Consider the following 72,089-nt stretch of genomic DNA (forward strand, 5'->3'; position numbering starts at 1 on the left):
GCAGTCTGTAATTACAGGGGTGAAACAAGGCTGGTTACCATGCTCTTTACAAATGTTAAAGTTTCCGATTGCAGGCTGAAATATGGTGCGTTGAGATGCACAAACCACGTAATAGATGTTAGCCAATTGAAAACAGACCACCTCATTGACACAATTCTGAAATAAAGGTCAGTGCTATCTGAGAATCATTGGGACATCCCTACCCCATTGAAGTTAAAATGTTAAGTGGTTAAGGTAAGGGTTACGGTTTAGTAAGGGTTCTGGTTATGGTAACAGTTAGGGACGTCCCAAGTATCACAGATAGCACTGACCCTGCAATTCAACTCAATTCAACATTAGACACATTAAAAAAAGTTATGGTTAAAATTGAAATAGTCATTCATGCTTGCCAAATTGTAATAAGCTTGGTTGAATAATGTTTATTAATGCACTTAAACTGGTCATAAGACAAACTCTTATTCCATAATGCAAGGGTTTCACTTTTGAGGAACACTCACTTTTGGATGGAATGCATTGGTGCAATTATTTACTTATCACAGAAATTAAAGCATCATGTCAAGATCTGTCCTTCTGCTCAACATGCTAGAAATAACGACGACCTCGAACGTGTCCATGTGTTGACACTGATGTCACGTAACTATCACGTTTGAAGGTAAGTCCCAGGTGCAGACAATGTCGAAGTAACAAAAGTTTATTCATTCGAACATGGGCAGGCAAAGGTACAGGACGACAGGCAGGCTCAGGGTCAATTTTGGCAGAGGTCAGTAATCCAGGGTAGTGGGGCAAAGGTACCGGACGGCAGGCAGAATCAGGGTCAGGGCAGGCAGAAAGGACAAAACTCTGGTAGGTTTGAGGAACAAAAGGAACTGGCAACAGAAACAGAAAACACCTGAAGGGGTTGGAGACAAGCACAAAGACAGGTGAAACAGATCAGGGCGTGACAGTAACAGTGGGCAAATAACATTTCTTATTGGAATACGTTTTTTTGGACAAGGAGATTGAATTTGGAAATCTGTTTTTCATATCAAGGACTGAAGAACGCAGTGGGAAAATGTGGATTCAATCAAGATGACTAGAAGCGACCTTGTTTTGGTTGTGTTGATGAAGAACAGAGGAAGCTTGCACTGGAACTGGCAAAATTGTTCACTTCAGAAGTAACATGTATTGATCTTTGAAGCAGGGCACCTGTCAAAGGAGTTATAGCTGGAGTCTCGTTGGATATAGATGACGAGGACCTTAGTCAGAAAATCACAGGAGTGGTCAGCGCACCTGTATTGCAAATGGAAGGAAGGAGAAAAGCCTATCGATATTATTGTTTGAGGAGACTACCCGAATATGTCAGGCTTGGATATTTGAGGTATTGCAACTGTGGGGGAATCATTCTCTGGACTTCCATGAGTGTCCTGTTAGGGTGAAGGAGGTTGAGTTGTCAAGGATCAGGGCTGTGCAACAGATCTCGTATATGGAGGAGGTGAAGAGAGTAGAAGGGGCAAGAGGCAAAAGTGTTGACGATATGGCGTTGGATGTATTATAACCAGTTTGTAGTGCTATGTCAATCGAGTAATCTGGATATACTCATTGAGAGGTGGATTTTGTGGCATTTATAGCCATATTGATTAATTGTACAGCACAAGTGTCTATGAAGTCCAAGAAGCAGGACATCATATTTTGGGGCTCCAAGACTTCACCACAGAAGCACTGCAAGGACTATTTTCGCTAGGAACAGTCTTTTAAGCCTGTGGAGAGACCTGAATAGAATGTTGTTTTTTACAGAAAAGCAGGTTGATTAAATGTATTTTTTGATAGTTTGCGGTGGTGATTTTAGCATGTAAATCTTGGTCTGGCAAACAAATAAAATGTGGGATGCATGCCAGCAAACCCACTACACAACACTAAACAAAACATTAATTGCAATATAACGGTGACAAACAGTGCACACGAACTGTTAGGGCCTACATAAAGATGTCCCAACAGCAGAGTCCCAACACCTTACCACTGACTGCTAAACCTGGCTTTCAGCAGAGCCTTTTCTGGCAGCGAAACAGTTCATTTAGCCTCATTTACTGCTTTAAAAAAAAGCAATGCTGATATGGCTGTCTTGCTTAAACAAATGTGGTTTTTGACAATTGAGATGTACAAACTATGGCATAAGGCGACAACAAGTGGATAAGAGGCAATCTATAATTTCGATTAAGACAATGAGCGAGTGTCACGCCCTGGTCGAAGTATTTTGTGTTTATCTTTATGTATTGGGTCAGGCCAGGGTGTGGCATGGGGTTTTTGTATTGTGGTGTGTTTTGTCTTGGGGTTTTGGTGTGTATGTATTTGGGATTGTAGCTAGTGGGGTTATCTAGCAGAGTCTATGGCTGTCTGGAGTGGTTCTCAATCAGAGGCAGGTGTTTGTCGTTGTCTCTGATTGGGAACCATATTTAGGCAGCCATATTCTTTGAGTTTGTCATGGGTGATTGTCCTTAGTGTTTTTGTTCCTGTCGCTGTATTAGTTGACAAGTATAGGCTGTTTCTGTTTTCGTTTACGTTTATTGTTTTGTAGTGTGTGTTATTTCGTGTTTACATTTGTTTGACTAAACATGGATCGCAATCTACACGCTGCGTTTTGGTCCAACTCTCCTTCACCACACCTAGAAAACCGTTTGCAGCGAGCGACAACGGACATAGTCAGTATAACTATTTGTTCAGCACTTTTGAAATGTACAGAGACAGAATTCAGAACATGGGCCACCCTTTGCCTTGACAGCTTAGCACACTCTTGGCATTCTCTCAACAAGCTTTATGAAGTAGTCACCTGGAATGCATTTTAATTAACAGGTGTGCCTTTCTTTCCTTCCTTTCTTTCTTTCCTGCATTTGAGCCAATCAGTTGTGTAGTGACAAGGTGGGCATGGTATACAGAAGATAATCATTTACCAAATAGGGCTAAGTCCATTTTGTGGCAAGAAGGAGAGTGATGGAGTGCTGCATCAGATTACCTGGCCTCCACAATCACCCGACCTCAACCCAATTGAGATGGTTTGGGATGAGTTGGACCGCAGAGTGAAGGAAAAACAGCTAACAAGTGCTCAGTATATGTGGGAAATCCTTTAAGACTGTTGGAAAAGCATTCCAGGTGAAGCTGTTTTAGAGAATGCCAAGAATGTGCAAAGCTGTCATCAAGGCAAAGGCAAGCTACTTTGAAGAATCTAAAATATTTGTTGATTTGGTTAAATAAAGGTTAAATAAATAAAACAGATCTTCATTGTAAAAGGTTTAAACACAGTTTCCCATGCTTGTTCAATGAACCATAAACAATGAATGAACATGCACCTGTGAAACTGTTGTTAAGACACTAACAGCTTACAGACAGTAGGCAATTAAGGTCAGTTACGAAAACTTAGGACACTAAAGAGGCCTTTCAACCGACTCTGAAAAACACCTTAAGAAAGATGTCCAGGGTCCTTGCTCATCTGCATGCATGTGCCTTAGGCATGCTGCAAGGAGGCATGAGGACTGCAGATGTGGCCAGGGAAATACATTGCAATGTCCGTACTGTGAGACGCCTCAGACAGCACTACAGGGAGACAGGATGGACAGCGGATCGTCCTCACAGTGGCAGACCACGTGTAACAACACCTGCACAGGATCGGTACATCCGAACAGCACACCTGCGGGACAGGTACAGATGTCAACAACAACTGCCCGAGTTACACCAGGAACACAATCCCTCCATCAGTGGTCTGACTTTCCGCAATTAGCTAAGAGAGGCTGGACTGAGGGCTTGTAGGCCTGTTGTAACCCACCGTCGCTAGACCAGACAGTACTGGCAAAAAGTGCTCTTCACTGACGAGTTGCAGTTTTGTCTACAGTGATGGTCAGAGTGATGAGTTGATGGTCGGATTCGTGATTATCGTCGAGGGAATGAGCATTACACAGAGACCTGTACTCTGGAGCGGGATCAATTTGGAGGATCCGTCATGGTCTGGTGCGGTGTGTCACAGCATCATCGGACTGAGCTTGTCGTCATTGCAGGCAATCTCAACACTGTGCGTTACAGGGAAGACATCCTCCTCCCTCATGTGGTACCCTTCCTGCAGGCTAATCCTGACATGACTCTCCAGCATGACAATGCCACCAGCCATACTGCTCGTTCTGTGCATGAATGTCAGTTCTGTCATGGCCAGTGAAGAGCCCGGATCTCAATCCCATTGAACACGTCTGGGACCTGTTGGATCAGAGGGTTAGGACTAGGGTAACTCCCCCCAGAAATGTCGGGGAACTTGCAGGTGCCTTGGTGGAGTGGCGTAACATCTCACAGCAAGAACTGGTAAATCTGGTGCAGTCCATGAGGAGGAGATGCACTGGAGTACTTAATGCAGCTGGTGGCCACACCAGATACTGACTTTACTTTTGATTTTGAACCTGCCCTTTGTTCAGGGACACATTCAATTTCCGTTAGTCACGTGTCTGTGGAACTTGTTCAGTTTACGTCTCAGTTGTTGAATCTTATGTTCATACAAATATTTACACATGCTAAGTTTTCTGAAAATAAAACACGTTAATTTTTTTGCTGAAAATGTACTTGAAAAAGTATCAATTGACCAAGTTGGCATATTTGAGCAAACTCCTTGCAGACTTGATACAAAATATTGTGCAGTAATGTAATTCTTCACTGGATCAGTCTGAAACTTTGCACACATACTGCCGCCATCTGGTGGCCAAAGTCTAAATTACACCTAGACTCCTATCTTAAAGTCAGACCTTTCTCTTGCATTTGAAAGATTAAAAAAATAAAAATGCATGTTTTTTGTTTGTATTGTGTTTTACTAGATCTAAGGTGTTATATTCTCGTACGTTAATTTCATATTTCCACAAACTTCAAAGTGTTTCCTTTCAAATGGTATCAAGAATATGCATATCCTTGCTTCAGGTCCTGAAGGGTATGTCATTTTAGGCAAAAGTTGATAAAAGGGTCAGATCATATTAAGTATCTAAATCCTGTGAAACACCAAGTAATTACATGTACTCTGTGGTTTACTTGTTGGTTTATCCTGTCACTTGGATGGCAAGGAGGTGCAGGTTGTCATAATGGGTAACATACACATTATACTTTAAAAAATATATAATAAAATCAGGAATGACACCCATATGGTCAACCCCAGTCAGTGAGGTTGACCTATAGCTGATCTGTTTTTTGTAAACTCAACCAAGTTAAGTTTAGGGGCTCCCGAGTGGCGCAGCGGTCTAAGGCACTGCATCTCAGTGCTTGAGGCATCACTAGACACCTTGGTTCTATTCCAGGCTGTATCACAACCGGCTGTGATAGGGATTCTCATAGGGCGGTGCACAATTGGCCCAGCATCATCGGGGTTTGGCCGGTGTAGGCCGTCATTGTAAATAAAAATGTATTCTTAACCGACTTGCCTAGTCAAAAGGTTAAATAAAGTGGTTGCTACCAGCCTTAAGCCAGCACCTAAGGGTTGATACTATATTCAGTGTCCTTCGATTCTCTACAACCTTACCCCAATTTTTTACCATATTCGTCACTACATTCACCTAGTGTTTAGTTTCTCCTCAGCTGCATCCGATTCAGTAATAACTATCACAAGGTTGTAGTCTCTTGTGGACAGATGCTCTGGGTGTCAGAGATTACGGGGGTTGGAGGCTCAATAGGCTACCAATGCCGAATGTCAATTCAGAACCAGGATGAGGCGGATGTCCAGGTTAAGGGGAGTTTAATGGAAGATTTCTGCATTCTCTCACACACACCTGACCACTCATGGTTCAGATAACTGAGAATCATGTCCAGTGAGAACTGACATGAACTATGGTTCTGAAAGGAAAGAGAATGATAACTTAGGCTATAGCACTGCTATAATACATATGACATGGCTGTATAAGCTAGTACAGGTAGGTATATAACAGCAAAGGCTATACTCTACAGCAGGCATAAGGCCTAGTTACATGGCAATAGACTAAACAGCCTATTGGACTTGTACACATGAAACTCGGGCAAATGTGCTGAAATAAACATTACAGTAATGTTGAAATGTATACATAATATAATTACAATGAGCACGAGTGATAAAGTACAAAATAACCTTGCATCATCAATGCCCAAAGATTGGAAAGCTGCCGCGGTCATTCCCCTCTTCAAAGGGGGAGACACTGCTACATAACTGCTGCAGACCTATATCTATCCCACCCTGCCTTTCTAAAGTCTTCGAAAGCAAAGTTCACAAACAGATCACTGACCATTTTGAATCCCAACGTACCATCTCCGCTATGTAATCTGGTTTCTGAGCTGGTCATGGATGCCCCTCAGCCACGCTCAAGGTCCTAAATGATATCATAACCGACAATATTGTGCAGCTGTATTCATCGACCTGGCCAAGGCTTTCAACTCTGTCAATCACCACATTCTTATCGGCAGACACAACAGCCTTGGTTTAGCATAACAGATGCGCAATGATGTGCCCAATCTGTGATTTAGTACATTTTATTGAGTAACCATTGAACAAGCCCCCTCAATACTTGCAGCCATAGGTGGTTATCTCTCTAGGAGTTCATCCGTCGCCAGTATTATGAAATACTTCTAATGTTCAGGAAATATTTGAATGAAGAAAGCCAATCCAAGAGCAGAGCTTCCATCAGTATCGACACATGCTTCAACCATTCTCTGCGTGGTGTTTGGTGAAACATATGTTATATCTTCATCTGTTGTAGTAAATATGCAACTTTAAATCACTTGCAAGCATAAAAGACAACTTATACTTGGTCTGATTTTTATGGTTGGAGGCACCATACGGATGGTTTGATGCAATAGCAGAGCCCCTGGAGGCACACAGAGGCCAAATTGAGCTCTGTACCGCATCACTGTGGGCCTCTCAAACCTTGGAACAATGCAGAGGACTCCGCGTTGACATGATTGGATCATAGTAGGTGAGGGTGGGAGGTCCTGTACAGTCGTGGCCAAAAGTTGAGAATGACACAAAGGGAGTGGGTTCGCTCACAATTTTGTCTAAGAACACAGCCATGAATAAAGAATGGTAACAACATCCTGAGAGCAACTTCTCCCACCCATCCAGGAACAGTTTGGTGACGAACAATGCCTTTTCCAGCATGATGGAGCACCTTGCCATAAGGCAGAAGTGATAACTAAGTGGCTCGGGGAACAAAACAATCAATCAATATTTTGGGTCCATGGCCAGGAAACTCCCCAGACCTTAATCCCATTGAGAACTTGTGGTCAATCCTCAAGAGGCGGGTGGACAAACAAAAACCCATAAATTCTGACAAACTCCAAGCATTGATTATGCAAGAATGGGCTGCCATCAGTGGCCCAGAAGTTGATTGACAACATGCCAGGACGGATTGCAGAAGTCTTGAAAAAGGGTCAACAATGCAAATATTGACTCTTGCATCAACTTCATGTAATTGTCAATAAAAGCCTTTGACACTTATGAAATGCTTGTAATTATACTTCAGTATTCCATAGTAACATCTGACAAAAAATATCTAAAGACACTGAAGCAGCAAACTTTGTGGAAATTAATATTTGTGTCACTCAACTTTTGGCCACGACTGTACAAACACAAACTTACTTTCTTCACAACTGTTCTGTGCTGCTCGGCAAAGTGCAAGAATGCCCTGACTTCTGAAGAGGCCATAACACCATAAATGCTGCACAGCCAATGCAGACCTCATATTGACCAAGCAGCGCCTTTAAGTTCCATCACAATTGGAAACCCGGCCAAGGCATATAAGACAGCACACAGAATGTTTAATTATTTGCGTTCAATGAGTAGCTTATAGGCCTAATGCCAATCCACAATGTTGCATTGCCATGTGTGAAGAAAACGGGCTCTTATACATTAGAGCATGAGGCAAGAAGCATACTTATTTGAGGTCACAGCAAGGAAAGAATACTTAGGTCATAGTCAGAAATTAACTAAAAAGGAAGCATAGATGTTGAAGGGCCAGTGCAGTCAAAAAGGTGATTGACTGTTTTAAATATGCTGAACAAAAATCTAAACCCAACATGTAAAGCGTTTATGATTCATGAGCTGAAATTGTGTGCACAAATCTATTTGCATTCCTGTTAGTGAGCATTTCTATTTTGTCAAGGCAATCCAGCCACCCAAAATGTGTGCCATATTCAGAAGTTGGTTAAATAGCGCACCTTCACTAAAATGTGCAGTTTTGTCACAACGCAATGCTACAGATGTTTCAAGTTGAGGGAGTGTGCAATTGGCATACTGACTAGAGGAATGTCCACCAGAGCTATTGTCAGAGAATTGAATGTTCATCTCTACCATAAGCCATCTTGTTTTAGAGAATTACATCCAACCAGCCTCACAACCGCATACCTTGTGTAACCACACCAGCCCAGGACCTCCACATCTGGCTTCTTCACCTGCAGGAATCATCTCAGATCTGCCACCTGGACAGTCGATAAAACTGAGAATTATTTTTGTCTGGAATAAAGCCTTTTTGTGGGGAAAATTGATTCTGATTGGCTGTTCAGTATATTTCAACACGAGTAGGTTGAAATGATACTGAGTGAATGATAATACCCTATTAATGTTGAGCGGTTTTAAAGACCACCTGAAATGTCAGCCTATTTTGGTGAGGGAGTTTTGGCCATGCAGTAAATTACTTTTGTTAGACCAAAAAGGAAGAGAGCCAAACCTCTGCCAATAACAGCACATTTTCAGTACCCCCCTCCCCCACTCAGACAGCCCTAGCAAAATTCTTGCTTGAGAAATTACTCTTTGCCAAGAAGCTATTTGTTTATTTTCTTTTATAATTTTGAGTTAATCACAGTAAAGTGCTTAATTGTTACCCAGAAATTATTTGATATTGAAAAAATGGTTGCAGTGGACCTTTATATGTTAGCCTATATTATGTTTTTGGTTTGGGATATTTAAGTGGACTGCATGGATCAAGTCCCTGAAACTTGTTTCAGGAGCACTCTTTCGTAATTATACGTTTCACGTGAACAATTGGAATGAATTATTTCCAACCCTGAAACAATTAAATAAAGTGCTGTCTGATTCTGACAGAATCGTGTACCATCGGGTGCCTAGCCGCACTTCCTCTGGATGTGTAGCTCTCCAAAGTACCGCTTCCATAGGACCCACCACTTCCCATGATACGCCTACCAGCTCGCAACCTGAGTCACGTGTTCCTCATCCTAGTATCTGAGCCGAAGCTAGTAGCTACACAAATCAAACTAAACCAGCCTCACCCAGTGAAGACCGGAGAGATGGAGACGCAGAGAGAAAGCCGTTCGCGGTCGGAAACCAGCTATTATGAAAAAAAGCTCGTCCGATAAATAAGACTCATATCGACGGATAAGGATTTTATTTCACCCAAGCGGAACAGATATGCGAACAGCATTACCGTTGGGGTTGTGCGAGTTGTCTCTGCGCAACAAAGGGAAGGGCGGCTGTCAGTAAACATGAGGGCTGTGTCCGCGAACTTACTTGCACTGCTTTTTCTCTGCACTTGTGCCTGTGTATTCTACGTCTGGAGCAGGCTGGAGAGTCGGCTGGAGAGATACAAACGGGGGCTACAGTTACCGAAGTCCTTTCACGTTGGGCCATCACCGGACATCTCCGCTAAAACTTTCCGTGCTCTGCTCGCTGTTCCAGTGGCACAGAGACTGCACTTGGGGGGCAGACTCGATGTCCGCAACGTTACTGGTGTTAGGGATCAAATTGGCTATTTAGGAAGCAGAGATTACCATATGAATGTAGATAACAAGGGGTCACTACAGAGGGAGGTCCCGGACAAATTTGGCTCGCTCGTTGAGGGTATTTTTTGGAGTGAATGGCTGGAGGCTCAGCTTCCCGCCAGCTTCAGTGAGGAACATGCCCGGGCTTGGAGAGAGAGAGCCCGGGGACGCCGCATAGTCAGACTGGAGCCGGGCTGTGGTAGAATATCCAATCAGCTGGCCACTTTTTCGGACGGAGCCAAAGCTTGCGTGCGTTATGGAATAAACGCGGACCAGGTGCAGGGGGAAACGCTGACTTATTACCTGGCTAATTTGCTAGGTATTACAAATCTACCGCCTCTCATCCTTGCCCAGTTGAACGTTGACAGTGAACAATGGGCTTCTGTTAGGAGAAGAATTGGCGGTTTACAGTGGAGTGAGCGGGCGGTTGTTTCACTCACGGAGTGGGTCGCCAACCTGACCGGGGTAGTCACACCTGCTCCGCTGCGCCAGGAGAGCAAGGGGCTGCGTCCTCTGCAAGGGGAGCTGGGGAACAAAACGACTGCGGAGTTGCTCGAGCTAATGCAGTGGACCGACCTGATAATATTGGACTACCTGTCTGCTAACTTCGACAGGCTCGTTAGCAACCTATTTAGCCTGCAGTGGGACTCGCGCGTGATGGAGAGGGAGACCAACAACCTGCTCAGAACGCCCCGCGGTGACCTGGTATTCATAGACAACGAGGCAGGGCTTGTACATGGATACCGGGTGCTTGATATGTGGGAGAAGTACCACAGCACGGTCTTGGGCTCCGTGTCTGTGTTCAGAAAGAGGACAGCGCAGCGAGTGATAGAACTGCACCGGCGCAGGGACACCAGGACTCGGCTTCTCGAGCTGTACAGAGACAGCGAACCTTTGTCTCCGGAATTAGGTTTTCTCTCCTATGAACACGCGGCTGTACTACAGAACCGAATAGACAGATTATACAAACACATATCGCATTGCAAGGAGAAATACCACCAGCTGTGAGCGTGTTTCTGATTCCTCTCAAATATATGGTTCTGTGTTACGCACCTGCCACACAGAATGACGTGTGCTGCTAATCAGTTACCCAGCCCAGTAACCACACACCTGTACCAGATTAACGTGTATCAGTTGAAATGTTTTTGAATATTTTAATGAACTACCTCTTGTGTGAACCAATGTTTTGCCTACTTTATTTGTCAGGATAAAATATTGATGTTGTTTTTGGGCTTCTTGCAGGATATGCCATAATTTATTTTCACCCAGCCTCAAAAGATAACTGCAATAGAATAACACGATGAGAGCACAGGAGGTTGGTGGCACCTTACTTGGGGAGGACTGGCTCATGGTAAAGGCTGGGGCAGAATAGGTGGAATTGTATAAAATACATCGAACACATGGTTTGATTCCATTCCATTTGCTCGGTTCCAGCCATTATTATGAGCCATCCTCCCCTCAGCAGCCTCCACTGGATGAGAGCCAATGCATCTTTGTACCTATTTAGGTTTAATGGTCAGCCTTCAATTGTTCCATTTTGATACACAGTTGTTTATTAATAGGAATCAACTATTGTGGTGTCAGGGTGCATTGTCTTTAATATGTACAATAAGAAACTGACTGCTTGATCATGAGAACCAAGCCTTAATAGATTACTCCTAAATAGTTTAGTATTTGTTGACACATGAATTTGTGATGTACAATTTGTCACCTGTCTCATCCTTTTATAGAAGCTCTAGCCTACTGTACAATCAACTTTCAAAGCAAACACTTGTTTTCGTATATTTGGTTGTCTTATGTTTGTATCTATAGTCTTAATTTCATGACCCAGTTATATTTGTTGTACATGCTGTAAGTATGTGAATACTGTATCTGTTAACCAGTTTTTGACATTCACAATTGCAATCTACTTCACTAATTCAATGTGCATTGTAACATTCCAATCTTCCTGTCTTTTTGTTAAATATATTGTAATTTAAGTTGTCAGACCATGTTTTTCATGTTCAATTCTTCTTCAGCAGGGTACAATGATGGGTCAAAAATGTGCCTGTTCTGTGTGTGCAGTCCTGGGGTTTTCATATAAAGGGCCCTGTCCCATCCCTGTCCACTACAGTGCACCCATTGTGCTGTTGAAATGCCATGCCCTCAGAGCCTGTTACCAGGGAACTCTGAGTCTCTCTCTGACAGGCAGACCGTTAGGCATTGCCCAACTGAAAGCTCTCACCCCCCTGCCCTTATCCAGCTCTCTTTAAAGGCACAATCTGGGACATTTTCTGCTGTTCATGGTCATTTTAAGTAATACTTTTTTTCTTCAATATTAATTTAACAGAGGAATGTATCATAAGCTTATTAGAACTATCTTACATTATCATAACGTGCAAATATTAATGGTTTGTCTTGGTGGTGCTATTTTAACAGTCATTTGTGGTAAGGGTTGTCAAGTTTTCATAATGGATTCGGGAGACAGACGCAGGAATGAGTAATAGGGTTTGTTATTTAGCCCAAATTACGGCATGACGTTTAAAGGCACGGGGACGAAGAGCAAGCAAACACATAACAAAAACACGGGGTTGAAACCCAAAACAAAAGAGCGAGGAGTACCTTGAATAAATACACAAACTCACAAAGATTATCACATGGGATGAGGCCCGTAATCATCTGCGCGATCCACAATGGCACGAAAGCCAAAAGGCACAGGTACTCACACACACCAACGGACATTGTAACAATAATCAACAGCACCATGGTGAATAAAGGGCACATATACAGTTGAAGACAGAAGTTTACATACACCTTAGCCAAATACATTTAAACTCAGTTTTTCACCATTCCTGATATTTAATCCTAGTAAAGATTCCATGTTAGGATCACCACTTTATTTGAAGAATGTGAACTGTCAGAATAATAGTAGAGAGAATGATTTATTTCAGCTTTTATTTCTTTCATCACATTCCAAGTGGGCCGAAAGTTTACCTCCACTCAATTAGTATTTGGTAGCATCGCTTTAATTTTTTTTTACTTGGGTCAAACATTTCAGGTGGCCTTCCACAAACTTCCCACAATAAGATGGGTGAAATTTGTCCCATTCCTCCTGACAGCTAGTGTAACTGAATCGGATTTGTAGGCCTCCTTGCTCGCACATGCTTTTTCAGTTCTGTCCCACAAATTTTCTATAGGATTGAGGTCAGGGCTTTGTGATTGCCACTCCAATACCTTGACTTTGTTGTCCTTAAGCCATTTTGCCACAACTTTGGAAGTATGCTTGGGGTCATTGTCCATTTGGAAGACCCATTTGCAACCTCCCCGTTGTTCCTCCAAACATAATAATGGTCATTATGGCCAAACAGTTATATTTTTGTTTAATCAGATCAGAGGACATTTCTCCAAAAAGTACGATCTTTGTTCCCATGTGCAGCTGCAAACCGTAGTCAGGCTTTTTATGGCGGTTTTGGAGCAGTGGCTTCTTTCCTTGCTGAGCGGCCTTTCAGGTTATGTCGATATAGGACTCGTTTTACTGTGGATATAGATACTTTTGTACCTGTTTCCTCCAGCATCTTCACAAGGTCCTTTGCTGTTGTTCTGGGATTGATTTGCACTTTTCTCACCAAAGTACGTTCATCTAAAGGAGACTGAACGCGTCTCCTTCCTGAGCAGTATGACGGCTGCGCGGTCCCATGGTGTTTATACTTGTGTACTATTGTTTGTACAGATGAACGTGGAACCCTCAGGAATTTGGAAATTGCTCCCAAGGATGAACCAGACTTGTGGAGGTCTACAATTGTTTTTCTGAGGTCTTGGCTGATATCTTTTGATTTTCCCATGATATCAAGCAAAGAGGCACTGAGTTTGAAGGTAGGCCTTGAAATACATCCACAGGTACACCTCCAATTGACTCAAATGATGTCAATTAGCTTATCAGAAGCTTCTAAAGCCATGACATAATTTTCTGGAAATTTCCAAGCTGTTTAAAGGCACAGTCAACTTAGTGTATGTAAACTCTGACCTACTGGAATTGTTATACAGTGAATAATAAGTGCAATAATCTGTCTGTAAATAATTGTTTGAAAAATTACTTGTGTCATGCTCACCAACTTGCAAAAACTAGTTTGTTAACAAAAAAATTGTGGAGTGGTTGAAAAACGAGTTTTGATGACCTAAGTGTATGTAAACTTCCGACTTCAACTGTATACATATACAATCAGTGGGAATAGGGGCCAGGTGTGCGCAACGAAAGTTCCAGAGGGATCCGTGACAAATATATTAACAAAACTACTACTGGTGATGACTTCACTATTTGAATTCAGCCTCATGTAAAAGTTTTTAAAAGGGTTGTTAAATGTTTCATTTTAATGTAAGACAAAGGATTTGACCTCGCTGTTCCTAACCACATGAGGTTGGTGGCACCTTAACATGGTTTGATGCCATTCCATTTGCTCCGTTCCAGCCATTATTATGAGCCGTCCTCCCCTCAGCAGCCTCCACTGTTCCTAACCCATCTTTTTCCCTGAGGCCTTTTTGTTATTGTTCCCTAGACCATTATATCATGGAGCCACGGCATTTATTTGATACAAATGGACACCTCATTAGTTTATTTGAAGGGTTAATTTTATCATCAGACAGGGTGAAGGCATTGACCAAATCCATCTGCTAACCTGAGGCCCCTTTTTTGTTATTGTTACATAAACTGCTACATCTTGGAAGCACACTATTTATTTGATTTCTCAAACTGAAGTGAGTCTCTTTCTCATTAGTTCCACAGTGACCTTTCAGGTTACTGTGATCTGCTTATCAAGACATGCTGGAGGCACATCATAGGTGTGTCAGTGATAAATGTATGAAGGGCTAATGGTTTCCAGCTAATGGTTTTCTATCCCTCAATCTCCTCCTTCTATCCCTGATCTCATCTGGTTCCCTTTTACACCTTTTGTTGATAGCGAGCTGTAGGGCGCTCCAAAACATTTAATCCTGTTCCTGGTAGATGTAGGGTTAGGGAGGGGAGAGGAGGGGGCCTTAGGAAAGAGCCTCACTTTAACAATGAGAAGGGTTTATGCACTATGAGGTGCCTTATCTTGACTTCTATGAAAACACAACCCATGGTGTCCACTACGCGTGTCACTGTCATCGATCTGTGTTTCTCCCTATTAGGGAGCGATTAGCGGCCTGAGTCGCGGCTGGGGTTTGAGCAGCTGGATCTGGAGGCTTTAGCAGGGCTAGCTGCCTGCCTTTGCATGTCTGCCTGCTTGCCGGTCCTGCAATAGCGATTTGGGGATCAATAAGTGCACTGACTGCTGTGGAGGGGGAAAACAGGTAATTTTAACAGTGTTCTGGGGAAGAGGGAGTCAGAGGGGTATATGGGGGAGATAAGGACCAACCTTCCAGCAGATTTACGACGGGCTGCAGACCCGAGGGATTAAAATCAATACTAAGTCTAGGTCTGCATGCCTAAACTAGACTTGCACCCCACCATCATTCCATCCACCCCCTCTCCCTTCTCCACCCATGTCCCTGCCTAGCATCTGTCTACAGTGGTTAGCTAAATGGAAAACAAAAGTGTTTTTTTTTACGTATTTATTTGCACCAGGGCTCATGTCACTTCTAATGGATTGGATTTATATAACACTAGCGGCATATATCAAAGCCTTTTTGTCAGAACCCCTCCTAACAGATCAAATGTTCGTCCTCTTACTCAAATGTCTGGCTTGTGTCAACTGGCCACAAACCTCACAAAACTTACTGCCGCCTCCCCTCTATCCCACCACCATCCCACCGTCTACACTGAGGCAGTGAACTCTCCAAGTCCCCTATGTGACGTGGCCTCATTATGGCAACTCCTCATTGGCCACTGGTAATGTCAGCTTTTTTAAAATTAAATCTATCTGGACGTGTGAGCTAGTTAGCCATGCAGGGTGCAGGGGCCAGGCATCTATGGCCGTCCTCTGGGCCTATTCATGCTCTGTTTGTGTCACAGGGCGGCCAGGGAGCCAGGCAGGCACAGGCAGTTGTGTACTATAAGCTGGCAGAGGCTCTGCTCTCTGTAGTCCTGAGGCTCTATCCAAAACAACCCCTAGCCCTACATCCTACACTTGGATTTGAAAGTATTGGATTGGAAGCTACTATATCCAAAATGGCAAACCTTCCTCCTAACCTAGGGCAAGCTACCACCATATTTCTTATACCTAGCTATCTAATATTTTCAGATCTACATAAAGTGCTTTGGGGGTAGGAGCTAGAGTTGTTTGTTTCTGGATGGAGCCTGAGCCTATAGAGAGAATAGGTAAAAACACAGATCTTCTCTCTCTGGTCTGCATTCCAGAGGCTCCCAAAATGCAGACACACCTGAGGAAGCTAGGTTGAACCCCCATAAACACACACACACTCACACAACCCAGAATCCTGTGAGCTGGTGAGACACAGCTGTGTATTGAAGCTCAGCTGTTATTGTTCTTTGTTTTTCAACAGGTCAGGCTGTCATTTGAAAACAGGGATACTCATTTATTTGATATATAAATAGAGTATAAATGGTTTTATATTCACTTAATGCAATTTCTACCAAACAATATTGTTTTGCATTCACTTCAATAAAGATGTCATAGTTGTGAATGTCAACTCAGTGTAAATAGCCTCCACAAAAATAATCTCAACAAAACATCACAGAGCAACAACTGGGCCTCAGTTGTCAGATCCCAGGGGACTATCAAGCCTGGCTTGCTTTAGAGAGGTGGCCATGTGCACATCTTGGGCTAGTGGACGGACATAACTGGCATTCCTTCATGGCTGCGCAGTGCATGGCACTTCCTGTCTGTCTGTGTGTGTCAGTGAGTGACTTCATTATAAAGCTGTGACTGGCTGAAGGCCATGGCAGGGGTATTGAAGGACTGGAGAGCACGGACTGGGGACTGGAGGGAGAGGGGACTGAGGTACATCAAGGGGCTCGGACTGTGGGGTAGTAGAGCACATGCTGGGGTACCGGAGGGTGCGAGGACTTAGCGGAAATCATGGGGCTTAGACTGGGGGATGGAGGCCAGGTAATGGGGACACAGATCAAGGTTGGGGAGCTAGAGAGGTGCAAGGGTATTAGGGGATTGGTGGGCTAGAGGAGGGTAGGGACTGGGCAGCACGGCCAAGGCTGTGGGACAAGGTAATTTAGGGGCAGTGAGTTGGGGGGGTGGTGTAGAGCAGGACCTGGGATGGCACAGGCTGGCACGGAGAATGGGGGGCTAGAGGAAGGGAAGGGAGAGAACTGTGTGGTGTGCCAGCCAGGCAGGCAAGCTGGCATTATGCCTGGTTCGGTCAGAGCAGGGTTACCCTGTTTAACCCTCAATGCAGAGACAGAGGTAGGAAGGCACGCAGGAAGATGGAGAGGTAGCTAGACCTATTTAATTTCCTAATTTAAATGAATTTACAATAAATTGAACTCAAAACACATACAGTTGCATATGATTATAGAGTTTTGGTTATGCCATTTATAAAATGTGATTACGTGACTGGTAGAGGGATAATTGTGTAAAAGGGTGGACATTTTTTTATGATTATTTTTTATCCCAGAGGGTTATCTGTTTTTATATGCATCTGTACTGTATGTGTCTACTGTATATCCCCACAACTGCATTAATCTATAGAGGCTGGTTCTGCTTTCAAATTTGTTTGTGTGATTGTGTGTGTGATAGAGAGATAGAGAGAGAAAGCAATAGAAAGACAGGGAGATAGATAGGCAGATATTGCCAGTGTGTGTACTGCATGTGTGTTAAAATATAAAAACCTATAAACGAGGTCCTCTCGAGCAGAGCGTATTTCCCTAAGATCTGATGGCCGTGCGGCTCGGCACAGTTGTATGGTGGAGTTGAGTGGAGTGGGGGAATTGGTTTGTGCAGGGCTCTGTCAGAGTAAATCATTCACTGGGGAACACTCATACAGCTCTCCAGCTGTTGTCCATTCTTTCAGTGCCTGGCCAACCTGCTGCACTCAGCAATTATGGAAAAGATTACATCCGCCCTGTAATCTTCCATAACACTGGTCTGCTGCTCTCATTGTACCCCAGCATCTTCTCATTCAATTATAGCTGAAACAACTAGTCTATATTCTCTCACCATGTAATACTAGAGCATTCTTTCATTCAATCATCCTGGACCAGGTGTCTATTGAAAAAGAGATTGTATCCAACACAGGAGGTTGGTGGCACCTTAATTGGAGAGGACGGGCTCGTGGTAATGACTGGTGCCAAATAGGTGGAATGGTATCAAATACATCAAACACATAATTTGACGGCATTCTATTTGCTCCTTTCCAGTCATTATTATGAGCCTTCCTCCCCTCAGTAGCCTCCACTGGTATTTCATGAGAAAACTTCTATAGGAAATATGCAGTCAAGACGGTCTGATTTTGGTGGTGATATGTATCGTGGAAAATGTGTCAACCGGTATTTTCTCACATATTCCATTTAACATGGGACATATCCTGTTTTTAAATCAACGTTTTTGGTGTTTTTAATGTACAGTACCAGTCAAAAGTTTAAACACACCTACTCATTCAACTATGAAATAACACACGGAACCATATATTAACCAAAAAAGCGTTAAAAAATATAAATATTTTAGATTCTTCAAAGTAGCCACCCTTTGCCTTGATGACAGTTCTGCACACTCTTGGCATTCTCTCAACCAGCTTCACCTGGAATGATTTTATAACAGTCTTGAAGGAGTTCCCACATACGATGAGCACTTGGTTGCTTTTCCTTCACTCTGCAGTCCAACTCATCCCAAACCATCTCAATTGGGTTAATGTCGGGTGATTGTGGAGGCCAGGTGATCTGATGCTGCACTCCATCACTCTCCTTCTTGGTCAAATAGTCCTTACACAGCCTTGAGATGTGTTGGGTCATTGTCCTGTTGAAAAGCAAATGATAGTCCCACTAAGAGCAAACCAGATGGGATGGCGTATCACTGCAGAATGTTGTGGTAGCCATGCTGGTTAAGTGTGCCTTGAATTCTGAATAAATCACTGACAGTGTCACCAGCAAAGCACCCCCACACCATCACACTTCCTCCTCCATGCTTCACAGTGGGAAGCACACATGCAGAGAGCATCCATTCACCTACTCTGCAACTCTCAAAAACAAGGTGGTTGAAATAAAAAATGTCTCATTTAGACTCATCAGACCAAAGGACAGATTTCTACTGGTCTAATATCCATTGCTCGTGTTTCTTGGCCCAAGCCTTATTCTTATTTAGTAGTGGTTTCTTTGCAGCAATTTGACCATGAAGGCCTGATTTACGCAGTCTCCTCTGAACAGTTAATGTTGAGCTGTGTCTGTTACTTGAACTCTGTGAAACATTTATTTTGGCTTCAATTTCTTAGGCTGGCAACTCTAATGAACTTATCCTCTGCAGCAGAGGTAACTCTGGGTCTTTCTTTCCTGTGGCGGTCCTCATGAAAGCCAGTTATGTCAAATCAAATCAAAGTGTATTTGTCATTTGTGCCAAATACAACAGGTCTAGACCTTACAGTGAAATGCTTACTTACAGGCCCTAACCAACAGTGAAATTTGCAAGTAAAAAATAAGTATTAGAGTAAAACATAGGTATTAGCACTTGGTCATCATAGCACTTGATGGTTTTTGTAACTGCACTTGAAGAAACTCAATGTTCTTGATATTTTCCAGATTGACTGACCTTCATGTCTTAAAGTAATGATGGACTGTCGTTTCTCTTTGCTTATTTGAGCTGTTCTTGCCATAATATGGACTTGGTCTTTTACCAAATAGGGCTATCTTCTGTATACCACCCCTACCTTGTCACAACACAACTGATTGGCTCAAATGCATTAAGAAGGAAAGAAATTTCACAAATTAAGTCACACCTGTTATTTGAAATGCATTCCAGGTTACTACCTCATGAAGCTGGTTGAGAGAATGCCAAGAGTGTGCAAAGCTGACCTACAGGTGTGTCCAAACTTTTGACTGGTACTGTAAATTAAACATTGTACAGTAAAGAAGGATAAACACATTACTGTAGGACATGTCCTCCCAGCTTTATATAGGTCAGATAATAGGATATGTCCTCCCAGCTTTATATCGGTCAGATAATAGGATTTGTCCTCCCAGCTTTATATTGGTCAGATAATAGGATATGTCCTCCCAGCTTTATATCAGTCAGATAATAGATATGTCCTCCCAGCTTTATATACTTTAGGTCAGATAATAGGATATGTTCTCCCTGCTTTATATCGGTCAGATAATAGACATGTCCTCCCAGCTTTCTATACTGTAGGTCAGATAATAGATATGTCCTCCCAGCTTTATATACTGTAGGTCAGATAATAGATATGTCCTCCCTGCTTTATATCAGTCAGATAATAGACATGTCCTCCCAGCTGTATATACTGTAGGTCAGATAATAGATATGTCCTCCCTGCTTTATATCGGTCAGATAATAGACATGTCCTCCCAGCTTTATATACTGTAGGTCAGATAATAGATATGTCCTCCCAGCTTTATATACTGTAGGTCAGATAATAGATATGTCCTCCCAGCTTTATATACTGTAGGTCAGATAATAGATATGTCCTCCCAGCTTTATATACTGTAGGTCAGATAATAGATATGTCCTCCCAGCTTTATATACTGTAGGTCAGATAATAGATATGTCCTCCCTGCTTTATATCAGTCAGATAATAGACATGTCCTCCCAGCTGTATATACTGTAGGTCAGATAATAGATATGTCCTCCCTGCTTTATATCGGTCAGATAATAGACATGTCCTCCCAGCTTTATATACTGTAGGTCAGATAATAGATATGTCCTCCCAGCTTTATATACTGTAGGTCAGATAATAGATATGTCCTCCCAGCTTTATATACTGTAGGTCAGATAATAGATATGTCCTCCCAGCTTTATATACTGTAGGTCAGATAATAGGATATGTCCTCCCAGCTTTATATCGGTCAGATAATAGATATGTCCTCCCAGCTTTATATCGGTCAGATAATAGATATGTCCTCCCAGCTTTATATACTGTAGGTCAGATAATAGATATGTCCTCCCAGCTTTATATACTGTAGGTCAGATAATAGATATGTCCTCCCAGCTTTATATACTGTAGGTCAGATAATAGATATGTCCTCCCAGCTTTATATACTGTAGGTCAGATAATAGATATGTCCTCTCAGCTTTATATCTGTCAGATAAAAGGCCTACTTTACAAATTAAACCTCAAGCCTTTCACGTGCAGATTTCAGTCTATTTGTTATGTGCTACATACAGGTAAATAAAACATGTAATACACAAGGCTACAGACAGTGCATCGCTTACAGAGAAATGTATAAACTGTAAACAGCTTGCAGAAAATCCAGATTTTTAATTTGACGAATCATTTACAGTTGAATAGCATTTGGGTGTTATTAGTGCTTAACAGGATCCGCCACCTCTCAGATTTGACTTTATTTGTCCCTGCATCTGTTTGACCAGATCTGGTACCTCTCGCGGCATGATTTATGAATTGTTTCACGGTTCGCACTGTAAACATTCTAATTAAATCGATCAGCGTTAAATTAAGATTCCTCCCCGCTATTTCTCCCGCCCCCCTGAAAAACCATCACGTTAAACCGCGATGATCCTTCTCTGTAATCATCCTATCCTGTCACTCTGATTCCAGACCTGCTCTCTTATTTGTACATAAAGATTATGGGAGGGCCGGTGGGGTAAATAACTGATCTTGACACAGGCCTTGGTAGTGGTGGTCAGCTGGTGAAGAGGCCATACTTAATCACGTTACGTAGCCTTGTCTAGTCGTCTCCTTACAGGATTTGATTCGTGGGAAAACCAAATAGAAAATTCATAAGAAAAGGCAATCGAGTTTGATTACGTTTTTCAAGTAAAAAAATCCAGAGAAAGTTGGTGAATCGAACCCAGAACGAGCCAGAGAACTGTCAGTGCCGGAGGGGAGTTTTAAGGGTCAAACTGCTCCTGATGGCGATGCTTTAGCTAGCAGCGCCGCTAATCTCACCAGTTCAGCATCACCACCGGCACCTCCACTATTTATTAGGCTTTATAGTTAACACTCAAAATGAGTAAAACACGTCACAGCCCGCTCATGGCTTTGAGCAAGAAATTGACTCTCAGGAGTTAAATAGAATGGACCAGAATGGCTTTCTGTGTACAAGATTCCTATCTCGTCAACTTGGAGATTTAATCCAGCAACCTTCCGTTAATTGGCCCAACGCTCTAACCACTAGGCTACCTGCCGCCCCCATTGTGGAAAGTTTTGAAAACTAAGGTAGGAAATTGTTTTTCTATAAGAACTTTTTGTTGTACTGTGAAGGTAATCTGAATATGTGCTTCATATAATCACATGGGCAGGAGGCCTATATATTCTCATATGTGTTTTCTGTTCTAGCCTACATTGATTTATTTTATTTGAAGTTATATTCCGATATTGTACAATTTGTTCTACTGCTACATTGATTTCTTGAAAATTATATGAAATTCGGGTCTTGTAAACCCCATAGCTGAGTATGTGTGCATATGCATATGAGGTGTTCTGCAAAGTCGTGTACATTGATGTCTAGAAAAACTTTTATAAGCCCCGCAGCTATACTAAAGTATGTGGGCATACTGCAAGTGACGTCTAAAATGCTTTGAATTAATCAGCACCTTGGAGAGTGCTGTCCGTTTCAACACCAAATATAGTAGGCTACTTGGCTGTTTACTCTGTCTGCTGCGCTGTTTGCGTTGCGTTTTTTTCCGGTACCCCAATAATCCCCCTTCCCCTTTCTCTTTCACACTATGTGTTCCGGGACCTCCCGATTTATAAATTAAGCACTGGGTGTTATACATTATTCAAATAATAGCCAATACATTATGTGGTTTTCATTGGACAAGACGCGAGTATATATCTGTAGTTTATCTCCACTTTATGTGCTGGTTGTAGCCTTCTCTCTCTCTCTCTCTCTCTCTCTCTCTCTCTCTCTCTCTCTCTCTCTCTCTCTCTCTCTCTCTCTCTCTCTCTAACATCTAGCAAATTAACACTGGTGTCAATAGCTGGGTGGCTTTCTGTGTAAAAACTCCTCTCTTTCATTGAAAAGAGAGCGAGAGAAAGTTAGAGAAAGGTCACAAGTTAATTTTACATTTGCATGCCTTGCAATTACTCATCTCCTGTGTATTAACATCCTGTCCTGTTTATCTGCTTCTGATGCAGCCAAGCATGACATTAGCTCCTCCATGTCAGGGCTAGGTGCTGTCCTAGCATTTCCCTCTTTCTTTTCTCTTCTTTTCCTTCTCAGTGAGTGAAAACCCACCCTGGCTCCTGAATAACGTGGCTGACAGATTTGTGTAATCTTCTGGGTGAAGCTTGTTGAAGCCTCAGTGCAGCCTCTACAGAGGCCTGTTTCAAGCACACTGAGTTTGGTCATTAGCATAAGGCTTCATCTCTATGTAAATGTGAATTAGTAGGCTTATGGAAATGACTGTTTTTCAGAGGGGGAAGAATAACTGATCGCATTCACAGAGATAATCTATCATTTGGCTTTTGAGTGAGGCTCCTTCAGACCCACCTGGGCTGTGTTGTGGCCGTGTGTTCTTAATCAAGATATTTCTATGCTAATGCAGTGCAGTGTGAGTTTAGGATTTGCATGGTGCAAGGCAAGTGATGCAGCGTTCTAGATGTTGGCCGGTCTGAATGAGCTGGACAGACATATGGTTCCGCTTGCATAACACCGGGGAGGCTGTGACCTTTCTATATACAACAGGCAGCGCATCTGCAGCCGTAACACCATACACTACAAACCTGTACTCGCCTAATGCCTGACGTTTTCGAAATACATCAGAGCTTTGTCCACATCACTGGCGAGTACGGAGATAATCGATACAGAGAAGGGCAAGGGGATTATGTGTGCCCTGACTGTGACATCAGAGCTTTGTCCACATCACTGGCGAGTACGGAGATAATCGATACAGAGAAGGGCAAGGGGATTATGTGTGCCCTGACTGTGACATCAGAGCTTTGTCCACATCACTGGCGAGTACGGAGATAATCGATACAGAGAAGGGCAAGGGGATTATGTGTGCCCTGACTGTGACATCAGAGCTTTGTCCACATCACTGGCGAGTACGGAGATAATCGATACAGAGAAGGGCAAGGGGATTATGTGTGCCCTGACTGTGACATCAGAGCTTTGTCCACATCACTGGCGAGTACGGAGATAATCGATACAGAGAAGGGCAAGGGGATTATGTGTGCCCTGACTGTGACATCAGAGCTTTGTCCACATCACTGGCGAGTACGGAGATAATCGATACAGAGAAGGGCAAGGGGATTATGTGTGCCCTGACTGTGACATCAGAGCTTTGTCCACATCACTGGCGAGTACTGAGATAATCGATACAGAGAAGGGCAAGGGAATTATGTGTGCCCTGACTGTGACATCAGAGCTTTGTCCACATCACTGGCGAGTACGGAGATAATCGATACAGAGAAGGGCAAGGGGATTATGTGTGCCCTGACTGTGACATCAGAGCTTTGTCCACATCACTGGCGAGTACTGAGATAATCGATACAGAGAAGGGCAAGGGGATTATGTGTGCCCTGACTGTGACATCAGAGCTTTGTCCACATCACTGGCGAGTACTGAGATAATCGATACAGAGAAGGGCAAGGGGATTATGTGTGCCCTGACTGTGACATCAGAGCTTTGTCCACATCACTGGCGAGTACTGAGATAATCGATACAGAGAAGGGCAAGGGGATATGTGGCACTTGATGACAAAATACCAGCACATCGCTGATTCAGCACTTTCCCTCTCCTCCCTTCATAGCTCCATGGCCTTTCTGAATGTTAGTGTTGGCTCACGGCTTTTAGCGTATTAGAGGTGTGTGTGTCATTACTATTTGTCAGTCACTTTGAACGATGGAACCATTTGCTGGGGCCTGTGCTTGGTAATTTGGTCATTTCTATGTAAATCGGGCTTTGTGCCGTCCTAGGCTGTTGTAGCCTACACATGCTCCGGCTCGGCTGGGCCAGTGATGACGCAGTGTTATATTGAGATGATTAAAGCTCTGCATAGCTGACCAGTCAGTCAGTCAGGTTGAGATCTAATACCTTTTGGAAGGGAACCAAGGGGATCAGCTTATTGTACAGAGACAGGAGTGAAGCATTATGGGCTGTGTCTGTGTCAGTATCAGTACCTTACAGCATGCAGGGACATGCCATCGTTCTTTGTTTTTTAAACGTATTCTTTATTTATTCAGGGGAAACACATTGAGACCAGGGTCTTATTCTCAGGGGTGCCCAGGTCACAGCAACACAACATACTGAAGAAGAAGTAGATGCATAAGGAAATATTGATATACAGTGAAAGAGCAAACCATACAACATGAAGGTGAGGGGAATAGATTTGTATATTTCAAGACTATACTTCCATAGATCTAGAACATCCTTTCTACCTCTACAACAGAAAATACATGTATATAGCTCTGAAGCTAGCCAACTGTTGGCCAGACATGTAAAGCCTCAACATCAGGTTTCTCTCTGCATGCATTCCAAACCTTGCACACCTGCAATAAACCCTGATCCCTGACTCTGAATCATCTCAAATCATAGTTCTGACATCCAGGCTGAGGTCTCCCACACCCTGAGCCACAGGAATCACTGTTTGAGACAATTACAGGGCTCAGTTCTCCGTCCTATCTGCCTACTCAGAACACTTCACATCAGAACACCCTCACATTACCCAAACACAAGAGAGGGGGAAATGTGGACGTTTTCCTGTGGATATACACTTTTGTAGCTTGAGTGAATCCTCCATGTAACACCCACACTACAACAAAAACTGTTGAAGATGGGAAAAAGTGTAGGTTTTTTCCCTCTTGACTAAATTGAACACTCAGAAGGTCCAAAGAGAGGTGCAGGGACAGGGACAGGGACAGGGACAGGGACAGGGACAGGGACAGGGACAGGGAGTGTCACCCAGAGAATTACAGCAGGCCAGTCATTATAGCAAACAAACAATGCAGGCGTGTTGGCTGGCAGACAATACATATAAGTGGTGTTGTTTTGTGGGACCATGTCCTTATCTCTCTGTTTCATGGGACGCTCTGTCTCTATACCTCCCTCTCATTTTCTGTCTCTCTTCTCTTTCTCTCTCCCACTCTTTATCCTCTCTTTCACTCTCTCTGTCTCTTCTTTACTCTCTCTCATTTTTCTCTCTAATTTCCTAGGCTCGTTTGGCCTATGGAAATATTGCCAGCGAGAGATTCTCTGTGGAGCCATTGATTGGGGGGACTAATCGTGCAGGCTGGCTACAGAGACACCTTCCTGCAAAATCAATGCCACTGAAACGGAATCTAAATCGGTCTTACCACTTACTCTTTCTCTACATGTGCGGTGTTCCTGACATTCTCTGCTAGCTGGATGAATTCCCTCCATTTCACCTCATTTGGTTTCATTTAATTTTGTACATTTCTCTCGCTTTCGACATTCAAATTTCTCTTCTTTCTACCGGGAGGAAAAAAATATTTAATGGTGCCCTGGGAGTGAGAATTTCTGACCTGAAGATTGAATATCAGAGCCAATTGTTTTATATTCTCTCATCAGGAAAGGGGATGGCATACAGTTAGGCAGTGCAAGACAGGGGGAAGGAAAACAGACATCCCCTGCAAGGACAAATACAGCAGTAAATTGGATCTATCCATTCACCCATTGATTTATGTCCAGTCCACTCTGCTGTCATAGTGGCACTGCAGAGCAACAGTGCTCAGTGGCCATGACATCCTCATGGCTTCACTTCCGACCCTAAAGCACAAATAGACTCATACACACGTATACACCTACAGTATACCACACATACACATGCACCATGCTACAACACAAAAATAAACACAGACACAAGCATTTGCACTAACACACAAACATACAGTATATCTTTCCCTCTGTTAGCAACTGTCATTCTCTCTCACTCTTTCTCACTCACACACGCACGCACAAACAGACACGCTCACGTATACATCTGCCTGGTGTGTATTGAGGCAGACAGGCTGCCTGCCGTGGGCTGGAGGAGGCAGGCAGATGGATGACTGTGGAGCATGCAGACTTGAGGAATGCAGGCTTGCTGTGCAGGAACGATAACTGTAGATAGGACAGGGTGCGACCTCACCCATGTTCTGTTTTTAAACCCCCACTCCCCTAAAACCCGCCCCTCCCGTCACTCAACCTCGCGCCCCTTCCGCCTCTGATGTCACTGCTGGACAGGGCCAAATTTCTACACTCATGCTAGAGTTCGAACGCTTTTCTCCCAAACTAGACACAGATGAATACCAGAACCAATCCATCAGGCTCCTTTGTCAACAAAGTGCCCTAGATAGGTGCTTTTTGCTTTTTCTCTCTTCTCCATTTCTCTCCCCCTTCCAGGTGTTCCCATAACTCACAGGGCCTCAGATCCAGGGAAGACATTCCTAAACTTCAGAGGCATCCTGACAGTGAGGAGACAGATATATGACTCACTGAGTATGGGGAGGGAGAAGGGTGGAGGACAGGATGATGGGTGAAGGAGGAGGCAGGGAAGGGCCACTTCAAAGTCAAGCAAGCCTCTTGTTTTTTTTCTTTCATTCTCTCTCTCTCTCTCTCTCTCTCTCTCTCTCTCTCTCTCTCTCTCTCTCTCTCTCTCTCTCTCTCTCTCTCTCTCTCTCTCTCTCTCTCTCTCTCTCTCTCTCTCTCTCTGTCTCATAGCTGGAGTGTTCACACACATGCTCTTCTTCTCTTTGGTCTCAGCATGTTTCACTGTGGTATGGCCAGGCCCCAAATCCCGGGGATAACATGTCCTACTGAAATTGGTTTGTTACTCAGACGAATGCTTGTGACAGAGCTTAGCAGTTATCTCAAATGGGGACTTAGCTTTTTGAAATGACAGAAGAGGTAACGTTTCACCGGTTGCCTTTCTAGAGTGTTCTATTCCACCTGCATAAGGTATTCAACCTGCTCTTAGACAACTGTCTTCTCCAATGATATTTGAATTTGTTTTGCATGACTTTGCCTGTCATGTTATAGGACACCAACGCCCATTAAATGTGCCATGGTTGGTGAATAGGGAGTGTTATTTTGCAGGGCCCTGTGGTGTGAAGTTGATGGATGTGCAGACTGGTGTCATTCTTCTGAGCCGCTGCTATAATAAACCCTGTTCTGCTCTTATAAAATGTTGTGCTGATTGATTACAAACAAAGAGCGTTTAACATGCGGTGGTTGCCCGACCGTTAAGACTGCGACACAGATTCAGAGAGGAAAGACTGAGAGCGAGACAGAGACAGACAGAGATGGAGAGAGAGAAATAATCAAAGAAAGAAAGAGAGAGCGAGATAAAGAGAGACAGAGAAAATCCCCACAATCCTCTTGGCCACACTGTGCATCTTGTTAAATCAAAAGAGCTTTTGTAATCAGGCTATTGTTCCACTCACATAAGAAGAGCAGTCCAAGTCAAGGCTCCATGCTGCCTTCCATTGCATCCTCATCCCTACAGTATCTGTTCCTATCTGATGGTAAGGCTCTTAACAAATTAACTACAATGTCTTTGTCCACGTGAGTGGAGAAATGAAACATTCGTTGCTGTGCCATCACTTTCTCATCACACTTCTTCACACTCTTTCTCTATCTGCTCCTCTCTCATTATCAACACCCGTTTAGACTTTCCTTTCCTCCTCCTGTTCCCGGCTCTTGTTGTCGTTAAAGTGGAAGGGAACAATCTGATGTAAAATGGCTGCAAGTCTCACTAGCTGGGGCTCCAAAAGGCACAGTCCCCGTCCCCTGTCCCTACTCTGTTTGTTCACTCCTCTCTCTAACACAGTCACTTCTTTCTCTCTCTCAAAGTGCCAGTCTGGCCTGCCAGCCCTGAGACCAGGCAGGCATTTGTTGTGTTTGAGTTGGACTGAGAACCCCCTCCCAGCTTTGGTTTGTAAACCCCCTCTTTCCAATTTTAGTTAACCCCTAGTTTTTCTATTTGTGACCCTAGCTTTAGTTAACCATATGCCTGAGTTTGTAAACCAACAACCTCACCTCTTCCTGTACCCTTTCTGCTTACTTGGGAACCTGTTCCCCCCCCCAGATCGACATGTCTCTTATTTTCTCTTTCTACCTGTCTTGCTCTAGTTTTCACAGCTCTCTCTCCTGTTGCGAGCCCCATCATCCTACCTGCTCCCTCTGTGTTGGAGAGCAGAGTCATGGAGGAGGGGGGGGGGGGGCGATACCGATTAATGGGCCGATTTTTATTTTTTTTATTTGTAATAATGACAATTACAACAATACTGAATGAACACTTATTTTAACTTAATATAATACATCAATAAAATCAATTTAGCCTCAAGTAAATAATGAAACATGTTCAATTTGGTTTAAATAATGCAAAAACAAAGTGTTGGAGAAGAAAGTAAAAGTGCAATATGTGCTATGTAAGAAAGCTAATGTTTCAGTTCCTTGCTAAGAACATGAGAACATATGAAAGCTGGGGGTTCCTTTTAACATGAGTCTTCAATATTCCCAGGTAAGAAGTTTTAGGTTGTAGGAATTCTAGGACTATTTCCCTCTATACCATTTGTATTTCATTAACCTTTGACTATTGGATGTTCTTATAGGCACTAGTATTGCCAGTGTAACTGTATAGCTTCTGTCCCTCTCCTCGCTCCTCCATGGGCTCGAGCCAGCAACACAACCACAACAGCCACCATCGAAGCAGCGTTACCCATTCAGAGCAAGGGGAATAACTACTAGAAGGCTCAGAGCGAATGACGTTTGAAACGCTATTAGCGCGCACTAACTAGCTAGCAATTTCACTTCGGTTACACCAACCTCATCTCGGGAGTTGATAGGCTTGAAGTCATAAACAGCGCAATGCTTGACGCACAACAAAGAGCTGCTGGCAAAACGCACAAAAGTGCTGTTTGAATGAATGTTTACGCGCCTGCTTCTGCCAACCACCGCTAAGTCAGATACTTAGATACTTGTATGCTTGTATGCTCAGTCAGATTATATGCAACGCAGGACACGCTAGATAATATCTAGTAATATCATCAACCATGTGTAGTTAACTAGTGATTATGATTTATTGTTTTTTATTGTTTATTGTTTCCGACATTGCAGTAAAAACCAACGAGTAATCTAACCTAACAATTCATAAACTACTACCTTATACACACAAGTGTAAAGGGATAAAGAATATGTACATAAAGATATATGAATGAGTGATGGTACAGAACGGCATAGGCAAGATGCAGTAGATGGTATCGAGTACAGTATATACATATGAGATGAGTAATGTAGGGTATATAAACAAAGTGGCATAGTTTAAGTGGCTAGTGATACATGTATTACATAAAGATGCAGTAGATGCAGTAGATGATATAGAGTACAGTATATACATATACATATGAGATGAGTAATGTAGGTAGGTAAGTTTAATGCTAGCTAGCAACTTACCTTGGCCTACTGCATTCGCGTAACAGGCAGTCTCCTTGTGGAGTGCAACGAAAGAGAGGCAGGTCGTTATTGCGTTGGACTAGTTAACTACAAGATTGGATCCCCTGAGCTGACAAGGTGAAAATCTGTCGTTCTGCCCCTGAACAAGGCAGTTAACCCACCGTTCCTAGGCCGTCATTGAAAATAAGAATGTGTTCTTAACTGTCTTGCCTAGATAAATAAAGCTATACATTTTTTTAACACATTTTAATCGGCGCCCAAAAATACCGATTTCCGATTGTTATGAAAACTTGAAATCGGCCCTAATTAATTGGCCATTCTGATTAATCGGTTGACCTCTAGTGTGGTGACAGAGAGGAGGATATAACTAGAGCAGCCCCACAGATCATTGTGCCAGACAGAATGTGACATCTGCTGTGCAAAGGGCTGGGTGCCTATAAACCTCTCTCTCTCTCACACACACTCAAAACACCCTCTCGCATCTGCTGCCATATGTTGGGTGTTGAGTGCTATTTCCACATATAGTAAACACAAACACACATGCACACACACTCATACACACCAAGTCTGCAATGCATACAGTATGTTACTTCCATCCATTTGAAACAGTGAAATAAAACTTTTAAAAGTACCACAATACCTTTCTCCTGCCATTTAAATAAGAGCAGTCTCATACCAAAACAAGACCTATACTCCTATATGATTATACCATTGTTGATGTTACTTTCAGTGTTACTCTAAAATAATAGCGTGCATGGGAGATTTACTGTACTGTATTATCCGAGATTGGTTTGACCGCTGCCTGGCCATACAGTCTTAGGCAGGGCAGTCCAGTCATTGCTCAGCAGTAAATGAGAGGAAAAAGGCAAAGTCATTGGGGGCAGAGACGCTCTGCAGGTAATTCCCCACCTAGAGGCCATTGCTAAGCTAACGCGCCGTGCACTGATGAGGAGATTCATTTCCCACCTCTCAGAGATGCCATTACAAAGTCATCATCATCTCACACACACACACACACACACACACACACACACACACACACACACACACACACACACACACACACACACACACACACACACACACACACACACACACACACACACACACACACACACACACACACACACACACACACACACACACACACACACACACACACACACACACACACACACTGATGGGATGCAAGTCCACACACAGTCCTTTAACAAGCTTAAGCGAAATGATTTCCAACCCATTTTACTAGTGCATTTATTTAAATAGTTATTTATTTATATTTAATCTCATAATCTGCTTTTGCCCTGAGTAGTTTTGTCTTCTTCCGAAGATGCCCTAGATACAGCTAGAGAACACACACAAAAAACCTTACATTCTCTCTCTCACACACACACATTCATACACTCGCTCTCTCACACACACATTCATACGTGAACTGTTAGCCGAATCAATACGAGGTTTAACTTTCATTAAATGTACATTTTTATGATGATTCTTCAGTTCTCCCTCCTCCCCCTCCCTCTCCCCCTCCTATCCTTTATTTCACCCCTCTCTACTCTCTTCCCTTTTTCTCTGTGACAGGAACTCTTCCCAGGTCTGTTTGCTGACTGTGCTCTCTGCTCCTCCTACGGCAGTTCAAAAATTGTTTTAGAAGTTGATATTGGACACTGACACAGGGAGAGGGAGAGAAAGCTGTAGAGAGATAGGGAGAGAGAGACACAACGAAAATGGAATTTTCCTCCTTTCACTCTTTCTTTTTCTACTCACCCCTTACTCTTTTTATCGCTACCCCATATTCTCTCATCCTGTTTCCTTTCTCTTTCACTCACCTTCCCATTCCCTTCTGACTCTTTCTCTCTCTCCCCATCAGTCACATCCCTCTATCCTCCCTTCTCTTCTGTTGGGTTTGCTTCAGGCTGCGTTGTGTTGTTTGAGTGGACATTATGTTATTCTCTTTCACCTTCAAATATAAAGGGTACCAGTAAAACGTTTGGACACACCTACTCATTCAAGGGTTTTTCTTTATTTTTTTATTATTTTCTACATTGTAGAATAATAGTGAAGACATCAAAACTATGAAATAACACATATGGAATTACGCAGTAACCAAAATAGTGTTAAACAATGACAAATAGATTTGAGATTTGAGATTCTTCAAAGTAGCCACCTTGATGACAGCTTTGCACACTCTTGGCATTCGCTCAACCGGGTTCATGAGGTAGTCACCTGGAATGCATTTCAATTAACAGATGTCCGTTGTTAAAAGTTACTTTGTGGAATTTCTCTCCTTAATGCATTTGAGCCAATCAGTTGTGTTGTGACAATGTAGGGGTGGTATACAGAAGATAGCCCTATTTGGTAAAAGACCAAGTCCATATTATTGCAAGAACAGCTCAAAAAAGCAAAGAGAAATGATAGTCTGTCATTACTTTAAGACATGAATGTCCGTCAATCCGGACAATTTCAAGAACTTTTAAAGTTTCTTCAAGTGCAGTCGCAAAAACCATCAAGCGCTTTGATGAAACGGGCTCTCATGAGGACCACCACAGAAAAGGAAGACCCAGAGTTACCTCTGCTACAGAGGATACGTTCATTAGTTTACAGCCTCAGAAATTGCAGCCCAAATAAATGCATCACAGAGTTCAAGTAACAGACATATCTCAATATAAACTGTTCAGAGGAGACTGTGAATCAGGCTGGTCGAATTGAGGCAAATAAGCCACTACTAAAGAACACCAATAATAAGAAGAGAGTTGCTTGGGCCAAGAAACATGAGGAATTGACATTAGACCAGTGGAAATCTGTCCTTTGGTCTAATGTGTCCAAATGTGAGATTTTTGGTTCCAACCACTGTGTCTTTGTGAGACACAGAGTAGGTGAACGGAGGATCTCCGCATGTGGGGTTCCCACCAAATCAAATCAAATCCAAATCAAATTTTATTTGTCACATACACATGGTTAGCAAATGTTAATGCGAGTGTAGCGAAATGCTTGTGCTTCTAGTTCCGACAATGCAGTAATAACCAACAAGTAATCTAACTAACAATTCCAAAACTACTGTCTTATACACAGTGTAAGGGGATAAAGAATATGTACATAAAGATATATGAATGAGTGATGGTACAGAGCAGCATAGGCAAGATACAGTAGATGGTATCGAGTACAGTATATACATATGAGATGAGTATGTAAACAAAGTGGCATAGTTAAAGTGGCTAGTGATACATGTATTACGTAAGGATGCAGTAGATGACATAGAGTACAGTATATACGTATGCACCTCCTCCCTGTAGGCCGTCTCGTCGTTGTTGGTAATCAAGCCTACCACTGTTGTGTCGTCTGCAAACTTGATGATTGAGTTGGAGGCGTGCGTGGCCACGCAGTCGTGGGTTAACAGGGAGTACAGGAGAGTGCTCAGAACGCACCCTTGTGGGGCCCCAGTGTTGAGGATCAGCGGGGTGATGTTGTTGCCTATCCTCACCACCTGGGTGCGGCCCGTCAGGAAATCCAGTACCCAGTTGCACAGGGCGGGGTCGAGACCCAGGGTCTCAAGCTTGATGACGAGCTTGGAGGGTACTAGGGTTTTGAATGCCGAGCTGTAGTCGATGAACAGCATTCTCACATAGGTATTCCTCTTATCCAGATGGGTTAGGGCAGTGTGCAGTGTGGTTGAGATTGCATCGTCTGTGGACCTATTTGGGCGGTACGCAAATTGGAGTGGGTCTAGGGTGTCAGGTAGGGTGGAGGTGATATGGTCCTTGACTAGTCTCTCAAAGCACTTCATGATGACGGAAGTGAGTGCTACGGGGCAGTAGTAGTTTAGCTCAGTTACCTTAGCTTTCTTGGGAACAGGAACAATGGTGGTCCTCTTGAAGCATGTGGGAACAGCAGACTGGTACAGGGATTGATTGAATATGTCGGCCAGCTGGTCTGTGCATGCTCTGAGGGCGCGGCTGGGGATGCCGTCTGGACCTGCAGCCTTGCGAGGGTTAACACGTTTAAATGTCTTACTCACCTCGGCTGCAGTGAAGGAGAGTCCGCATGTTTTCGTTGCAGGCCATGTAAATGGCACTGTATTGTCCTCAAAGCGGGCAAAAAAGTTATTTAGTCTGCCTGGGAGCAAGATATCCTGGTCCGTGACTGGTCTGGTTTTCTTCTTGTAGTCCGTGATTGACTGTAGACCCTGCCACATACCTCTTGTGTCTGAGCCGTTGAATTGAGATTCTACTTTGTCTCTGTACTGACGCTTAGCTTGTTTGATAGCCTTGCTGAGGGAATAGCTGCACTGTTTTGTATTCGGTCATGTTACCAGTCACCTTGCCCTGATTAAAAGCAGTGGTTCGCGCTTTCAGTTTCACGCGAATGCTGCCATCAATCCACGGTTTCTGGTTTGGGAATGTTTTAATCGTTGCTATGGGAACGATATCTTCAACGCACGTTCAAATGAACTCGCACAACGAATGAGCGTATTTGTCAATGTTGTTATCTGACGCAATACGAGACATATCCCAGTCCACGTGATGGAAGCAGTCTTGGAGTGTGGAGTCAGCTTGGTCGGACCAGCGTTGGACAGACCTCAGCGTGGGAGCTTCTTGGTTTAGTTTCTGTTTGTAGGCAGGGATCCACAAAATGGAGTCGTGGTCAGCTTTTCCGAAAGGAGGGCGGGGCAGGGCCTTATATGCGTCGCGGAAGTTAGAGTAACAATGATCCAAGGTTTTTCCACCCCTGGTTGCGCAATCGATATGCTGATAAAATTTAGGGAGTCTTGTTTTCAGATTAGCCTTGTTAAAATCCCCAGCTACAATGAATGCAGCTTCCGGATAAATGGATTCCAGTTTGCAAAGAGTCAAATAAAGTTCGTTCAGAGCCATCGATGTGTCTGCTTGGGGGGGAATATATACGGCTGTGATTATAATTGAAGAGAATTCTCTTGGTAGATAATGCGGTCGACATTTGATTGTGAGGAATTCTAAATCAGGTGAACAGAAGGATTTGAGTTCCTGTATGTTTCTTTCATCACACCATGCCTCGTTAGCCATAAGGCATACGCCCCCGCCCCTCTTCTTACCAGAAAGATGTTTTTTTCTGCCGGCGCGATGCGTGGAGAAACACGCTGGCTGCACCGCCTCCGATAGCGTCTCTCCAGTGGAGCCATGTCTTCGTGAAGCAAAGAATGTTACAGTCTCTGATGTCCCTTTGGAATGCTACCCTTGCTCGGATTTCATCAACCTTGTTGTCAAGAGCCTGGACATTGGCGAGAAGAATGCTAGGGAGTGGTGCACGATGTGCCCGTCTCCAGAGTCTGACCAGAAGACCGCCTCATTTCCCTCTTTTACAGAGTCGTTTTTTTGGGTCGCCGCATGGGATCCATTCCGTTGTCCTGGTTGAAAGGCAGAACACAGGATCCGCGTCGCGAAAATCATATTCTTGGTCGTAATGATGGTGAGTTGACGCTGATCTTATATTCAGTAGTTCTTCTCGGCTGTATGTAATGAAACCTAAGATGACCTGGGGTACTAATGTAAGAAATAACCATGAATGAGGGAAGAGGAGGTGTGATGGTGCTTTTCTGTTGACACTGTCTGATTTATTTGTTGCGTTCATTGCATTCTGCAGCTAAATGGCATCCCATCTCATTTGCACTTAGTGGGACTATCATTTGTGTTTCAACAGGACGGTGACCCAACACACCTCCAGGCTGTGTAAGAGTGATGGAGTACTGCATAAGAAGACCTTGCCTCCACAATCACCCGACCTCAACCAAATTGAGAAGTTTTGGGATGAGTTGGACCGCAGAGTGAAGGAAAGCAGCCAACAACTGCTCATCATATGTGGGAACTCCTTCAAGACTGTTGGAAAAACATTGCAGGTGAAGCTGGTTGAGAGAATGCCAAGAGTGTGCAAAGCTTTCATCAAGGCAAAGGGTGGCTACTTTGAAGAGTCTAAAATATATTTTTATTTGTTTAACACTTGTTTTGGCTACTACATGATTCCATGTGTTATTTATTAGTTTTGATGTCCTCACTATTATTCTACAATGTAGAAAATAGTAAAAGTAAAGAAAAACCCTTGAATGAGTAGGTGTGTCCAAACTTTTGACTGGTACTGTAATTACCTGAACAATTGTACCAAATGCCAGCAACCCCCCTCCACCCCTCCGAACATAACATATTTTGGTGCTGCTGACCTCTGATTGACAGTTATTAAGAGAAGCTTCTCTGAGCTTCACACCAAGCTGAACAGAGTGCTGAAATGTGGACAAGTTTGAAGGTTAGATACAGTATGAAAAGAGAAGGATAAGAGGAGGGAGGGAGGGAGGGAGGGAGGGAGGGAGGGAGGGAGGGAGGGAGGGAGGGGGAGGGAGGGAGGGAGGGAAAGGAGGCAGGACTGGAGGAGAGAGGCCAGCGGTGGCTTTGGCAAGCTCTGGCTCTGGGGCCAATTGGCTGGACAGTCTGTCCTTGGAGCCCAACAGGGCCACAACAAAGCCAGAATGGCATACGTCAGGGTAGTAGGCACTCAGAGGGCAATTTTGGGCCCTGCACCCACTGTTAAGACCCTGGTGAGAGGGGAACACTGGATGTTATTGTTAGGAGGAGGCCATGGATCTGTTCTGTGTCATCTGCTATGATGACATCGCTGTGAGCATTCCAGATGTGGTGTAACAACGTGAGAATGGAACAAACAGTCTGCTAATCGTGCCCTAATATGTGCACTGTGAATGGAGGCATTCACAGCACAGGCTCAGTGGAGAAGGGAGAGTAAGTAAGTATGAGGGATGACTAGAACAACACTCAGGGAAGGAACTGGCAGAGACTTGCCCGCCTCAGATGAATCACAGATACACTATAGCAGCGGATGCCTCCAGCGCTGTACACTTTGCCAAGATGTGACAGTCTCCGACAAATCCCCATTGTGTTCGGGTTAGGACTTTTATACCCTGCTTTTCCTGGCAGGCACGGTGTTTCTGTCTCTATTCTGCTGATCTTAACAGGATTAAAAGTTGTGTTAGGACAGAATTGTGCTTGACAACATAGGAAACAGTATTTTCTTACTTAGAGCTACTCCTCTTTGCTCCCTGTGGAGCATAATGCCTTAACAAGCCCAGAGGCTACAGTAAACTAACTGTAACTTCACATTTCTTTTGGGAAGTGTTTTGTTAAAAAGTAGTCAACATATTCTATTAAGGACAATGTCTGTTTGAACCTTGCTAACTTACATTTCTGTTCAAATAAGTGTTTTGAAGTTAAGCGTTATTGGCATTGTAACTTGACAGTATCTCTTGAGATCGATCACAAACGGAAATCCAAAACAAGCAGATATTAGAGGGCAGAACAAATGTCATAATATTAGCTGAGTGGGTTGTTTGGCTCTAAATAACTCTTTTCTTTCCCCAGACAGATAGAGGCCAGTTCTGCAGCAGTGAGCAAAACCAGGCCAGCGCCGACCCGGCTATAAACCGGTGGATGCACATCGCTGCCCTGGGATTGGTGGTGGAAGACGGTTACTGTGGGGACGGCCTGTGTGCAGGGGGCTGATAAAGAGGTAGCCGTTTAAATCCAGCGGGACAGAACTGCGTTCGCCAGGGCTCTGACGGTGCGTCACCGATGTATCTGATTATTTACATGTCTGTCTGTCTGACTGTCTGACGTGGCACTGGACCTGAACCGTAGATGAATCAATCGCTAGCATCTCGTTTGCAGCTCAGCGGAGCTCAGCTGGAGCCAAGAGCATGAGAGATGGAACAGAGGGGAAAATGTTGTGCTCTGACGTCAGTGGAAAACAGGGCACACTTTCAACCTTTGGATGACTGGTTTGTTTTCAACCTTTCTGAGCAGAGAAAACATCAAATATTGGCCTTAGTGGACAAATGAGTCTGTGTTTGTTCCCTGTCTTGACGGATGTTCTGAGCTGGGACCAGCAGACCAGTTGATTAGCTTTGATAGGGAAAGTGATTGATATAAAGCCACTTTGATAAGGCTGATGACAGTGGTGATGTTTACCAGCTTACATCTCCTTTCAGTTTCAGCTTTCAGAGAGCTGGCAAGGTGTCAAGCTTTGACAGCATCTAGGAAATGCTTTTCAGCTGAGCTACAGAGTGACCGGAGCTATTGTCTATATTATTGTACTGTAGATACTCAATCAAGCACCGTGAATAAATACAGTTTCATTCCAACAGATTTTTGATTGTCTCAATCGTGTCGTCAATCAAATAGATGCCAGTGTCAACCGATTCACTGTAGTATATTGTTTTACTGTACCATACATACTTTCAAAATATACATTTTTAAACAGATTGACAGAGGATATTGTTAGTGATGTGGGATGTTATTTTATATTATTTTGAGGGTTACGACTAACTTTTGTAAATGTGTAGGAGAATATGATTGCGCTGTGTCTTAGTAAGTAGGTTCAGACATGGGACGGCAGGGTAGCCTAGTGGTTAGAGTTTTGGACTAGTAACCAAAAGGTAGCAAGTTCAAATCCCTGAGCTGACAAGGTACAAATCTGTCATTCTGCTCCTGAACAGGCAGTTAACCTGTCATTGAAAATAAGAATTTGTTCTAAACTGACTTGCCTTTTAAAATTAAAAAAAGACTTGGAACTTTTTCCCAAGCAGCACTCTCACACCAATTCACTGTGACTACTAGTCTTCCCATCTGCTACAGATGTCAGATCTTAATATGAACTATTCTAGAGGAAAATAATCCTGCAGCAGGAGGATTTGAGTAAATATTTAAAATGTATAATCGCCGCCATGGGACAGCTGGAAGCAATGTTTATAGGCTATACAATGCAGTACAGTACCTAGGGGCTAGGGTTTGGGGAAGGCTCTGCAAACCAACCGAGCTCATATCATTAAGTATCATCAAGTATTCTCATGGCTTAAGAGAGCATTGTGAACTGACATAGTGCAGTAGTCTGAGCAGCTTGCTTTTGCTCTGGACATGATTTTTTCGCGCCCAGTACTGGGCAATCATTTTGACACTTTGTATGAATGGAAACTATTGTTAGTGTAGCATACTGTTATTAACCAATCCAAAGGCTGCAGCCTATCTGCCTCCAAAGGCACCTACTTTAGTATGCAGCATTTTCCCAGTAGGTTATTGCCATTTGGAACGGGATTTGAAGGCAGCATCGTGTGATAACGCATTCACATTCCACCGAGTGCCAGACTTTTGTTTACATTGTAGCCACTTTAGCAGCGTGAGCAACTAGTGCTGGCAATTCAATGAAAAACTACCCCAAAATGGAAATATCTGACACAAATAACAAGTAAACAAGTAACAGAATCGTTCTCCTCATTACCTGTTAATGAATGAAGTTGACACCGACCAGAATAATTATCCTACGGTATAGGGTCCCCCTTTTGCATATTGCTTGGTCTGCTGCTCCGTCGTTGTGGACATGACAGGTAAGATTGCATGCATGATATCATATAGGCTACCATTTTGTTTATGGATAAATACGTTTAAGAATGAATAATAGCCAGAATAGCAACCTAGACTTAGGCGTAGACATAACGTTACGTTTCGTATGGTATTTGTGGATATCCATCATTCATTTTGTGTGATATGTTACGAATTATAATTGTATGATATGTTGTGAATTACAATTCTTATGATATGTTGCGAATTGCAATTTGTTGTGGCTAACATTAGCTAGGTGGCCAACGTTAGCGAAGCTAGGGATTAGGGTTAGGAGATAGGTTAGGGGAAGGGTTAACTAACATGCTAAATAATTTTAAGTAGTTAAAAAGTAGTAAATGGTTGTTAAAATGTAAAAATGTTGACCTTTGTGTTATACGCCTACCAACTACTCTACTTTAGTTTTTGCCTTAAGTATTCTTCTGTCTTATGTAAACATACCAAATGTAACATATCATGCTAATAAACTTTGATTTAATTTGAGTGTTCCGGATTTACATTTACTATGTTACGTCTAGTCTATGAGACCAGGCTGAGAATAGTGGAGTTTCACTGTGAAGCTAATATTGCATTAGAGCTGCTGTTTCTTTCCTAATGAGTAGGCTTGCATTGTGATTAATTCATACAACTATCCCACCCGTGCATTAAATGACACCGATGTTCAAAAAAACATGGTTTCATATTTGTTGATAACTAATATTAAAAGGTGATATGATGCAATCTATCTAGATTAGAAGGCTACTTCATCCCAATGTAAACTAAATGCATTGGATACAAAACAAATAGTGGCATGTGATAAAGGATAATATGTCCAATATGATTATATAAATGCATATCAAACAAGAATATATAATGAAATTAATACAGAGTTGAAATAATATTGATGCCTTTCTCTCTCCTTGCAGGGGATTTGACAGATGAACTGCAGTCACCAGATGTCCACGCCTCAAAACCAGAAACACATGGAGACATCACCTCTTGTAATTCTGAATAACTGTTAATGTTTTTATTGGTTTTCCTCTATCTGTGCATGAGTCCTTAAAACATAGTTCATTGTTCAAAATAAGTCATTCCCAAGTGAGGGACATCTCAAGGAGATTAACCTCCAACATTCATAAACTTGTTCATTACATGAGGGCAATTTAAACATGACAGCCACAGATGTTTTTATACACAGGACAGTAGTTTACATATTTGGTTCCAGCCCTTCACTAACACCTAATTCAACTAATTGTGGTCTAAATTGAATACTTGCACATAGTGCAATCCCCTGGGACAGAAATAATTTCATAAATTACAATGTCCTGGCAAATCTGCATGATAACATTGTTATCAAACATTGTGATGTTGCACAATCCTGAATAATATCCTGGGATATCATGATTATCCTTGTGGCTGGGAGGTTCACAACAAGTTCTTTACATCTGCAGGGTGTCAGGGTGAGATGTCCTTCAACCTGGAACACGATCAGCTGCCCGTTTTAGTCTCTGAAAACAAATGGGGAAAAACTGTTTGCTACATGTCTTCAGCTGGCTAGCAAATTCACCAATTTATTATTTAAAAACTGTCTGGGTCTTCACAATTTACACATGGCTGAACCTATGATTTGTTGTTAATCTCTAAACAGCCAATAAACAGGATGAGATTTCTTTAGCTAGCTAGCTAGCTTGGTATCGGGCTGATAAACACCATTTACTCAAGGTTTGAATTCACATTTAATATGAAAGTAAAACATTTTAGCATAATTTAGTGAATAAATAAATTATTCCTTATTTTTCTGGAAAATATTATCCTAATCAGGGACTACTGTCCACCGTTATTTTTTTAAAAATTGCCTGCACTGCAAGGTGTTATGGGAGAGCTTCCCCGGCGAAGCATACATGGGATTGGAAAATGCCAATTTGGACATTCTGCCTACAAATGTTGCCTCAAAAGGCAGCATCCTTATTACAGCCAGCTGATGTCTCATTAAACCATCAATTGCAACCATTATTGGTCACCTCATTACCACTCCCTAAAAGATGCTGCAACCATTGTCTTTCAAGATATGTTTGCCTGTCACGCCCTGGTCATTATATTTTGTGTTTTTGGTATATGTTTGGGTAAGCCAGGGTGTGACATGGGTTTATATGTTGTGTTTTTGTATTGGGGTTTGTAGTAATTGGGATTGTGTATGACTAGGGGTGTGTCTAGTTAGGCTTGGCTGCCTGAGGCGATTCTCAATTGGAGTCAGCTGCTTATCGTTGTCTCTGATTGGGAACCGTATTTAGGCAGCCTGAGTTCGCGTTGTATTTTGTGGGTATTTGTTCCTGTCTTAGTGTTGTTGTCACCAGATAGGCTGTAATTAGTTTTCGTTTCGTTTGTTGTTTTTCATATACAGTTATTTCATGTACCACGATACTTTCATTAAAGACATGAGTAACCTACACGCTGCATTTCGGTCTGACTCTCTTTATACAACAGACGAACGTCGTTACAGAAACACCCACCACTCACAGACCGAGCAGCGTGTGAACTGGCAGGATCTGAAGGAGGACGTTATGGACAGCAGAAGCATGGATTATACGACGTGGGAAGAAATCGACAGGTGGGCGGCCGACCCAGAGCGAGTGCAGGAGCCCGCCTGGGATTCGCTTCAGCAGTTGCAGTGGGAGAGACTGCACCATTTGGAGATTTGGACATGGGAGAAGGAATTAGACGGAAAAGGACCCTGGGCGCAGCCGGGAGAATATCGCCGTCCCAAGGAGGAAATAGAAGAAGCTAAAGCGGAGAGGCGCAGGTATGAGGAGGCAGCACGGCGACGCGGTTGGAAACCGGAAAGTCACCCCAAAAAATGTATTGGGGTTGGGCTAGAGGGGAGAATAGTTATGCCAGGTAGGAAACCTGTGCATACTCCCTGTGCTCAACGTTGGGCTAGAGAGACCGGGCAGGCACCGTATTATGCTATGGAGCGCACGGTGTTTCCAGTGCGGGTGCAGAGCCAGCTGCGACACATACCAGCCCTTCCTATTGGCCGGGCTAGAGTGGGCATCGAGCCAGGTAAGCTTGGGCAGGCTCGGTGCTCAAGAGCTCCAGTGCACCTGCACGGTCCGGTCTATCCAGAGCCACCTCTACACACCAGTCCTCCGGTAGCAGCTCCCCGCACCAGGCTTCCTGTGCGTGTCCTAGATCCAGTACCACCAGTTCCAGCACCACGCACCAGGCCTCCAGTGCACCTCGCCTGTTTAGCGCAGCCAGAGCTGTTCTCCTCTCCTGCGCTGCCGGAGTCTCCAGTCTGCCCAGTCTGCCCAGTGCTCCCAGTCTGCCCAGTGCTCCCAGTCTGCCCAGTGCTCCCAGTCTGCCCAGTGCCGCCAGTCGGCCCAGCGTCGCCAGTCTGCCAGGATCCGCCAGAAGTGCCAGTCTGCCAGGATCCGCCAGAAGTGCCAGTCTGCCAAGATCTTCTAGATCGGCCAGACAACCTGAATCTTCCAGTTCCACCAGCCAGCCAGGATTTACCGGAGCCTACTACCTGCCTGAGCTTCCTCTCAGTACTGAGCTTCCTCTTAGTACTGAGCTTCCTCTCAGTATTAGGCTTCCTCTCAGTACCAGGCTGCTTCTGTCCCGAGCTGCCCCTCAGTCCCGGGCTGCCCCTCTGTCCTGAGATGCCCCTCTGTCCTGAGCTGCCTCTCTGCCCTGAGATGCCCCTCTGTCCTGAGATGCCCCTCTGTCCTGAGCTGCCCCTCTGTCCTGAGCTGCCCCTCTGTACTGAGCTGCCCCTCTTTCCCGAGCTGCCCCTCTGTCCCGAGCTGCCCCTCTGTCCCGAGCTGCCCCTCGGTCCCGAGCTGCCCCTCGGTCCCGAGCTGCCCCTCGGTCCCGAGCTGCCCCTCAGTTATGTGGGGATCAGGGTGAGGACTATTAGGCCATGGTCGGCGGAGAAAGTGGATTATCCCAGGACGCGAAGGAGAGGAAATAGGACATTAATGGAGTGGGGTCCACGTCCCGAGCCAGAACCGCCACCATGGACAGACGCCCACCCGGACCCTCCCTATGCTCTTGAGGTGCGTCCCGGAGTCCGTGTTTTTGGTATATGTTTGGGTAAGCCAGGGTGTGACATGGGTTTATATGTTGTGTTTTCGTATTGGGGTTTGTAGTAATTGGGATTGTGTATGATTAGGGGTGTGTCTAGTTAGGCTTGGCTGCCTGAGGCGATTCTCAATTGGAGTCAGCTGCTTATCGTTGTCTCTGATTGGGAACCGTATTTAGGCAGCCTGAGTTTGCGTTGTATTTTGTGGGTGTTTGTTCCTGTCTTAGTGTTGTTGTCACCAGATAGGCTGTAATTAGTTTTCGTTTCGTTTGTTGTTTTTCATATACAGTTATTTCATGTACCACGATACTTTCATTAAAGACATGAGTAATCTACACGCTGCATTTCGGTCTGACTCTCTTCATACAACAGACGAACGTCGTTACATTGCCCTCTGTTCATCACAACAACTTAGTCCTTTTTGAGTCCCTAGTCATAGACTGTTCTCTCTGCTACCGCATGGCAAGCGATACAGAGTGCCAAGTCTAGGTCCAAAAGGCTTAACAGCTTCTACCCCCAAGCCATACGACTCCTAAACAGCTAATCAAATGGCTACCCAGACTATTTGCATTGCCCCCCTCCTTGTTTATTATCTATGCATAGTCACTTTAACTCTACCTACATGCACATATTATCTCAATTACCTGGACTAGCTGGTGCCCCCCCCCCACACATTGACTCTGTACCGGTACTGCCTGTATATAGCCTCCACATTGACTCTGTACCGGTACTGCCTGTATATAGCCTCCACATTGACTCTGTACCGGTACTGCCTGTATATAGCCTCCACATTGACTCTGTACCGGTACTGCCTGTACATAGTCTCCACATTAACTCTGTACCGGTACTGCCTGTATATAGCCTCCACATTGACTCTGTACCGGTACTGCCTGTATATAGCCTCCACATTGACTCTGTACCGGTACTGCCTGTATATAGCCTCCACATTGACTCTGTACCGGTACTGCCTGTATATAGCCTCCACATTGACTCTGTACCAGTACCCCCTGTATATAGCCTCCACATTGACTCAGTACCGGTACTCCCTGTATATAGCCTCCACATTGACTCTGTACCGGTACTGCCTGTATATAGCCTCCACATTGACTCTGTACCGGTACTGCCTGTATATAGCCTCCACATTGACTCTGTACCGGTACTGCCTGTATATAGCCTCCACATTGACTCTGTACCGGTACTGCCTGTATATAGCCTCCACATTGACTCTGTACTGGTACTGGCTGTATATAGCCTCCACATTGACTCTGTACCGGTCCTGCCTGTATATAGCCTCCACATTGACTCTGTACCGGTACTGCCTGTATAAAGCATCGCTACTGTTTATTTATTGCTGCTCTTTTAACATTTTTTATTTATGTATTTTTTTACTTAATACTTATTTTTCTTAAAACTGCATTGTTGGTTAAGGAATACCTGTTGTATTCGGCGCATGTGACAAATAACATTTGATTTGAACAGACTAAGGGTGATTTATCTATTTGACAAGCATTGTCAGGGTTGGGGAGTAACGGATTACATGTAAAAAATAGTAACTGTAATCCGTTATGATAACATCAAACATATTGTAATCAGATTACAGATACTTTTGAAAAACTAGATGTTTACTTCAATGATTACTTTTAAATTCAGAAAAATAAACTTTGACACTTCTCTGTTTTCTTAATGACATTCAAATCATCATTGAAAAATGGTGCAAATAAAAATGTCTCCTCCTGAGCGAGTCTGACCACAAGTCAGAGACCACAATGTTGACACACCAAATGGGTTTGATGGATTGCAGGAAAAGAGGAGAAATTGTCATGTTTTGTCATATATTGTCTTGTCCTTGTGCTTTCCCTTCTGTTCGTTTCCCCCTGCTGGTCTTATTAGATTCGTTCCCTTTTTCTATCCCTCTCTCTCCCCCTCCCTCTCTCTCTTCTCTCTATCGTTCCGTTCCTGCTCCCAGCTGTTCCTCATTCTCCTAACTCTCTCATTTACTCTTTTCACACCTGTCCCCTATTTTGCCCTCTGATTAGAGCCCTATTTCTTCCCTTGTTTTCCGCTTCTGTCCTTGTCGGATCCTTGTATGATGTTCGCTGTGCTGTGTCCTTGTCTCGCCCTGTCGTGTTTTGTCTCCTTCAGATGCTGCGTGTGAGCAGGTGTCTTAGTCTGCTACGGTCGGAGCCTTCCCGAAGCAACCAGCATGTAATGGGCGAGTCTCCAGTCAGTCCTCGTTACTACGAGTGGATTTAAGTTTTTTCCTGTTTTGTTTTCTTCTTGATTTTTCCAGGATTATTACCTTTGACATATACTGGAATAAAGACTCTGTTTTCGTTAAGTCGCTTTTGGGTCCTCATTCACCAGCATAACAGAAGGATCCGACCAAGAATGGACCCAGCGACTACGGATTCTCGTAACACTGCCGTCGAGATCCAGGGAGCTATGCTCGGCAGACACGAGCAGGAATTGTCTGCTGCTCGTCATGCCGTTGAGACCCTGGCCGCTCAGGTTTCCGACCTCTCAGGACAGTTTCAGAGTCTTCGTCTCGTGCCACCAGCTACTTCCTGGTCTTCCGAGTCTCCGGAACCTAGGGTTAATAACCCACCATGTTATTCTGGGCAGCCCACTGAGTGCCGTTCCTTTCTCACCCAGTGTGATATTGTGTTCTCTCTCCAACCCAACACATACTCAAGAGAGAGAGCTCGGATTGCTTACGTCATTTCACTCCTTACTGGTCGGGCTCGAGAGTGGGGCACAGCTATCTGGGAGGCAAGGGCTGAGTGTTCTAACAATTATCTGAACTTTAAAGAGGAGATGATACGGGTTTTTGATCGTTCAGTTTGTGGTAGGGAGGCTTCTAGGGCCTTGGCTTCCCTATGTCAAGGTGATCGATCCATAACGGATTACTCTATAGAGTTTCGCACTCTTGCTGCCTCTAGTGACTGGAACGAGCCGGCGCTGCTCGCTCGTTTTCTGGAGGGACTCCACGCTAGGGTTAAGGATGAGATTCTCTCCCGGGAGGTTCCTTCCAGTGTGGACTCTTTGATTGCACTCGCCATCCGCATAGAACGACGGGTAGATCTTCGTCACCGAGCTCGTGGAAGAGAGCTCGCGTTAACGGTGTTCCCCCTCTCCGCATTGCAACCATCTCCTCCCTCCGGCTCAGAGACTGAGCCCATGCAGCTGGGAGGTATTCGCATCTCGACTAAGGAGAGGGAACGGAGGATCACCAACCGCCTTTGCCTCTATTGCGGTTCTGCTGGACATTTTGTCAATTCATGTCCAGTAAAAGCCAGAGCTCATCAGTAAGCGGAGGGCTACTGGTGAGCGCTACTACTCACGTCTCTCCATCAAGATCCTGTACTACCATGTCGGTCCATCTACGCTGGACCGGTTCGGCTGCTTCATGCAGTGCCTTGATAGACTCTGGGGCTGAGGGTTGTTTTATGGACGAAGCATGGGCTCGGAAACATGACATTCCTCTCAGACAGTTAGGGAAGCCCACGCCCATGTTCGCCTTAGATGGTAGTCTTCTCCCCAGTATCAGATATGAGACACTACCTTTAACCCTCACAGTATCTGGTAACCACAGTGAGACCATTTCCTTTTTGATTTTTCGTTCACCTTTTACACCTGTTGTTTTGGGTCATCCCTGGCTAGTATGTCATAATCCTTCTATTAATTGGTCTAGTAATTCTATCCTATCCTGGAACGTTTCTTGTCATGTGAAGTGTTTAATGTCTGCTATCCCTCCTGTTTCTTCTGTCCCCTCTTCTCAGGAGGAACCTGGTGATTTGACAGGAGTGCCGGAGGAATATCATGATCTGCGCACGGTCTTCAGTCGGTCCAGAGCCAACTCCCTTCCTCCTCACCGGTCGTATGATTGTAGTATTGATCTCCTTCCGGGGACCACTCCCCCTCGGGGTAGACTATACTCTCTGTCGGCTCCCGAACGTAAGGCTCTCGAGGATTATTTGTCTGTTTCTCTTGACGCCGGCACCGTAGTGCCTTCTTCCTCTCCTGCCGGAGCGGGGTTTTTTTTTGTTAAGAAGAAGGACGGTACTCTGCGCCCCTGCGTGGATTATCGAGGGCTGAATGACATAACGGTTAAGAATCGTTATCCGCTTCCCCTTATGTCGTCAGCCTTCGAGATTCTGCAGGGAGCCAGGTTCTTTACTAAGTTGGACCTTCGTAATGCTTACCATCTCGTGCGCATCAGAGAGGGGACGAGTGGAAAACGGCGTTTAACACTCCGTTAGGGCATTTTGAGTACCGGGTTCTGCCGTTTGGTCCCGCTAATGCTCCAGCTGTTTTTCAGGCATTAGTTAATGATGTACTGAGAGACATGCTGAACATCTTTGTTTTTGTCTACCTTGACGATATCCTGATTTTTTCACCGTCACTCGAGATTCATGTTCAGCACGTTCGACGTGTACTCCAACGCCTTTTAGAGAATTGTCTCTACGTGAAGGCTGAGAAGTGCGCCTTTCATGTCTCCTCTGTCACATTTCTCGGTTCTGTTATTTCCGCTGAAGGCATTCAGATGGATCCCGCTAAGGTCCAGGCTGTCAGTGATTGGCCCGTTCCAAGGTCACGTGTCGAGTTGCAGAGCTTTCTAGGTTTCGCTAATTTCTATCGGCGTTTCATTCGTAATTTCGGTCAAGTTGCTGCCCCTCTCACAGCTCTTACTTCTGTCAAGACGTGCTTTAAGTGGTCCGGTTCCGCCCAGGGAGCTTTTGATCTCCTCAAGAAGCGTTTTACGTCCGCTCCTATCCTCGTTACTCCTGACGTCACTAAACAATTCATTGTCGAGGTTGACGCTTCAGAGGTGGGCGTGGGAGCCATTCTATCCCAGCGCTTCCAGTCTGACGATAAGGTCCATCCTTGCGCTTATTTTCTCATCGCCTGTCGCCATCGGAACGCAACTATGATGTGGGTAACCGCGAACTGCTCGCTATCCGCTTAGCCCTAGGCGAATGGCGACAGTGGTTGGAGGGGCGACCGTTCCTTTTGTCGTTTGGACTGACCATAAGAACCTTGAGTACATCCGTTCTGCCAAACGACTTAATGCACGTCAAGCTCGTTGGGCGTTGTTTTTCGCTCGTTTCGAGTTTGTGATTTCTTATCGCCCGGGTAATAAGAACACCAAGCCTGATGCCTTATCCCGTCTCTTTAGTTCTTCTGTGGCTTCTACCGATCCCGAGGGGATTCTTCCTTATGGGCGTGTTGTCGGGTTGACTGTCTGGGGAATTGAGAGACAGGTTAAGCAAGCACTCACTCACACTGCGTCGCCGCGCGCTTGTCCTAGTAACCTTCTTTTCGTTCCTGTTTCTACTCGTCTGGCTGTTCTTCAGTGGGCTCACTCTGCCAAGTTAGCTGGCCATCCCGGCGTTCGAGGTACACTTGCTTCTATTCGCCAGCGGTTTTGGTGGCCTACTCAGGAGCGTGACACGTGCCGTTTCGTGGCTGCTTGTTCGGACTGCGCGCAGACTAAGTCAGGTAACTCTCCTCCTGCCGGTCGTCTCAGACCGCTTCCCATTCCTTCTCGACCATGGTCTCACATCGCCTTAGACTTCATTACCGGTCTGCCTTCGTCTGCGGGGAAGACTGTGATTCTTACGGTTGTCGATAGGTTCTCTAAGGCGGCACATTTCATTCCCCTCGCTAAGCTTCCTTCCGCTAAGGAGACGGCACAAATCATCATTGAGAATGTGTTCAGAATTCATGGCCTCCCGTTAGACGCCATTTCAGACAGAGGTCCGCAATTCACGTCACAGTTGGAGGGAGTTCTGTCGTTTGATTGGTGCTTCCGTCAGTCTCTCTTCCGGTTTTCATCCCCAGTCTAACGGTCAAGCAGAAAGGGCCAATCAGACGATTGGTCGCATATTACGCAGCCTTTCTTTTAGAAACCCTGCGTCTTGGGCAGAACAGCTCCCCTGGGCAGAATACGCTCACAACTCGCTTCCTTCGTCTGCTACCGGGCTATCTCCGTTTCAGAGTAGTCTGGGTTACCAGCCTCCTCTGTTCTTGTCCCAGCTCGCCGAGTACAGCGTTCCCTCCGCTCAGGCGTTTGTCCAACGTTGTGAGCGCACCTGGAGGAGGGTGAGGTCTGCACTTTGCCGTTACAGGGCGCAGACTGTGAGAGCCGCCAATAAACGTAGGATTAAGAGTTCTAGGTATTGTCGCGGCCAGAGAGTGTGGCTTTCCACTCGTAACCTTCCCCTTACGACAGCTTCTCGTAAGTTGACTCCGTGGTTCATTAGTCCGTTCCGTGTCTCCCAGGTCGTCAATCCTGTCGCTGTGCGACTGCTTCTTCCGCGACATCTTCGTCGCGTCCATCCTGTCTTCCATGTCTCCTGTGTCAAGCCCTTTCTTCGCGCCCCCGTTCGTCTCCCCCCCCCGTCCTTGTCAAGGGCGCACCTATTACAAGGTACGTAGGATCATGGACATGCGTTCTCGGGGACGTGGTCACCAGTACTTAGTGGATTGGGAGGGTTACGGTCCTGAGGAGAGGAGTTGGGTTCCATCTCGGGACGTGCTGGACCGTTCGCTGATTGATGATTTCCTCCGTTGCCGCCAGGATTCCTCCTCGAGTGCGCCAGGAGGCGCTCGGTGAGTGGGGGGGTACTGTCATGTTTTGTCATATATTGTCTTGTCCTTGTGCTTTCCCTTCTGTTCGTTTCCCCCTGCTGGTCTTATTAGATTCGTTCCCCTTTTCTATCCCTCTCTCTCCCCCTCCCTCTCTCTCTTCTCTCTATCGTTCCGTTCCTGCTCCCAGCTGTTCCTCATTCTCCTAACTCTCTCATTTACTCTTTTCACACCTGTCCCCTATTTTGCCCTCTGATTAGAGCCCTATTTCTCCCCTTGTTTTCCGCTTCTGTCCTTGTCGGATCCTTGTATGATGTTCGCTGTGCTGTGTCCTTGCCTCGCCCTGTCGTGTTTTGTCTCCTTCAGATGCTGCGTGTGAGCAGGTGTCTTAGTCTGCTACGGTCGGTGCCTTCCCGAAGCAACCTGCAGTCAATGGTCGAGTCTCCAGTCTGTCCTCGTTACTACGAGTGGATTTAATTTTTTTCCTGTTTTGTTTTCTTCTTGATTTTTCCAGGATTATTACCTTTGACATATACTGGAATAAAGACTCTGTTTTCGTTAAGTCGCTTTTGGGTCCTCATTCACCAGCATAACAGAAATAGGCTTTTGTAGGCTACAGTCCAAGTTATGTCTTCCAATGCTGTGACTGCTGTCGGCATCCAAAGATTATGCAACTTGAATAAACGCTTAGAGGTAAGGATTACAGCAGTGGAGTAGTCTATGGCGATATGGATATCACTTATTATTGATATCTACATAGCACATTGATGTGAATCACACTGCTGCTCTCTCATTTAGCTATTTTCGCCTTACAGATTGTGTTTGTTGTGGATGGCTGTTCACAAATCTAAATGTGTATTTGAACCCAATAATGGTTGAATTCAACACGTTTAAGCTGCCTATCGATCTATATTATTTGTAGCCATCTATTTACCACCACTGACTGATGCTGGCACTAAGACCACACTCGACCAACTCCATAAGGCCATAAGCAAACAAGAAAATGCTCATCCAGAAGAGGCGCTCCTTGTAGCCGGGGACTTCAATGCAGGCAAACTTAACATTTTTACCAGCATGGCACATGTGCAACCAAAGGAAAAAAAACTTCAGACCACCTTTACTCCACACACAGATATGCAGACAAAGCTCCACGGATGCTACGCTACCTGACTGTTTTGCTAGCACAGACTGGAATATGTTCGTCCCCACAGAGATCGTATGTACATATCCCAAGCAGAAGCCATGGATTACAGGCAACATCCGCATCGAGCTAAAGGCTAGAGCTGCCACTTTCAAGGAGTGGGACACTAATCCGGTCACTAAAAAGAAATCCTTCTTATGCCCTCATAAAAACCATCAAACAAGCAAATCGTCAATACAGGATTAAGATTGAATCCTACTACATCGGCTCTGACGCTTGTCAGGGCATGAAAACTATTATGCACTACAAAGGGAAACCCAGACTGCCCGGTGACGCTAAATGCCTTTTATGCTCGCTTCAATGCAAGCAACACTGAAGCATGAACGAGAGCACCAGCTGTTCTGGATGACTGAGTGATAACGCTTTCGGTAGCCGATGTGAGCAAGACCTTTAAAATGGTCAACATTCACAAAGCCGCAGGGCCAGACAGATTACCAGGACGTGTACTCAAAGCATGCGTGGACCAACTGGCAAGCATCTTCACTGACATTTTCAACCACTCCCTGACCAAGTCTGTAATACCTACATGTTTCAAACAGACCACCATAGCCCCTGTGCCCAAGGAAGCGAAGGTAACCTGCCTAAATTATTACCTCCCCATAACACTCACGTCGGTAGCCAAGAAGTGCTATGAAAGGCTGGTCATGGCTCACATCAACAGCATCCTCTTTTGATACCCTAGACCAACCCTCTTCCTGGAGATCTACTGTCCTGCAGGTTTTCAGTCCAACCCTAATTTAGCATATCTGATTCAGCTAGTTAAGGTCTTGTGAGCATCTAAATAGTTGAATCAAGTGTGTTAAATCAGGGTTGGACTGAAACCCACAGGATGGTAGATCTCTAGGAAGAGGGTTGGACAGCCCTGCCCTAGACCCACTCCAATTTGTATACCGTCCCAACAGATACACAGATGCAATCTCTATTGCACTCCACACTGCCCTTTCCCACCTGGACAAAATTAATGTGTGAGAATGCTGTTCATTGACTACAGCTCAGCGTTCAACACCATCGTACCCACGATGCTCATTACTAAGCTAAGGACCCCGGGACTAAACACCTCCTTCTGAAACTGGATCCTGGACTTCCTGACGGGTCGCCCCCAGGTAGTAAGGGTAGGCAACAACACGTCTGCCACGCTGATCCTCAACACTGGGGCACCCCAGGGGTCTGTACTTAGTCCCCTCCTGTACTCCTATTTCACCCACATCTGTGTGGCCAAACAAGACTCCAACACCATCATGAAGTTTGCTGACGACACAACAGTGGTAGGCCTGATCTCCAACAACGATGAGACAGCCTATAGGGAGGAGATCAGAGAACTGTCAGTGTGGAGCTAGGACAACAACCTCTCCCTCAATGTGAGCAGGACAGAGGAGCTGATCATGAACTACATGAAAAGGCGGGCCGAACAGGCCCCCATTAACATTGACGGGGCTGTAGTGGAACGGGTCGAGAGTTTCAAGATCCTTGGTGTCCACATCACCAACAAACTATCATGGTCCAAACACACCAAGACAGTCATGAAGAGGGCACAACAAAATATATTCCCCCTCAGGAGACTGAAAAGATTTGGCATAGGTTCCCAGATCCTCAAAAAGTTCTGACTGCTACAGAGGGCAGTGGGTACGGCCCAGTACATCACTGTGGCCAAGCTTCCTGACATCCAGGACCTATATAATAGGCGGTGTTAGAGGAAAACCCATAAAATAGTCAGAGACTCCAGTCACCCAAGTCTAAGACTGTTTTCTCTTCTACCACACTGCAAGTGGTACCGGAAGGCTAAGTCTAGGTCCAAAAGGCTCTTTAATAGCTTCTACTCCCAAGCTATAAGACTGCTGAACAATTAATGAAATGGCCACCAGATTATTTACATTGACCCCCCCCCATTTGTTTTGTACACTGCTGCTACCAGCTGTTTGTTTTCTATGCATAGTCACTTCACCCCTACCCACATGTACAAATTACATCACCTGACCTGTACCCCAGCATACTGACTCGGTACCGGTACTCCCTGTGTATAGCCTCGTTATTGTGATTTTATTGTGTTACTTTTTGTAATTTTATACGTTAAGTTTTTTTTGATAACACATTTCTTAACTCTTCTTGAACTGCACTGTTTGTTAAGGGCTTGTAAGTAAGCATTTCACGGTAAGGTCTACACTTCTTGTATTCGGTGCATATAACAAATACAGTTGGATTGGATCATTGTTTTTGAAACCAATGGACAGCCAGGGAAAAATGTGCTCTTGCAACAGCTGCAAAGTGTGAATCCCCGCCTATGGAATAAAAGTGGGTATTTTATTGCTCAATCTAATATAATCTGATTTATTTTAAATTCATAGGCCTAATCTAATGGACACATGCTCAAACTCACACTTAATAGACTTAAAGAGGCAATCTGTAATTGCTACATTAATTTTTGGATTTATAAATTATAAGTATAAGACATCAAAACAATTAAATAAGAAATATGGAATCATGTAGTAACCGAAAAAGTGTTATACAAATCAAAATAGAGTTTAAATTTGAGATTCTTTAAACTAGCCACTCAGAATAGATGACAGATTTGCACACTCTTGGCACCTGGAATGCATTTCAATTAACAGGTGTGCCTTGTTAAAAGTTAATTCTATGGACTTTCTTTCCTTCTTAATGTATTTGGGCCAATCAGTTGTGTTGTGACAAGGTATGGTGGTATACAGGTAAAAGACCAAGTCCATGTTATGGCAAGAACAGCTCAAAAAAGCAAAGAGAAACAACAGTCCATCATTACTTTAAGATATGAAGGTCAGTCAATCTGGAAAATGTCAAGACCTTTGGAAGTTTCTTGAAGTGTACTCGCAAATACCATCAAGCACTCTGATGAAACTGGCTCTCATGAGGACTGCCACAGGAAAGGAAGCTCCAGAGTTACCTCTGCTGCAGAGGATAAATTCATTAGAGTTAACTGCACCTTAGATTGCAGCCCAAATACTTCACAGAGTCCAAGTAACAGACAAATCTCAACATCAACTGTTTCATAGGAGACTGCATGAATCAGACCTTCATGGTCAAATTGCTGCAAAGAAACCACCTCTAAAGGACACCAAGAAGAAGAAGAGACTTGCTTGGGCCAAGAAACACGAACACACTGTCACGCCTTGGTCATTGTATTTTGTGTTTTTGTTATATGTTTGGGTAGGCCAGGGTGTGACTTGGGTTTATATGTAGTATTCGTATTGGGGTTTGTATTATTTGGGATCGCGGTTGATTAGGGGTGTGGTATAGGCTTGGCTGCCTGAGGCGATTCTCAATTAGAGTCAGGTGCTTTTCGTTGTCTCTGATTGGGAACCGTATTTAGGCAGCCTGACTTTCGCTTTGTATTTCGTGGGTGTTTGTTCCTGTCTTTGTGTAGTAGTCACCAGATAGGCTGTAATAAGTTTCACGTTCCGTTCTGTTGTTTTTGTATTTAGTATTTCAGTTATTTCATGTACCGCGATTCAGTTCATTAAAGTCATGAGTAACCTACACGCTGCATTTCGGTCCGACTCTCTTTCTTCAACAGACGAACGGCGTTACACACACGAGCAATGGACTCCAAATTTGAGATTTTTGGTTCCAACCATCGTGTCTTTGTTAGATGCAGAGGAGGTGAACGGATGATCTCCGCATGTGTGGTTCCCACCATGAAGCATGGAGGAGGAGGTGTGATGGTGTGCGGGTGCTTTGCTGGTGACACAGTCTGATTTATTTAGAATTCAAGGCACATTTAAACAGCATGGCTACCACAGCATTTTGCAGCGATACGCCATCCCATCTGGTTTGCACTTGGTAGGACTCTTATTTGTTTTTCAACAAAAAGACAATGACCCAAAACACACCTCCAGGCTGTACAAGCGGTATTTGACCAAGAAGGATAGTGATGGAGTGCTGCATCAGATGACCTGGCCTCCACAATCACCGACCTGAGTAGGACCGCAGAATGAAGAATAAGCAGTCAAGAAGTGCTCAGCATAGGTAGGAACTCCTTCAAGACAGTTGGAAAAGCATTCCTCATGAAGCTTGGTTGAAAGAATGCAAAGGGTGCCTACTTTGAATAATCTCAAATATACAATATATTTTGATTTAACTTTTTCAGTTACTACATGATTCCTTGTTATTTCATAGTTGTGATATCTTCTATTATTCCACAATGTAGAAAATAGTAAAAAGAAAGAAAAACACTTGAATGAGTAGGTGTGTCCACACTTTTGACTGGTACTATATATATATCCGTTGATTATTGAAGAATATAATTTATGAATGTCTCATGAGCTTAGTTCAACTGTCACACTCCATAAAAACCCTAAATATAAGCTTGTTTTTCCTCCAATGTTTGTAAACACACTGTATAGCCTCATAACATAGTTAAAACAATCATTTTGATATAATGGATGGTCAGTCCTTTCATCCATAGCTCTGTCTATTAATCTGAGAGTGGTTCCATTTCTCCAGGCCCATACCTCAGCTTTCTACCAATACAGAGGAGGGGTGACCGTTTTGTTATTGTTTCATCTGTGGATTTCCCCTTTAAGATATCTGTCGGGAAGAAAGTCTGGGGAACAGTACAAAACAAGAAACACGAAAAGCGTATAGCCATGAAAGAGAAATACATAAATAATAATGCCTGGGGAAAGAACTGAAGGGAGTGACAGATATAGGGGAGGTAATCAGGAAGGTGATGGAGTCCAGGTGAGTGTCATGAGGCACAGGTGAGCGTAATGATGGTGGCAGGTGTGCATTATGGTGAGACAACTGGCAACGATGAGCGCCAGAGAGGAGGAGCAGGAGTAGATGTGACAATATCAAAGTGTCACCAACAAAAAGGTCAACAATAGGCCTATTGTAAATGCAGCATATGGCATTAATTTTTCAAATGTAAATAGTAGTGCTCAAAGCATGCCATTCCATGAGCACAGCATTCATTTTTGAACTTGAATCAATGAGCCCAATTTAATTTTTTTATTTTTTATTTAACCTTTATTTAACCAGGCAAGTCAGTTAAGAACACATTCTTATTTTCAATGACAGCCTGGGAACAGTGGGTTAACTGCCTGTTCAGGGGCAGAATGACAGATTTGTACCTTGTCAGCTCGGGGGTTTGAACTCGCAACCTTCCGGTTACTAGTCCAACGCTCTAACCACTAGGCTACGCTGCCGCCCCAATCAATCCTCCATGATAACAAATTCATAAACAACAGATTAGGGATGGCTAATAAATCCTTAGTTTTGGGATTATGATCAGGTAAAACAATTTGACTAATCTATACTTCTCTATTTTCAAGTCCTATTCTTGAAGATCAAGGGGTATTAAATGTATTGGAATGACTGTAATTCTGATAGACTTTGGTTTTTAATGTAAATATATCATTTAATTGTATTATTATTATATGTGGTAGAAAGCGATGGGTTAGAAGAAGCCAACCAATAAAGTAAAATTTAACATCCATATATGGCCAGCTATGTAAACTTCAACATTGATTTATCCTGCAATAATGTTGTTCAATTGGTAACATACATTTTTGGGTAATCCAAAAGTTACGTTACTGATTACAATTTGACAGGTAACTAGGAACTGTAACGGATTACATTTAGAAAGCAACCTACCCAACCCTGATCACGGAAAACTTTATCATTTTAGCTAATCCGCAACTTTACAACTACTTTGAAGCTGCTTTGCAGCTACCTAGCATTTTAGCTAAGCTTTCCCCTAACACCTTTAGCTAACCCTAACCTTAACTCTTTAACCTAACTCCTAAGTCTTACCCCTAAAGACATTTTAGCTAAAGTTAGCCAGCTAGCTAACGTGAGCCACCAAGCTAGAATCCGTAACATACCATACGTTTTGCAAATTCTTCACATATTGTACATTCAGCAAATTTGTAACATACAATACGAATTGTAATACGTAACATATCACACGATATGGGTGATGGACATCCACAAATTAATACATACCATACGAAACGTAACATATCAAACTAAATGGATTTACGTTCAGAATAATACAAAATGCTCTGAGACCAGGTTTGTATGAATGGAAACTAATTTTGGTGTATCCTGATGACTGATATTTTTTTTGTTTCTTATTTATGTTATCCAAAAGTGTCTGTTATGATAATTTCTTATTTAGATCTGGGGTAAAATAACATTGGAATGTCCAAATTGTAAATATGTAACTATATTAAGTCAATCGGGGATGAAGTTATTTGTGCGTTTTGACTTGTTTACGTGCTGCTGTGCATTTTGTTGCCAACCTTACTTTGCTACCTGACAACTTTCATGTTTTTACTTTTTTATTACCGTTCATATTTTTTGTTTTTTCATTCAACCTTTTCACGCCGGATGTTTTGTCTGGACATGGTTCATCAGGACTTCCAACAGCCGAAGCTAAGTAGTAACATTAACATGATGTCTTCTAATTGCGGTCGCTGTACTCATAATATACAGGAGAATGATCGCCAACCGTTAGGCAAGGTTTATTTCAGTGTAGGAAAGGATGAAACAGCATCTGTGCCACCAGATAGTACAGATAGTAACGTGAGTATAAAATCCCCTCGCACGGTCCCCGCAGCCAGACAACTTGCTTCTGGAGGGAAATGCTGTAGGAATCCTCAACCGGTGTCGCTCATTCAGCTGACAGAAACTTTCAATCGGTTCTCCCCATTTTAAGCAGCGAGTCGGAGTCAGAGGCCGAGCCTTCTCTGGTCTCTACTCCTCCCATTACGGGGTCTGAGACGCCAAAGCGTCCCACCATTAGCTCTGACAAATTGAAACCCCTAGTCATTGGCGACTCCATTACCCGCAGTATTCAACTTAAAACAAATCATCCAACGACCATACACTGTTTACCAGGGGGCAGGGCTACCGACGTTGAGGCTAATATGAAGATGGTGCTGGCTAAAGCTAAAACTGGCGAGTGTAGAGATATTGTTATCCACGTCGGCACCAACGATGTTAGGATGAAACAGTCAGATGTCACCAACATAGCTGCAACATAGCTTCAGCGTGTAAATCATCTAGAAAGATGTGTCGGCATTGAGTAATTGTCTCACAATTCAATCGCTGGTTGAAAACTGTTTTCTGCCCCTCCCAAAAGATAGAATTTGTAGATAATTGGCCCTCTTTCTGGGACTCACCCACAAACAGGATCAAGGCTGGCCTGCTGAGGAGTGACGGACTCCATCCTAGCTGGAAGGGTGTTCTCATCTTATCTCCGAACATAGACAGGGTTCGAACTCCCCTAGATCCACAATGAAATAGGGTGCAGGCCAGGCAGCAGGCTGTTAGCCAGCCTGCCAGCTTAGTGGAGTCTGCCACTACACAGTCAGTGTAGTCAGCTCAGCTATCCCCATTGAGACTGTGTCTGTGCCTCGACCTAGGTTGGGCAAAACTAAACATGGCGGTGTTCGCCTTAGCAATCTCACTAGAATAAAGACCTCCTCCATTCCTGACATTATTGAAAGAGATCATGATACCTCACATCTCAAAATAGTGCTACTTAATGTTATATCCCTCACTTCAAAGGCAGTTATAGTCAAAGAACTATTATAATCTTGATGTTATTGGCCTGACTGAAACATGGCTTAAGCCTGATGAATTTACTGTGTTAAATGAGGCCTCACCTCCTGGTTACACTAGTGACCATAGCAGATAATATTCCAATTTTTGGGGACTTTAATATTCACATGGAAAAGTCCACAGACCCACTCCAAAAGGCTTTCGGAGCCATCATCGACTCAGTGGGTTTTGTCCAACATGTCTCTGGACCTACTCACTGCCACAGTCATACTCTGGACCTAGTTTTGTCCCATGGAATAAATGTTGTGGATCTTAATGTTTTTCCTCATAATCCTAGACTATCGACCACCATTTTATTATGTTTGCAATCACAACAAATAATCTGCTCATACCACAACCAAGGAGCATCAAAAGTCGTGCTATAAATTCTCAGACAAACTAAAGATTCCTTGATTCCCTTTCAGACTCCCTCTGCCTACCCAAGGACATCAGAGGACAACAATCAGTTAACCACCTAACTGAGGAACTCAATTTAACCTTGCACAATACCCTATATGCAGTTGTACCCCTAACAACTAATAACATTTGTCGTAAGAAACTTGCTCCCTGGTATACAGAAAATACCCAAGCTCTGAAACAAGCTTCCAGAAAATTGGAAGGAAATGGCGCCACACCAAACTGGAAGTCTTCCGACTAGCTTGGAAAGACAGTACAGTGCAGTATCGAAGAGCCCTCACTGCTGCTCAATCATCCTATTTTTCCAACTTAATTGAGGAAAATAAGAACAATCCTAAATTCCTTTTTGATACTGTCACAAAGCTAACTAAAAAGCAGCATTCCCCAAGAGAGGATGCCTTTCACTTCAGCAGTTAAAAAACTTCTTTGAGGAAAATATTAGGAAAATATCGGAAAATATCCTAATCATTAAAAATCAAATTACAGACACCTCTTTAAATCTGAGTATTCCTCCAAAGCTCAGTTGTCCTGAGTCTGCACAACTCTGCCAGGACCTAGGATCAAGGGAGACACTCAAGTGTTTTAGTACTATAAATCTCTTGACACACTGATGAAAATAATCATGGCCTCTAAACCTTCAAGCTGCATACTGGACCCTATTCCAACAAAACTACTGAAAAAGCTGCTTTCTGTGCTTGGCCCACATCCAGTGAAAGTGCAGGGTGCTAAATTCAAACAACAGAAATCTCATAATTAAAATTCCTCAAACATACAAGTATTATACACAATTTTAAAGATAAAAAGGTGATGCAGTTAAGATCCGACAACCTGTAGAAGCAATCAAGTCCAGGGCAGGCCTAAGGTTATGATAACATACATGCTACAGCCCTGGCTTAGAAGATTACTTATTGAGAGAAAGCATGCACTAAACCTGGGCATCGATCCTGTTATACTATAAGAGAAGGAATGGAGAAATTATTAGATGAAAGCTTTCTCAGTCTTATGAAGTAGCCTGAGAGCTGTTAATGAATAGTTTTGGTGATGTGAAATCACCAACATTACTAATAATAACGTCAGAGCTGGATAGCTGCATCCAGATTGTGCCTGACACTACCAACACACACACATACAAATGCCCACATACACTGTGTGTTGCCTCTCCATCATTGTATAAAGCAAACACTCTCTCTCCACCTCGTCTCCTCTCCAGCCTCGCATCAGGGGCTTTTGTGTGCGATGAATAGAGTCACAAGTAGGAGGTATTTTATTTTCAAAAAAGAGCAGTCTTAGCATTGCTCATTGTGTTTCTATAGCCTGTGCTGTGAGGGACGGTATAGCTGAGGAGAGTGGAGAGCGATGGAGATGGAAAGAGTGAGATAAATAGATAGTGTGTGTGCAGAGTTCTCACAATTTCTCCCTGTACATCAAAGCAGTACAGCAATTAATTAATGTGCTATGGGCCATAAGTATGTAGAGTATTTTGATTCATTCTGACTGCATAAGAAATATACAGAGCATACAGTGGCTTGTGAAAGTATTCACCCCCTTCTTGGCATTTTTCCTATTTTGTTGCCTTACAACCTGGAATTAAAATACATTTTTTGGGAGATTTGTATCATTTGATTTACACAACATGCCTACCACTTTGATAATGCAAAATATTTTTTAACGTGAAACAAACGAGAAATAAGACAAAAAACAGAACTTGAGTGTGCATAACTATCCCCCCCCCAAAGTCAATACTTTGTAGAGCCACCTTTTGCAGCAATTACAGCTGCAAGTCTCTGGGGGTATGTCTCTATAAGCTTGGCACATCTAGCCACTAGGATTTTTGCCCATTCTCCAAGGCAAAACTGCTCCAGCTCCTTCAATTTGGATGAGTTCCACTTGTGCACAGCAATCTTTAAGTCATACCACAGATTCTCAATTGGATTGAGGTCTGGGATTTGACTAGGCCATTCCAAGACATTTAAATGTTTCCCCTTAAACCACTCGAGTGATGCTTTAGTTGTATGCTTAGGGTCATTGTCCTGCTGGAAGGTGAACCTCCGTCCCAGGCTAAAATCTCTGGAAGACAAACAGGTTTCCCTCAATAATTTCTCTGGATTTAGCACCATCCATCTTTACTTCAATTCTGACCAGTTTCCCAGTCCCAGCATGATACTGCCACTACCATGCTTCACTGTAGGGATGGTGTTCTCAGGGTGATGAGAGGTGTTTGGTTTTTGCCAGACATAGCGTTTTCCTTGATGGCCAATAAGCTACATTTTAGTCTCATCTGACCAGAGTACCTTCTTCCACATGTTTGGGGAGTCTACCACATGCCTTTTGGCGAACACCAAACATGTTTGCTTATTTTTTTCTGACCACTCTTCCGTAAAGCCCAGCTCTGTGAAGTGTACGGCTTAAAGTGGTCCTATGGACAGATACTCCAGTCTCCGCTGTGGAGCTTTGCACCTCCTTCAGGGTTATTTTGGTCTCTTTGTTGCCTCTCTGATTAATGCCCTCCTTGCCTGGTCCATCAGTTTTGGTGGACGGCCCTCTCTTGGCAGGTTAGTTGTGGTGCCATATTCTTTAAAAAAAATGTAATAATGGATTTAATGGTGCTCCGTGGGATGTTCAAAGTTTGTTATTTTTTTATAACCCAACCCTGATCTGTATTTCTCCACAACTTTGTCCCTGACCTGTTTGTCCCTGAGCTCCTTGGTCTTAATAGTGCCACTTGCTTGGTGGTGTTGCAGACTCTGGGGCCTTTCAGAACAGGTGTGTATATATACCGAGATCATGTGACCGATCATGTGACACTCAAATAAAGTCCACCTGTGTGCAATCTAACTAATTATGTGACGTCTGAAGGTAATTGGTTACACCAGATCTTATTTAGGGGCTTCATAGCAAAGGGGTGGAATACATATGCATGCAACACTTTTCCGTTTGACATTTTTTAGACGTTTTTGAAACAAGTTATTTTTTTCATTTCACTTCCCCAGTTTGGACTATTTTGGGTATGTCCATTACATGAAATCAAAATACAAATCAATTTAAATTCCTATACAACAGAATAGGAAAAAAGCCAAAGAGGGTGAATTATTTTGCAAGGCACTGTATTTGAATATTGAACATTGTACATTAGGGGGTAATGTTTGATTCAGCAGAAAATTGGTTTTGGATGGAGAATGCCCTAATAGAATATTCTGGGATGATTCGGAAACCTTGTGCTTTTCTTCGATCAGGAGCACTTGCATCACAAGCCGATGTCCCCCTTTGGCATTATAATCTCTCTCTCTCTTTCTCTCTTTCTGTCTCTTTCTGTCTGTCCTTCTCTTTTTCCATCTCTGTTTCCTCTACACTCTTAGATAAAAAGGTGCTTAGTAGAACCATACAGGGTTCTTCGGTTTGTCCCCTTGGGGAACCCTTTTTGGTGCTAATGAGAATAATTTGCGGAGGGTTCTATGTAGAACCCTTTTCATAGGGTTCTTCAAATAACCCCATGTATATGGTTCTACTTAGAACCCTCTATAAGGGTTCTACTAAGAACCATTTTATCATCTAACGGTTCTTCCTAGAACTGTCTATGAAGATTTCTATCAATAACCTTTTTATCTTTGGAGTGTTCTTCATAGAACCCTCAATGAACAGTTCCACCAACCTTATTAGCCTTTCAAATGTAATTATTTATGACAATACATTATACTGTAAGGCCTTTCTTTGAGGACCTAGTTAAACCCTAACAAAGGGGTGTTAGGAATCTCCTGATTTACAGGTCACATCAGTTCTGCAAGCTACATTATTCTGGCCTCCAAAGTGATGTGTAATTCCTTTTGGAATCCAGCCAGAGTTAGGATATCCAACAAGTGGAATTGTTAATCACCCGCAACCTGCATTCAGTATGACTGCCAGGGTAGGGAAGATTGAATACTGAGACTACCTCAATCATCTAAACTGAAACAACCATCTAACTTACTAACTAACGGGTGCAATAAATCCAATTACTAACAGATTAGATTAGTTTTTGCATAGCGTCAAATTAATCAACCAATCAATGCAAAACCATAGATATTACAGTATAACATACAATTTAGAAAATCTTCCTGCAATATTGCGAAATATTATATATGGTTCTATTTAAAACCTTTCTTGCCTTCCAAAGAATCCTTCTTGACTTCCAAAGAATCATCAAAGAACCCTATCTTTCAAAAACGGTTATTTGGATATTAAAGGTTCTAGGTAGAACCCTTTGCCTTACAAATAACCCATTTCTTCTAAAAAAAAGGGTTCTTCTGATCAAAAACGTTGTTGGTAGAACCCTACCCCTCCTCAAAGAACCATTTTGGAAACCTTTAATCCAAAGCTGTATGTCACCCGCTATGTATCAATATCTCTCTCCTCTCCTCTCTATATGTCTCTCCTTCTTCCAGTTCTCATTCATCCCCCTGTCCCCTTGTCTCTTTCCATCTCCCCCCCTCAATGTATCTCTGATCAGACAGCAGTCCCTCTCTCCCTCCACACAGACCCAGCTGATCACCACCAGTTCAGACGCTGAGTTTCTTTCTGAAACCATATTGATTCTTCTTTTTGATTTGACATGGTGTTATAACAGACGCAGGGTGCACTGTGCTGAAAGAGAGCAGCCCAGGAACTGACCTGCTTTGAGATGAGAGAGAAAGAAACATTTATTTTCTACCTCTCAGTTCAACCAAGATGCATGAACAGGAGAACAAACTAGGTTGTACATTATAACCGCTCTTAGAGGACAATGGACGTGGAAGAAATGCTTCTTTATTATTAACTATCGACCTGATTTGAGAGATATTGTGACTCTGAAATAGAGAGAGACGACAGAGAGAGAGAGAAAAGGAGAGGGACAGACATTGAGAGAGAAGAAGAAGAAGCTAGAAGTGTTTGTTGTCCTGAATGCGATGCTGTTTGGTATTCTCTGCCCAAGACAGATTCTGATCTTTCATGCCAATACCACAATGTGACAGATGACGCAGTAGGTAAATGTTTTCTGTCTGTCTTGTCCATCTCTGTCTGTCGGCCAAAACATCCCACTCATTCTTGGTCTTTGTGTGCTTGAATCTTTATTATAGGAAATGACTTTACTAAACTGCAGTATGGTATCGTATAACTGGCTTTACTTTCATTATACAACTGTGAGCCACAACAAGTGTAAAACATAAAAAACACTTGTTTGTTTCACATTTGCTTTTGGGCTCATTGTGTAATTGTATTTGGGGTTTATTGTAATTAGAATCAAGGCAATGGCCCCGCTAATTGGCCAGAAAGTATTTAGCATGGGCTGATGGTAATTACCTCATTGGAACAGCAGTGCTCCCTCTAGCTGCATCAAGGTTTGGGTGGAACCAATGACAGATGTAGTAATGCATGATCCCGAAATCTGTTGATTTGTGTACGTTTGTTGACGAGCTATATCTATTGTGAATTTGTCGCTATAAAGTATTGTCATGTATTGACCTGAAAAATAACAATTTCCATGTGAGTGATCAGTAAAGGTAGCTATTGTTCTGTAACATATCGCATTCCTAAGTCAACTGCCAAACCCCGCTCAGTATCAGATGCCCACCCAACCTTATTTTGACTCCAGATTCCATCTCTCTCCAAACAACGTGGCTCAATGGGTCAAGAAAAAGAATGGAATAATCTGATCAGGGTTTAGTGAGTAGGTGGTCTTGTCATATCACTCTCTGACTAACCCCTCTGCATAGTTTCACTCTCTCTGGGAGACCCCATGTTTTACCTTATTTGAAATCAAACCCCTTTTTTTAACCATTGATTGTTCTTTATTTTCCAGTGCAAATTGCCAAAGATTTGGACAATGGGTATAATTTGGGCTCATTGTGTAATTGTGTTTGGTGTATATTGTAATTAGAATCAAGTCAATGTACTAAATTGTTATTGTTTTGTTATTTTGCCTCTGCTGTTTATTGTCTTGCAGAGAGGCTTGTCCAGCTGTGTACTTATATATGAGAACGTGAAGTGCTTTTTATTACAGTCAATTCAATTGGTCTTTCAGCTGCTCAATTGGCAAAACATCTTCATCCGCATCCAGTGAGACCCAGACTGTGATTACAGCTTAGACTGTAAAACGTATTTTTCACCATAAAGTAGAAGGCAGCACTCACTGGCCAAACACCAAACACTGCTGCTTATGTGGAGCTCAGCTCAATAGCCTCTTAGCTCTCTCTAAGGAGGAGAACAGTGGAAGAGTTTGTTTCCTCTCCCTCTCAAGCCTACTAATCCTGCTGCATTGTCTGTGTTTGCTAGCAGGCTGCTCTCTCTGCCTTTGTTGTGGTTGTCAAGCCAGTTTCTCTCTCCCACCTCTGTGTGTCTCTCTCTCCTGCTGCCACTAGAGAACCAGGAAGTGAAGAGAGAAGGAGAGAAAAAAATACCCAGCAGCTGTGGAAAACAAGGAAGTGAATACAGCCAGGGCCTGAGCGTCAACTGTGAAGTGAAAGGAGCAGGTTAGAGCACAGAGAACAGGGCAGCTGTGCTAAGGAAGTGCTAGCTAGCTAACGTCATCACTGGCTGTGCTCTCCGCAGCAGAGAGAGAAACAAAGAGTGACAGAAAGCGAACAAAACTGCAGAGCCTGCCACACAGATATACCAGTGAGTACACATTGGGAACCAAGCTTCACACGGGTAGGCCCATAGGGGGGGGTGTCGGTGTGTGAAAGAGTCAGAGAAATGGAGATAGCAGAGTGGAGAAGAGAATTGAAGAGTTGGGGGAGTTTTATGTGCAGTGAGGCCCAGTTGGTGGTTGTTTGTGTCAGAAAGGAGAGAGAATAGCCGTGCTGTGCTCAGGAGAGGTAGGCCCCCACGGAGTGAGATAGGAAAAGAGAGAGAGAGCACAAAACATACTTTTGTATGCAGCTCAGGCCCTGCTGTGCGTGTCAGGCAGGCAGCGTGGGTAGCCTCCATTTTTTAAATGCTCTCCCGTAGAGTGAAATAAATGAAAGGGGGAGGGAGAAGAGAGAAAAACAAAATTATTGAAGCGTTAAATGGTCTGGCCCTGATACTGGACAGGAAGAGGAGGAGCTTGGAGAGAAAGAGAGTGTGTATGCATTAGATAAATCAGGTATGCACTCTCACCAGTTGCATTAGATAATGCACATTTGCACTCTGACCAGTTGTGTGTGTATCTACAGTGTGTGTATGTGGGGAAAAGTATGCAAACAAAGAGGGGTGTGTTTGCAGACAAAAGTAGTAAACTTTGGCAGGTACAGTACCTTTGAAAGGGATGTTTTTGTTTTCCCTCTTGACAGTAGTCCCTACACCTTGTTTATACCTATTTATATACCCTGTCCTCTACTACTCATCTCTCCCACAGGGTGTCCTTCACTTACCCCCCTACTCACCCTACTCAGACCCACTACAATGACAGACGAAAGGGAACCCTGGAGAGGAAGTGGAGGACCTGATGAGGATGAGCTACCGCAGATGGATGGGTCATGTGATGCGTGTGAACCTGATGAGGCCCAGCCGGCGACCCAGGTGTGTCACACCTGCAGCTTCGCCTTCTGCCCTGCCCATGCCGAGAAACACGCCTGCAGCACACGACACCAGCTGATGCCCTACGGCCAGGAAGTGTTGCAGCCCCAGTCCCAACGGCTGGGCAGGGACAGATACACAAGGGAGGGGGCAGGGGAGGAAAGGGTACAGGGAATGAGGCCTGCGGCAGCGCCAGGAGTGGTGGAAAATGGGGCATGCGGTGGGGCTGGGAAACAAGACGGTGTGTGTGGAGGAGAGAGAGACCAGGGGAAGGGGAAGGTTGATGATGAAGAGGCAGTGGCGGCTCTAGAGGGGGTTAGTAAGAGGGACACAGTGACAGTGGAGAGGCTGCGCTGTAAGGAGCATGGCCAGGAGGGCACTCTCTATTGCAAGGCTGACGAGAAGGTAATCTGTGTGGTGTGTGCCGTGCAGGGGGAGCACCGCGAACATGAGATCATCACCCTGCGCGAGGCCTACGTCTGGCAGAAGGTGAGTTGCACATCCTTCACGCATTCAGTGTCTTCAGAAAGTATTCATAACACTTCACTTATTCAACATTTTGTTGAATTAAAAATGAATATAAAATAATCTCACCCATCTACACACAATAACCCATAATGATGAAGAGAAAACATGTTTTTAGATTTTGAAATATCAGAAATATCTCATTTACATAAGTATTCACACCCCTTTGCTATGACACAGCATATTGAGCTCAGGTGCATCCAATTTCCTTTGATCATCAGGCGGCTTTACCACTCTTGGGTAGCGAAATTACTTTTGCTTCCCTCCAGGCCTGAGGACAAAATGTTCCTCTAGGCTTAGATTAACGAAATGACCGATAGGAGTAGCTAGAGTCAGCTACCATCCTCAATAGCTTTTCATCTACATTTTCAATGCCAGGAGGTTTGTCATTATTGATTGATAACAAAACGTTTTTCCACCTCTCCCCACTAACTTGACAAAATTCTAACTTGCAATGCTTTTCTTTCATTATTCATTTTTTTATGCATGAGTACGATGGCTCACTGTTCGTTGTTGGCATTTCCTGCCTAAGTTTGCCCACTTTGCCAATGAAATAATAATTTAAAAATTGGCAACATCAAATGCTATTGTGATGAATAAGCCATGTGATCCAATGAAAGGTGGAGTTGAATGTCTTCCTGCCCGTAGTTTAAATTAAATATTTTTTTAATGTAATTTATCTTTGCTTCATAATACAGTTTCTTCTTCTTTGTGTTGAGTGTAGTCTTAATTTCTCAAGTTGCAGTAAGTCAGCCAGTCTTATTAGCCACTCCTTTCAACTATACAGATTTTCAATTCATCATCAATCCATGGAGCCTTAACAGTTCTGAAAGTCAGTTTCTTAAAAGGTGCATGTTTATCAATAATTTGAAGAAGCAATTTCATAAATTCATCAAGTCGTCTGGGTCTGGATGCTCCTTATTAATCACATCAGACCAACAAATATTTTTAACATCATCCACATAAAAGTATCAGTAAAATATTTTGTGTGACCTCTTACTTATACTGTACACTATTTTATGCCCAGCTTTTGGAACTTTGGCTTTCTTAGATATAACCACTATTGTGATCACTGCATCCAATGGGTATGACTACAGCTTTGGAACTAAGTTCTAAAGTATTAGTAAAAATGTGGATGATCTTGTTCCTGTAGTGTTTGTAAACACCCTGGTAGGTTGATTAATAACGTGAACCAGACTAAAGGCACTGGTTACAGTGAGAAGCTTCCTCTTGAGTGGACAGCTTGATGAAAACCAGTCAATGTTCAGGTCTTCAAGAAGGTCGAACTCTCTGTTTACATCACATACACTATCAAGTATTTCACACATATTATTTAGATACTGACTGTTTGCACTTGGTGGCCTATAGCAACACCCAAAAAGAAAGGGCTTTAGATGTGCTAAGTGAAGCTGGAACAACAACACTTAAAAAAACACTTTACATGAGATCTTCTCTACGCATTAGAAGCATATGGCTCTGAATACATACAGCGATATTCTTGTTTTGCTACTGCTGTATTATCTAATTCATTATCTAAGTGAGTCTCAGAAATAGCTAATATATTAATGTTATCTGATGTTAGCAAGTTATTGATTTCATTAACCTTATTTCTAAGGTTACATATATTCATATGGGCTATTTTCATCCCTTTCCTGGGTAGCTGATCAGAGATAGACCTAATATGGAACAGAGGGTTCCGTGTTCAACAGGAAGTGACGTGTTGTGCAGTGCATGGGTATCAATACTTTCTGAAGGCGCTAACATAGATATAAGCAGTCCCACCGTTTATAACATAGACATAAGCACAGTCCCACCATGTATGACATAGATATAAGCACATTCCCACCATATATAACATACAAGAACAGTCATGGCATAACAAATGAAACAAAATAGTTCCAAACTTACATTCCATGGTAAAGGGAGTGAGATATCTAAACCACCTCTGTCCTTGAGTAGCTGAACTGCAAAGGTATTCTTCATGGTGAGAGAGCATACCAGGGACACAGCCTGTATGTGACTCATTCTGTGCCCTCTACTGTGTATGATCTACATAACATCACAATACAACCCCTACAGTATAGGAGAAATGATACAATCAATATTGTTTATGTATCTGAAATATCAAATGATAGTAGTACACTAATAGAGCTGAATATCAAATGATAGTAGTACACTAATAGAGCTGAGGCACTCATACAGCACTTCAAGTCAACACACTAGGGCTTTAGAAGAGTAGAGCAGAGTATATCCGTATGTTTAACACATAATGATGTCATGTATTAATAATAATAATGTATGCCATCATGGGATAAATACAATGACATCATAACAAATCCTCCCAATTATCCAGCCCTATTATTCATGTGTTTGGAATATATTCCAGTGTCCGTTTGGCTCGGGATCAATTCCTTCCTGCGTCATGGCTTCCTTTCCAGATGGCTTTTTAATGCAGAAGTTTTACAGCCCGTCCCCTCCCGTCCCGTGACTCACCGACTAACTAACTGCTCTCTGTGGGCAGAGGGGATATCATGCAGCGAGAATGACACATCATCATCTTGACTACGGAGGGAGTAGGGATGACATTATCAACGTGAATGTCCCACCCACCTGAGGAACTGTCTTTTTCAGCCATCTATTTCCTGCGTTTGAGTTATGCAAAATCCACTTGTCACGTCTTGCTGGATTGATTGCTTTCATTTTACTCCTGCGACTCTTTCATACTCTTGCTTGTGTCGTTTTTTCCCATTAACGTTCTAACAGCGGACATTTTTGTAATGACCTGTCAAACACAACCCGGTAATGGCTGAAGTGGGCTCAATGGAATACATAGGCCGTGTCCGAATTTCTTTATCTTATTTTACTTTATTTCAACAGGGTGCCCTGCATTTGACACATTCTACAGAATACAAGCGACAGTTAAAATACAAAATACAATCATAGATATCATCTACATCTCTCAGCTTCCAGATCTTCTATCAATACTCTAAACTGTCTGAGCGGCACCAGAACATCCCATTTCAATGAGATCTGCATATTTTTCCAGCAGTTGGGCACATTAAAACAAAAACCGGATCTACCCAATTCGGTGCAGACCCGAGGAACCTCAATAGTTAACCAACCCTGCAAACATGTTTTGTAACTCATGTATTCATACTTCAACAACAAAGTGAGGTATGTTGGAAGCTTGTGCAGTAGAGCTCTGTGAATAAAGAGGGAGTAATGAAGTGACAGACATGAATTTATAATGAGGACCAGCCAGCCATTTGATACAGGATGCAGTGATGTGTATTAAAACTGTCACCAGTGATCAAGCGAAGGGTGTTATGGTAGACGGCATCCAATGGTTTAAGAGTAGAGGCTGCTGCAATCTGTTAAATGGAATCACCATAGACAAGAACTGACAGGATGGTTGACTGTACGATCTGCTTCCTGCTATTTAGGGAGAGGCAAGATCGATTTCTAAGAAAAGAAGCCCACTTTAAATCTTAGCTTTTTAACTAGCTTATCTGTATGTTTTTTTAAACAGGTCAAATATTTGTGGTCGGGAACCTGATCAATGGGAGAACCATCCAATTAATAAATATGTTGTCCATCTGAAACGTTCACCATAGTTCTCAAAAGGACAACGTGTATTTAGTCTTGCCTGCATTATGTACAAGTGTCACGCCTGCTCCCGCCCTTCATTACGCACACCTGTCACCATCATTAAGCACTGTAGAGCTCATTGGACTCACCTGGACTCCTTCCCTTTGTTGATTGCCCCGTCTATAACTGTCTGCTCCCCCGTTTGTTCCCCGTGTCTGCATTAATGTAGTTGTGTGTTCATGTCCAGACGCTATCCTATCCTGTTCCATGTCAGTTGCTATTAAATGTTCACTCCCTGTACCTGCTTCTCGTCTACCAACAAGTATTAAACCAACCAGAGCTTTCTGTAAGGTAATAAGGTCAGACTGCAGCTCTAACATAGCCTGGTCAACAGTTGGGGCAATGATATACATATCAGTGTCATTTGCATACAGATTAATATGACAAGTTTTAGCAAATAGACCAATATATAAGTTGTAAAGAGAGCAGGTCCCAGTACCGACCCCTGCGGTACACTTTCTGTAATATCCAGGCAACTAAACGTAACACCATCAGAGATCACACATTGAGTCCTGTCTGACAGATCATTTTCAAACCACTTGCAAGAAGCCTATATCAGTCAACTTTTGAATTTGAGGGTCAATGGTATCGAAGGCCTTGGAAAGGTCTATAAATAAGACAGCTGTAATGAGTGCGTACTGACGGCAGAGAAGTCAGGTGCAGGAGAGAAAAGACTGTTAGAACGGTGCAGTTTAATAATAAAACTAATAAAATAATAAATATATACAATGGAACAACAACCCTTTGCACGCCAGACATAACGTGCACAAACTCTTACAATAAACAATTCTGGACAAGGATATGAGGGAAACAAAGGGTTAAATCCACAACATGTAGTTGTGGAATTGGAACCAGGTGTGTGGGAAGACAAGACAAAACAGATGGAAAATGAAAGGTGGATCGGCGACGCCGACCGCCGAACGCCGCCCGAACAAGTAAGAGGGACCGACTTCGGCG

At 43.5% G+C, this 72,089-nt stretch overlaps 2 protein-coding genes and 1 long non-coding RNA gene across 4 annotated transcripts in view; all 3 read left to right on the forward strand.

Annotated features, from left to right (window-relative positions):
- Positions 1-9,209: 9,209 nt before the first annotated feature.
- On the forward strand, positions 9,210-11,717 carry LOC124003091 (four-jointed box protein 1-like). Its single transcript, XM_046311183.1, has one exon. It carries the CDS (start codon positions 9,454-9,456, stop codon positions 10,735-10,737), a length of 1,284 nt encoding a protein of 427 aa, XP_046167139.1. The 5' UTR covers positions 9,210-9,453; the 3' UTR covers positions 10,738-11,717.
- Positions 11,718-21,335: 9,618 nt separating this feature from the next.
- Positions 21,336-41,657, forward strand: LOC124003177. The gene is made up of 3 exons (XR_006833195.1): positions 21,336-21,999; positions 37,573-37,771; positions 40,509-41,657. It is a non-coding gene; the product is annotated as an uncharacterized LOC124003177 (long non-coding RNA).
- Positions 41,658-65,876: 24,219 nt separating this feature from the next.
- LOC124035722 (tripartite motif-containing protein 44-like) overlaps positions 65,877-72,089 on the forward strand; it is a 106,296-nt gene continuing 100,083 nt past the window's right edge. For both annotated transcript variants that reach the window (XM_046349334.1, XM_046349342.1), the window contains exons 1-2: positions 65,877-66,077; positions 66,799-67,448. In XM_046349334.1, coding sequence (XP_046205290.1) covers positions 66,846-67,448 — 603 coding nt within the window. In that variant the 5' untranslated portion in view covers positions 65,877-66,077; positions 66,799-66,845. The remainder of the gene's footprint in view (positions 66,078-66,798; positions 67,449-72,089) is intronic.

Source organism: Oncorhynchus gorbuscha, linkage group LG01, assembly GCF_021184085.1.
Source record: "Oncorhynchus gorbuscha isolate QuinsamMale2020 ecotype Even-year linkage group LG01, OgorEven_v1.0, whole genome shotgun sequence".
NCBI classification, from domain to species: domain Eukaryota; kingdom Metazoa; phylum Chordata; class Actinopteri; order Salmoniformes; family Salmonidae; genus Oncorhynchus; species Oncorhynchus gorbuscha.

Coding starts and splice junctions, on each gene's coding strand:
- LOC124003091 (XM_046311183.1), top strand. CDS start 9,454: ATGAGGGCTGTGTCCGCGAACTTACTTGCACTGCTTTTTCTCTGCACT.